Source organism: Aquila chrysaetos, chromosome 22 (genome assembly GCF_900496995.4).
Source record: "Aquila chrysaetos chrysaetos chromosome 22, bAquChr1.4, whole genome shotgun sequence".
In the NCBI taxonomy this organism is placed as follows: domain Eukaryota; kingdom Metazoa; phylum Chordata; class Aves; order Accipitriformes; family Accipitridae; genus Aquila; species Aquila chrysaetos.
Window position 1 is genome coordinate 7,635,761 of NC_044025.1, and position 70,911 is coordinate 7,706,671.

The 70,911-nt window shown below is 40.2% G+C and overlaps 4 protein-coding genes across 8 annotated transcripts in view; 1 reads left to right on the forward strand and 3 right to left on the reverse strand.

Annotated features, from left to right (window-relative positions):
* MAT2B (methionine adenosyltransferase 2B) overlaps nt 1-8,823 on the reverse strand; it is a 15,371-nt gene extending 6,548 nt beyond the window's left edge. Inside the window, exons 1-4 of one of the 2 annotated variants that reach the window (XM_029998505.2) lie at nt 8,682-8,823; nt 2,330-2,524; nt 1,293-1,407; nt 841-993 (exon numbers count right to left, since the gene is read on the reverse strand). In XM_029998505.2, the coding sequence (XP_029854365.1) occupies nt 841-993; nt 1,293-1,407; nt 2,330-2,524; nt 8,682-8,711 (493 nt within the window). In that variant the 5' untranslated portion in view covers nt 8,712-8,823. Of the gene's footprint in view, nt 1-840; nt 994-1,292; nt 1,408-2,329; nt 2,525-6,492; nt 6,655-8,681 lie in introns of those variants that run through there. The other variant, XM_029998504.2, reaches the window with a different exon arrangement.
* Nucleotides 8,824-11,082: 2,259 nt separating this feature from the next.
* HMMR (hyaluronan mediated motility receptor) lies at nt 11,083-26,668 on the reverse strand. Of its 3 annotated transcripts, none has more exons than XM_029998502.1 (18): nt 26,537-26,668; nt 25,296-25,394; nt 24,595-24,671; nt 23,670-23,750; nt 22,717-22,905; nt 22,319-22,405; nt 21,695-21,795; nt 20,517-20,591; nt 19,305-19,483; nt 18,342-18,490; nt 17,782-17,996; nt 17,044-17,160; nt 15,991-16,149; nt 14,152-14,304; nt 13,945-14,044; nt 13,525-13,701; nt 12,832-12,994; nt 11,083-12,050 (listed from the first exon to the last, which is right to left on the reverse strand). In XM_029998502.1, the coding sequence occupies exons 1-18, from the start codon at nt 26,580-26,582 to the stop codon at nt 12,031-12,033; spliced, it is 2,187 nt and encodes a 728-aa protein (XP_029854362.1). In that variant the 5' UTR covers nt 26,583-26,668; the 3' UTR covers nt 11,083-12,030. The 3 variants fall into 3 exon arrangements, with proteins under 3 accessions (XP_029854362.1, XP_040975201.1, XP_040975200.1); XM_041119267.1 differs by lacking the exon at nt 11,083-12,050 and adding an exon at nt 12,057-12,463 and having other exon boundaries at nt 19,305-19,480; XM_041119266.1 differs by lacking the exon at nt 11,083-12,050 and adding an exon at nt 12,057-12,463.
* Nucleotides 26,669-26,730: 62 nt separating this feature from the next.
* NUDCD2 (NudC domain containing 2) lies at nt 26,731-32,834 on the forward strand. Of its 2 annotated transcripts, none has more exons than XM_029998507.2 (4): nt 26,731-27,034; nt 27,904-27,952; nt 29,244-29,395; nt 30,342-32,834. In XM_029998507.2, the coding sequence occupies exons 1-4, from the start codon at nt 26,759-26,761 to the stop codon at nt 30,423-30,425; spliced, it is 561 nt and encodes a 186-aa protein (XP_029854367.1). In that variant the 5' UTR covers nt 26,731-26,758; the 3' UTR covers nt 30,426-32,834. The 2 variants fall into 2 exon arrangements, with proteins under 2 accessions (XP_029854367.1, XP_029854368.1); XM_029998508.2 differs by having other exon boundaries at nt 26,770-27,025.
* Nucleotides 32,835-33,115: 281 nt separating this feature from the next.
* On the reverse strand, nt 33,116-40,293 carry CCNG1 (cyclin G1). Its single transcript, XM_029998506.2, has 7 exons — nt 40,076-40,293; nt 39,097-39,360; nt 37,747-38,000; nt 37,079-37,157; nt 36,900-36,998; nt 35,362-35,556; nt 33,116-34,694 (listed from the first exon to the last, which is right to left on the reverse strand). Exons 2-6 carry the CDS (start codon nt 39,358-39,360, stop codon nt 35,365-35,367), a joined length of 888 nt encoding a protein of 295 aa, XP_029854366.1. The 5' UTR covers nt 40,076-40,293; the 3' UTR covers nt 33,116-34,694; nt 35,362-35,364.
* Nucleotides 40,294-70,911: the final 30,618 nt, after the last annotated feature.

Sequence of the window (70,911 nt, forward strand, 5' to 3'; positions counted from 1 at the left end):
CTTTCCTTATAATCTGTGAATGGAGACTGACAGCATACTAACTAGAAACAACCAAACCTCTCTTTTATACAAGAAATAAGTTTTAAATGCAAGGGACCATGTTCAGTCCCAAGCTTTTTTCCCCTATTAAGTAGAATTTTTAAAATTATGAGCGTATATTTTGAATGCCAATTTCCATTAAGAAAAGATTTAATTAATAAATTAAAAAAATAAAAAGTTAGTTGCTTAAAACCAGAAATATGTTACTAACCCTTTAGAAAGTTTTACAAGCAGGAAATCTGGTGTGTGTGGTAAGCTGGGTGATTAAAAACAAAATGGATGGCCTAATGGCTTACGTAATGAGAGCAAAACAGGAGATCAGCAAAAAACCCAAGAGAGTAACAGAAGCCTATGGTGATTTTATCTGCATTATTATTGAATCACAAGTCTGTTTTTCCCTCTAAGTAAACATACATTTAGAACAAGTACAACACATCCCTCCAAATAACAACAGCTATATATTAAAGTGTGGTAAAGCTTGTGCCATTACAATATATTGATGATGTAATTTATCTTTCCTTAGGAATATTTGATTCACAGTAGACAAAGGCTTGTGAATGTCCATCAGCAGAGACTAGTAACACAAACGAAGACCGGAACAAGTAAGAAATAAACCTTTAGTCAGCCTATAAGCAATAGGAATCATTTATGAGCAAGGAGAATGACTCCTAATCACATTCCTTTCTAAATCTCGTTTCCATGGTTTTGCAACTTTACCACTGACTTAGGAGTATATTAAGCTAATATGCAACTAAGTAAAAATAGAAAGTCTCTGTTAAAAGTGTGTGAGTGTATTCTTACCTTCATTATTTTCCAGGACTGCCTTTTCACCCTCCAGTTTGGTTTTACCATATAAATTCAGGGGATTTGGTACATCAGTCTCTTTATAAGGAGGGCTTGTTCCATCAAATACATAGTCTGTACTAATGTAGATCAGAAACGCTCCAACTCCAGCTAGGAATAAAATGTTTATACATAGTCTATTTCAATTCATGGCTTGTTTGAAATCCCAATAAACCTTTAAACAAATCTCCGAAGGACCTCATCTTCTAGCCCCATTCATTCCCACTGCTTTGTCTGTTCACTAATCCTTCACATAGACATGCACGCTACCCTTACAGAAAACGGATTGACGGCACACTTATCACAGAAATTACATTCAGCACTTCGAGTAACTTATTCGTATTTATGTCCCTGTATAAATAAATGCAGTATTTTAAAAAGAAACCAAATCTATTAGATGGTCTCCTTACCTGCCTCTTTTGCTAAGTTCCCTGAAGCAGCCACATTGAGCTGAGAAGCAGCATCTGGTTGACTTTCTACAACATCTGGTCTTCTCTCAGCAGCACAATGCACTATAACATGAGGCTGGAAATTAAAGACTAATTTTAAACAACACACATTATCAAGAGATTGCAGTTCCACCCTAACTCTAGCGATGAACTCCCTCAGGCAAAAAGGCATTTCACAAAGTTGTGAGAAGTAATAAAAGTAGTAGTATTATTAATCATGGCATTCTGAGGAGCATGTTTTCTTTAGGAAATAGAATAGGACCATGCTGCTTCAAGATACCAAAAAGACTGATCATTAATTTTGCCATTATGATCTTCAGTAGCATTGATTTTACAGCAAGACTGAAGTTGTTCATTGTTTAGTTTTTTTTCTTTTTAATTCTGTGTAATATAATAATAATAATGTATCTCACACACACCCCCATAATGGTACTTAAAAAAACCCACATTAGCCAAACTATTTTTAGATAAGCCATTTACACATGGCTTATGTGACATATGCAGACTATTAACAAGATATTCAAAGCCGTTTTATAGAATGGCCCTCTGTTGTATAGTATTTATTTCAGGTTTTATATATTCCCCTTGCAAGTTAAGATTGAAAAAACTGAACTTCTTACTGCACTGCACACTAGACACGCAGTTACTGCCATTGTATTCAAGTATTCTTCAACCTGAAAAGAACTGATTCATATGACTATGTCAATAACTCATATTTGTCTTTTTCTTTCAACTATCAATGCAAGTGTGCTGACACGTACATCTGCTACCTGCAGTCTGCCCATGGTGATGATAGCAAAGTTCAGAACTATCTGTATCTACAGAGCAAACCTACGCTCCAGATGCGGCAGAAGAGGCAGCCATAAATGTTTCAGAGCTCTGCCAAAGCATTAGCCCCACTAAAGCCACATGAACTGAGCATCAGAACAGCACTGTCAGCTGATTACTAGATGTATAAAGCACCCTTTATCCATCTACTTCACACTCCAGAAACTTACCTGAAAATCATGGATAATGTCATGAACTGCAATAGAGTCCAGAAGATTAATCTGTTCAAATCTGGGCTGAGCTCTCCTGTATCCACAGCCAACTGCATTCCAATTATTTTCATTGAATTCTTTAAACACAGCTCTGCCAAGAAGTCCCGTGGCACCAGTAATCAAAACTCGCCTACTGGGAATATGAACATCTTCCTAGGGAAGTGAGAACAGGAAAACATTTCTTTCTACTACTATTTATTACTGTTTTTTCTTAGAAAGTATGCAAGGCTACAGTCAGTGCTACTGTATTGAATAGCTTTCCTTGCCACATTAGTGTATTGGAGTGTCTCATGGAACACAAACATCTGGGAGTACCAATACGCTACCTAGTCAAGTATTTAAACATATTTTTGAAGATAATGAAAACAAAACTTAAATGGGAGACTCATTTATTTCCACAACAAGAGGGGAAAACAAACCAAACTACTAATGAAGACAGAATTTTAAGTTCACTCAGAATCTGATTAACTTTGTGCAATATGAAATGAGGGAAAGAACTCCTTTTGAAAATGGACCCCAAATATGTAACATTTAGGGTCCACATCCTTCAACAAATAATTTTCGATAGACTGTGCCTGTTAGAGGCTGCAGCAATACAACACAACTCACTGTGGGCCTACCTACAACGACTGTAAGAATTGAAGAGTTGAATTTTATTATTAAATAGAACAGTAATTCATCATTATTTAACACAATAGCCTAATAATAATAAGTAAAACCAAGATATAGCTCCCTTCTCAGTTTTACAAAATGCATCTGAAAGTGATTTGGTAATTTAAACTCTCAACCTATACAACATACTAAAGCTTTACTTCAGCTACTGCACATTTCAGTACTTGAGACAGTTGTCTACATCTGTTCACACAAAGTTCATTCCTCTCCACCGCTCACTAGACCATCAAGTTTTCAAGGCAGCAAACTAAGACTCATGTCTGTCTGTGCAATCTTTATTCTCCTTTCACGCTTTCCCTCTCCACTTATCACGAACAAGAGCCTGCTAAAAACAAAAATAAAAGCATATGCTTACATGCCAGTACAGAACAAAACTTCAGATATGCAGAATCCATAAGTCTTGGGTTTCCTGACCACTTTATACACAAAGACAGTTTGTGATAATTGATTAGAATTTTGTAAACGCTCTCTACTATGTAAATAGCCCAATCACTTCTGAGCATTCATACATTTTCAGCATTGTAACAGACCACAACTTTTTGATTGCAGCACAGGAAGCAACAAAAATCGCTTCCAAATGGCTGTCTGTCTTTCACCCTTAAAGTTAAAAAAGCTTTTGTTCCATAAGTGTATATGCAGGGCTGCATTATGGAAACAGCCTATCCCAAAACAGTTGCTTTAAGTTCGCAGCACAGTGCATGCATTTTCCTCAACTCTAGATCTTCAGGCAGAGGACGACTTATTCCCATCAGTACTGGATGAAAATTAGCAATTTATATCTGGACAGTTTCCCGAAAATGACAAAACTACAGCAAATGACATTTTAAAAAGTTACCTTTATCTTTACAGTCAATTTGACCTCAGGACACAAGTTTATTTACAATTTTTTAAGGCTGCCCATGTTTCTCTGAAAAGCATAAACAAGAACATGCCAGTACTATTTTCTTTTTTTGTTATGTACTTTTTATCTTAGCAAAGGCTGGACAGAGCATCATAGGACAGATTATCAGTGCTTCTATAGCCAGAGGGTACCCACAAATAAATATCAAAGACTTGCTGCAGAAGACAGAGTTGAAAGGTTCTCTAAAAATGTCACAGGATATCTTTAATAAGTAGAAGGTGACCAACACAAAAACACGCGTCATTTGTAAAACCTGACATTTTCAAACATCGTTCATCTAAGTTCCTTTATTCTACACGTCATAAAGAGGATGTTACATTAGCAGCACAGCTTGAACCGAACACAATCCCAACTTAAACCAAGTTAAAGTACAGTTTGCATGCTGTTGCTCTTGTCTGCAAGACTAATCGGTTTTAGTCGCTTGTTCCTGGGAAACCACGATAAGCGATAGATGTTTTCCACAAATGCAACGCAAAGCGACTACCAGTTTAAACGTATTTCACCTTGCCAGAAGTTAAACATTCTGGTAATACAAAACCTGCACAGATTAACTTTTTTCCCTGTATGTCACCTCGCTCCTCCCAGAACGCCACTGAGCCGCAACAGCATTTCTGTCTCAGACCTAGGAACTACAGACGACAGAACTTCCGAGTCCAAAGGACCTCCGAGGTTTCATGTTCCCACCACTGCTGCTTGCAGATGCTCTCACAGACTTGCAGAAGCTACTGCTGCTGCCTCACAGCTGTCCACACACAGACAAGTGAATACATGTTAACAGCACCATATACTTCCGTGTAGCAACCAGGTTGCCTTTAACAGTTAGCAAAGCTAAAAAATTAATTCCTGTTACTTGCTTTGTCTTGCAAGGAATTAATCATGGTCCTCTAGAAGAGGAGGCGGCAAAAATCTATAGCTACTATCTAGGGGTATCAGTACGTAACTGAAACCACATATGGCATAACATCTTTTTACTTCTGTTAATTTACCTATTTTTTCTTAAATATGGTTGGAGTATTAATAATGTAACGCAACTAAAAGATAAGACCGCTCTTAACTCTTGTCCTAACATGCTAAGAAGTACACTTGGAATTTGCAGTAATTTTATTGAGAGTTGCTACATGTAAAGAATAAAAGACATTCTAGAACTCAAGCGTTACCCTTTTGCCTGCGAGTTTTATAGGCTTAAGTGCAAGTTCTTGTTCAGATTAGCCTATCTGCTAACAAATCTTTTGCACGTGTTTTTCAACTAAGAGGCAATCATGTTCGGTCATCAAGTGTGCAAAAAGTTCTCTTAGCAACTGATCTTGAATAACACTACTTAAATGCACAATTTTGAGTTTTACAATGAAGTATCCAATTTCTTTTTGCTTTATCTGACGTTCAATGCTCACTAAAAATTAATAAAAACAAGGCCGTACTCAGCAGTCCCATTCACATAAAAATGCGCAAGCAACAGCACTGTAACATTCAAAAATAGCATTTACGAGACCCAAGATTACTTTGCAGACACTACCAACATACAAAATAAGAGCGTAGTTTACAGAAATAGTAAAGCGTGATGCATTTCAAGGCGAAAACCGAGATACAAGTACTTTTTAAGCTTTACGTAAAAACCGAACCCGACAAAACCACGGTGAACTCAATCAAACCCGAAGATTCTAAGGAGCGCCCGCCGAAAACGGAAGCTACCGGGCTACGGCAGATTTGCAACGTAACGCGGCGACAAGAAGAGTCACTCGAGGGAAGGGGCCGCGAGAGCGAGCTCTCCCGTCGGCCGCGACACCACCTGCGGCAGCAAGCGGCAACCGCGCGCCCGCCGGGCCTCCTCCGGGTCGGCGGCGGGCGAGCCAAGAGGCGCACAGCCTCGGCCAGCAGCGGTGACGCGTTTCGCGGACGCGCCAGAGAGTCACGACCGCGGCAGCCGAGCGCTACACCTGCGGGCCGGTGTCGGCGACAGAACGTGGCCAGAGAAAGCAGCGAGCCTGCAGAGGCAGCGGCCGGCGGAGCTCCTGCACGGCGGCCGGTCCCTCCCACGGGTAAACCTCCGCGGGCGCCGCGCCCGCCGAGCCGAGCCGAGCCGAGCCGAGCCGAGCCGCTCCGGCGGCGAAGCGGCCTCAACGGGCACGGAGCGCTGCGCGCTGCGGCGCGGGAACACCGCCTCACGGGGGTCAGGGCGACGGGAACGCCACGGGGGTACCGAGCCATCCCGACCCCGAGCTCGGGGGCGATCCCCAGCCCAGCGGGGGCAAGGAGGCGACGGAAACAGCTTCGAACGGAGGGCCCCGCCGGGCGGGCGCGGGCCAGCGTGCTGCGCCGGGCCGGGCCGGGCCGGGCCGCACCGCGCGTCGGCACCTGGCCGCCGGCCCGGGATCCCGCTCAGCGGCCCCACCCGGCAGCGGCGGCCCGGCCGCCCCCCCCGCGGCCCCGCCCGGGCCCCTGCGAGGGCGGGACGGCCGAGCCCGCCGCGGGCGAGCCCTCCCCGGCCGCCTCGTGCGCACCCGGAGGTTTAAACCGCCGCAGAGGCGGGGCTCCCGGCGCCGCCGCTCACCTCCACCAGCTCGCAGCGGCCCGGCACGAAGCGGATCTTGAGCTCCTTCTCCCGGCCCACCATGGCGGCGGGGCTGGGGGGGGGGGAGGCCCGCCGGGGCCCGGGCCTACCTCCTGCGCCGCACGCCCGCCGGCCTCCGCCTGCCGCTGCGGGAGGGCGGGCGCGCCGTGCGCCGCGCGCCCTCATTGGGCGGCGGGGACGCCGCCGCCGCAGGCGCCTGCCGCCGCCGCGCGCTCATTGGCCGAGGAGCGCCGAAGGGGGAGGGGCCCGAGCGGGGCTTTAAAGGGGCGGCAGCCGCCGCGGCGCCGCCCGGGGGGGGGGGTGGCGCGCCGTGGGGCCCGGCCCCGGGCAGGTCTCTGGCAGCACCCAGCCTCAAAATAACCGTCCGGCCCGCGGGGCAGGCGGCAGGAACAGAAAACACGCAAAAGCCTTTTAGAGAAAATACGTGGGACGTGCGGGGGACGGGCCCAGCCCCCGCCGTCGTTAAGAACGGGCCCGAGGGGTCGGGGCGGTCGCCGCCCTCGCCGCCGCTGGGCTCCCCGCGGGGGGAACCGCTCCCCCGTCGCCCCCGGACCGCAACCGCGGTCGCCGGGTAACCCTGGACCCGGGGGTGCCCCCGCGGCCTTCCCCCCCCCCGCCGCAGGGCCGGCACCTGCGACCCGGCGCCGCCGCCCCGCCGGGAGGGGCCCGCGGGCGCGCAGCGGCGGGGCCGGAGCGGTCCTGCTGCCGGTCAAGGGAGACCTCGCCCTCAGACCAAAACACCTTCCGCGGCTGCGAAGAGCGACCCTGCGTCGAGCACTGGGACGTGTTCGGCAGAAATTGTTTCTTTTCCCTCTGAGAACGGTGGAAAAAACGGCCCATTTTCCAATTATCTTTACCCATAGCCTTATATAAAAGCAGCTGGTAAAGCCCACGGGGAAAGGGGGGGTGCTTTCTCAGAAGCAAGCGCTCGTTGTAGTACTCATCCCAGAGGTATAGTGTTACGCTTACAAGATGACAAAGGTTATTTTTTTCAATACAAGTTTTTGAAGTATCACAACTCTGTACACAAAGCTTTTTTTCTGTGATGCTTCTGCCCCACACAAAGGCAAAGACCAGATGCCTAACACTGTTTTTAGCAACAGGACTAAAGTTAAATAGATGTATAAGAATTAGCAGCCAAGATTTATTTTAGCTATGTTCACACTTATATCTTCACCTAATACATTTATTTCAGCTTGACTTAATTAAAATAGTATTTAACTGATAGTCATGGAAGAAAACCAACTGATAGTACAGGAGTTAACACACAGTTAAAGAGACAGCAGAAAAATCAACTAAAAATGGAATCAAATAGTATAATAAATGACCTTTACTTATGGCAAAAAAACCTGGCATTTGCAGGACAATGTAAGTATATATATATATAAAAACCACTTCAGCTAGTTTCTGCCTTCTTGGAATGCAGATGCCCCATTTTTCCTTGTAATAAGCTATGGACATGTAATTCCCTGTCATTAATCTTAGAATTCTATTAAAAATACCAGTAATTCATAAATTGAAATTCAGAAGAAAAATCTACACAGAAATACCAAACTGTTGAGCAGCGCTACAGTAACAACTCCAAGCACCTCTAACATCACACCCTGTCCTCCCCACACAGACTGAAGGACCTCACTGTACATCATAACAAAAACAGTGAAGTAGAAATAGAAGTTTTGCCCTCCAGGCTTAGAGCAAGAGGAAAATAGGGTCAGCATTAAAATCAGTCTCAAACTAGAACCATAAAATGGCCTGTAAAAGACTTTCACATTTTTGTCACCAGTGTAACAGCTACAAAACCTATGTGTAATTTGTTATCCTCATAACAGAATCTAGTCTATTTTTCTCTCAAATATTTACACTGAATTCAGTAGCATTCTAGCTTATATTTTCAATTTCTTTGTTATCATTATGTTCACTTTGTGAAACACTTATTTCATGGAATAGATAAACAAAAAATTTATCAAAGTCCATACCACACTCATTTAAGCATAATGCATCACTGGGTGACTAAATGCACCGCTCATTAAATTAACATTTCAGACTGTAATTCACAGAGACTAAAGCATAATTAAGTCTTTCTCTCTCTCCCCTCCTGTTTCCTTTCCCCTAGATTCTGTAATCAAAGTGTGGCAGCAATCTATTAATGCAAATATCCAGAGCCTTACCTGCTCCGTTTCCACCAGCATTTCAGGCATTGCCTCAAACTATAGAAGGAATTATATCAGCCTAGGAAATTATTGCAGTTCAACTGCGCATTTGTCCCTTTGTCTGCTTTTGCCTGCAGAGAGCACATGGACTGGAAGAAGCAATAGCTCAGTTGACCTTTGAAACCAAAACGCTAATCCAAGCCCTATATCACGTGTGGCTCTGAATCCTGTTACGCTTTTCGTTTGTTCCCAGTGGTACCATTTAAGCAGCTCAGTATGAACTTAAATTTTTACTTCTTAACAGCCAGCATGAGCAAGTGCAGCCATTGTGTGTAGAAAATTTATTCAAAGCACTGGCACTGAGTCTTATGCAGTTTTCCTTTCATAGGGAACAGAAGGAGGGCTCTAATTAGGTCAGCCAGGTTGAGGATTCTAGCAGCTCTTCATTTTATGTTTAAACTAAGTACAACCCCAATCTTCCTACAATACAGTGAGATGGATGATCAGAGAAATAATTTCTTGTAAAATTACGTATTTTTTCAATTAAAAAAAAAAGGCGTGTTCCACAACACGAAAGTAATTGATTCCTGCAGTGAATACTTAAGTCAGTTGAGCTACCAGTATCAAGGTTTCAGTTTTTAATGTTTCACACGTGCATGAAACCGACAGAACCACTTAGATTGAAGTTGACACAAAGCACTCAAAATTTCCCCTTTACTTCCACTTTTTACATCTCTACCCATCTGCTCTACATTATTTACCTATATTTTAAAGCTAAAACTAAAATCAACATTGCTGTAAGGCTAGCATCATTATTTGCTAGGATTTCCCTATTCTTTTGTCAACATAAGCATGCTCTTGATAGACTAAAAAAAGATTTAAAATGACACTTAAGCATAACTGCCAAATAAGCTAGAAAGTTTTAAAAGTGAAGGCTGTGGCCATCATAAAAGCATAGTCCTGTGATATGTGCAGTATTTTGCTTCAATTGGTATACTTTCACCCTTGGACAAACTCTTGCTAACTTGATGCAGGACATGTCAAACACCAAAACTGAGGTTCAGTTAAAAAAAATGTACCTTAAGTCAGCGTCCCCATTTCCATGGTTCAAGTTTTGTGGAACCTTCTGTTAACATTCACTTGCCCTCATCTCTCTTGAAATTAAAAGGCTTATTCACATTTTTAAAAACACATTAAACTACGGATGTCTTTCATTTTTTGGCATGAAGGCTTTTCAACAGACTTTGACGTTCTGATTTATGAATAGTGATCTTGCCTTAAAAATCCCCATATGAGTAGAATCCTGGAATGGTTTGGGTTGGAAGGGACCTTAAAGATCATCTAATTCCAACCCCCCCCCGCCATGGGCAGGGACACCTTCCACTACGCCAGGTTGCTCAAAGCCCCATCCGACCTGGCCTGGAGCAGCACCGAAAGCGTGCAACTTCCAGCAACCACGCATGAAAGATTAATGCCATCTTGTGATAAAAACTCTACTGTGATTAGCTGTGGACTGTTACTTCATCCATTTTCAGTTATTTACAGATTTCCACCACCACCACCCCATTTTGCCATTTCCCCTGCTGTTCGCTAGGAGTTTGGTTTAAGCAACTGCTCATTTCACATTCACTGGCTAGTGGATATAAAGGCTGTGTAACATCAGGATTTCTAGTAAGTCTGTGTTCTCATCAAATGAGTCACACTAATGCACGTTTCCTCTATGCTTTTCTCTTACCCACTTACATCTTTCAGCCAAGAAAACTCTTATCTTTTTCTCCATAAGGAGAGATAACTCCAATATTAAATTCTTTCAGCAACTTCCTTATTAAAATATGCCTCTCAACACTTCAGGCAAACTGCTAAATTGAACACTAAGTATTTCTCAATTCAAACACCTGAAGTTAATCCTCATCCTTAGTCAAATAATCCAGCAAATACACAAAGTTGACATTAACAGAGAAGACATAGCAATTTCTTTCCTTAGACTTAATATGCATTTTTGGTATCTCATTTCCCCATATTATCAATCCTCTGTAAGCTTATAGTGTCAGCATAAATGGCAATATAGTCAACATGCTAAGCTTTGTGTACTGTCTCTCTGCAGCACCCATATGCAGGATATTAGTAGATACAATAACAGAAACTGAGTTCCACATTTCACTTAAGTTCCAGTATTTACTTTTGTATTAAGAGAAATTCACAGGAAATGAGAGGATAAGGGAATTGCAGGTTGTATGTATTGTACAGCTCAGCTAAAAAATTTCTGTAAGACTAGAAAATATATAGTCTGAGCAAGACTGACATTGGGCTTTGTTATGAAGATTTAAGACTCAAACAAAGAACATTACCTCAATTACATGATGTAATTTTAGTTTGGTTTTTATCCCTGATTTATGAAGGAAATAGACAAATTCTTTAATTTAAAATTTTTATTGTGCTAAAACGTTCTTAATTTTAGATACAGTTAAACAGATCCTTTCCACCCTGCCAAAATTCAAGTCTGTACAATGTGAATGCCTGTACAGTGGGTATCCTCCCACCCAATTAAGACAAGTTCTGTTGTTATTCCCCTTCACTTGACATTGATCAATTACAACGGTTGGCTACAAAGATATGACAATATAAAAGCCCAGTGAGCACAACACTCATAAAATAGACATATCTCTTAAAGCACTAATCTTAATCACAGTATGCAAACATTTACATAAATGCAGTCAATTTGCGTTTGACCTGAAAAATCCTCTTCTGAAGATCAACAGCTGCAATATCTAGCCCCAAGATTTAAATTAGCATGTCCTGAATATAGATCCCATTAAGAATATCAAAACTAACTGTACAGTCCCATTTTCTACATTGGTTCTACATTATGTAGGCTGCAGAGGAAAAGGGTCGCTTGGCAGCATTCCTGCCATTGGTATTGAAGCAACCATAAACAGCAAAATTAATTTAACATAAAATTGTATACATGAGATAGATGCAAAAATAGAAATCTTATATGAAATCAGATTTCATCTGTCATCCTTATTCTCCAGTGCTTATTCACCCTTTTCTGAACTGAAGCTGCTCTGGAGAAATGAAGCTAAGCAGCTTCAGCATACAAAAAAGTGAAACAGTGAATACTCTTCAGAGTTCAAGAGTGCAACGATGTTACTAGGAGTCTGGAACATCCAGCCACCTGTGGCTTCTCAGTAAGAGTGTAAATAGTTTTTCTAAAAATGTAACATTTTAGACCATTTCTCTAGTACTACTACTAATTTGTAATATATACAGCATCCAAGTTCACCTTGAACAAGTAGTCTGTTGAAGTCTTCTGTAGTACATGAATTTATTGGCGATTTATGATATTTTTCTTAACACCAAGAAGAGATTAAATTTTGGTTTTATTACCTGCAATGGAAGAATGTTACTAAGTTTGGGTTTTTCACTATTGCTCCCACCACATTAAGTAATTATTTGTTTGCTGGGGGGGGGGAGGAAGGCACTCCACTCCACATAATAGGCAAGACAGACTTTCAGACCCTGGAATATACTATAAAATGAAGGTCTGGTTGAGATCTATACCCTCCCACACTCTCTCCTACACTGCTACCCTTTGTGCGCCCCTACGTGCTTGCCATCCTTCCCTCCACTCTACATTCATCTGCAGGCCTTTTGCATCTTACCTTTACACTTGCAGCAGTATAAGGACCCACCAGGTAGCAGCTAAAGAACCAGGGCTCAAACCTCTGGCTGAGCCACTTCCACCCCTACCACCCATGCAGGAGACACGGCCTGTCACCTGACTGGCTGTAATGGGTACACTGTATGACAGAAGGAAGATTGTAGGTGATAAACGGTAGCAAAGCAAAGTTCACATCTTCAAAATCAAGCAAACCAGCTGCTTCCCTGTAACCCACTCCTTCTCCCCTACCAAACACACTTTCTGTTGTCTGACCTGACATACCACCTGCTCAGGTCAGGTTGTAAGAAACTGGGCTGGAAAGCACAACAGCAAACAATACACTGGAAGTGCCCCATTGATTCAGCCTTCCAACATCTGCTGTGAAACACACAAGAGATGCCATTCTCCTTCTTTCCCCAAATGCAGCAGACTATGCAAGACTGTCATACCTTCTTTGGTTGAGTTTAGGAGGTACGAGGATGTGGTTACATCAATATCTAAGCTTACCTTCTTTAAGAGGAGTTTTTGGAGGAATGTTTTCCTTGCTATCATGCTGGAAGGCTTTGGAAGGATCAAAACGCCTAATGCCCTGAACTGCACATAGTTGCTCCTGAAGATCTCTGTTGGTTTGCTTTTCTTTTGCTAGCAATGCACGCAGTTTTGAGACATCCTAAAGAAAACATAATACTTGGAAGTTAGATTAAGAACAGGAGAAAAGCCTGCTTCATGATTTACTGAAGTAGCCCTTTTAACTAATGCTAAGCATATAACATACATACACAAAATTATTGGTGGCATTAAAAAACAAACCATACAGGTGTAGAGAAACCAGCAGCACTGTATAATTGCTGTATAACACCACTAAGCAGTATGGTAGCCTGAAACTTTCCGGTGCTGCTTTCAGCAGCTAGTTTACTAAGTCTAGAACCTCCAAAAGAGGTAAGAAAAACCAACCAAGCTAAAAGTAGGGGTGGTTATTTGCACTGGTGATCCCTCTATGTATCATATATTCAGCTGAAACTGAAACAGATTATCTTGGTGTTTCTGGAGGCTGGTGGTTTGTTCTAATCTAGCTCTTGCAGGGAATTTAAGAACCATAGAAAGCAAGTAGTTTGCAGGACTAGTCTATAAATATTTAGAGAAACAAACAAAGGAATCAAGCAAATGCATAACAGATTTCTAACTTTCCATTTCACTAACCTGCTTCAGGTGGGTATTGTCTTCCTTCAACTTCATAACATGCTTGATTTTCTGCTTCTGGTTCTGGTGGCCAAGTAGTTTAGCATATGCATCACTTAGTTTATTCAGTTCTTCTTGGGCTGCACCGTGCTCATTTAAGAGTGCATTCTTCTCTGCTTCAAATGCATCTAGCTGTTGCTGAAATATATATTGAATCTTTGAGAAATCTTTAAAATAGCTTGTTATTGAACTGAAATCTATAAAGAAAGATTGGTTTGGGAAGGGGAATAGCTGGCTCAAGGGACAGCACCTTAGGGAATGGTTGCAGGATAAATGCCTTAGAATGGGAAATAGCATGTTTACTGCTCAAGAATAGAACTTGATTCAACTGCACAAGTCTTAAGTCAAGGTATACTAATAAACACCTACTTCATAACACACCTGAAAAGGCTTAGTTTTGTTATATAAATCTTCATATAGATTACGCCAGGTCTTTATCTCTTCTTTTAAGCTAGAGGTCACATCTTCATTTATGGTTTTCCTAAAAAGCAAGAAGAGTTTCATTATGTTCATCATTAGCTTTCAGCACTTCTGTGCACTAAAACTTTGATGTGCTACAATATGCAGGTTTAGTTTGACAAAAGTCACCTTGATCTTTCCACTTCCAGTTTCCTTTTCAGATCTTCAGTTTGCTCTTCCAGTTCTTCCTGAAGTTTAGTCATTTGTGCAAGGCAAGACACTTTTGTTCTCTCTGTTTCTGCTTCTTTTAGTGCAAGCTTTGTCTGGACTTCTAAAAGCATCCTGAGGAAAATATCATCCATCCTTAATGAACCCTTACATTTATTTTATTTTTTACATTACTCTAAATCTGAAAACAAAAGTAACCATGATTGAAAAGCTGTTAGTAGAAGAACCGAAATAAAGGCTTGCACAAACAGTGCTATAAGAGAAGAACAGCAATACAGAAAGCAATCAAGTTCAAGATGTACAACATAAACTTCTCCTATGAGGAAGCAAGCAGTACTTTTGAAGCAAGGAAAGATCATATGTTTCTTATTTATGGCTGTTTAATGCCAGCAGCTTTTAGAGGAAGACACTTTAGTAGTTAGACTTTACATGCAGAAGTTTGCTCAAGCAGAAACGAGTCAAAACTATTCAGTGTGGATATACTCAAGGGTTCAAAAACTCTACACCTAAAAGCATTCCCTTCCCACTCCAAACTCAGCTGTTGGTTATATCACCTAGGTGGAGACTAAGAAATCCTTCCATGCCACACACAACCAGGAAATCAAACAGGAAATAACTCTTCAGTTGTTTTTCTTTTACCAGCTCTAATAGAAACTGGAAGCAATATTAAGCAGGTGGGAAGGAAAGAAAGAGCAACATCTTAAGCAGCACAGATGTTTTAAAATAAGCTGGGATAAGGAATAATTGTCCTTTGGACAATCTTAATAACTGGCTACGGGTGAACAAGACAGCAGGAACATTACAAAACTTTACAGAAGCATTTGATAAATCAGCAAAGACATAAGCATCGGGAAGATCATAAATGCCCAATTCAGTTTGGCCAAAGCAGCATTTTAATGCAGTTGAGCTAGTAATTTATCCACATGCAACAGTTGAAAACGTTAGAGCATAGTTGTTGATTTAAATCCAGCTTCAGCTTTAGGAGCTAGCTAGGAACTACATTAAAAGAAGTGGGGAAGGAAGTCTTCCAGCAGATACACAGTATTTTCCATAATGCAACTCATGTACAGGCAGTTACCACAGTTGCCTAATACAGGTGATGGTACACCAGGACCTTTTAAGACCAAACTCCCCCATTTCCTCAAATAGTCAGTTACTTGCCCACAGCAAGGGACTTTCTCATGTTCTGCACAGTGAGCTGGAAGGAGAACATACACCACTAAGCTGCTGTTACAGTCAGAGAAACACGTCCTCAGCTAGCGGCCTAAGACAATTTCTTGGGTGTTACTACTTATCAGCTGCACTGTGGTGCTTCATATTTGGCAGAGGGAGGACCTTTGTTTACCTCGCTGCAGTGTGGTAATTCACGGATGGTTAACTGGCACCTGCTTGTGAGCAGGATTTGAGGCGACACATCATTCAGAGTAGAGTGGCAAATGGCGAGCTCTGCATTAAGTATTTGTCTGCCCCTGTGGATCTTATTTGTGGAACAGTCACTGTGACTGATATTTCTGATAAAGACAATATTACAACATATTTCAGTTAAGTATTTTCCTATATGTTCCACATAAAGGAAAAAGTCAAAGCAATTGATTGAACAAACCAGTTTTCTAATGCATATATAAACTTAATGAATTTTGTTTGTCAATATTTTCAACCCTCTGCACTGGGAAAAGGAAGACACTTAAGCTTACACCAAATACTGATTTTATATGGTAGACCAGCATGTTACATTCTAGTTAAGAAGGCAAGCCTTAGCTGGCATTCTTTAGCTTAAGCAAAAGTTTGTCTGTCTAGTACCTTGCACATTCTTCTTTTGCTTTGGTCTTAGTGTATTCTGCTTCCTGAAGCAGCTGAAGATTATCTTGGCCTATTTTTTTTAGGTTGGCAACTTCATCTTGCAGAGAGGCATTCTCCAGTTTAAGACTGTGTATTTCTTCAGCTACTGTCTTCTTGTAGCTGGTATTACAATGCAAATAAGAAAAATCTTGTTATTTTAGGCAAAATACAGATTGACAAGTTCAGGCCTTAAAAGAGCAATACAAGCTCATGCTAACAAGAGTTTTTATAATCTGGAGATATGGCAGTGTCCAGGCACTGATAAATCCAAAGTTTTAAAAAAAAAAAAAAACAAAAAACAAAAAACCAAACCAACACCAAAAACCAAACAAACAACAAAAAAAACACCCAAGCAAAAACCCACACATTTCCATCAAGCCATAAGCAGTAACACTATGACAAATTCTGCGATACAGGTATTTTCACATTTTGGCAGGTATTTTATAACACAAAAGATCTACTATATCTGAACCTTATTTAAAACACCAGAAGACCTACTCTCTGCAGCTTGCATTGGCTAACATGCCAGTGGATCCTTCATGGGTGCATTGCATACTTAACAATAACAGTATCACTTTTTAAACACTTTCACAACCTGAATATCTGAGAGGAAAGATCTGCAAGAACTGTAGGAAAACAAATCTCGATTCTGTGCAAGTTTTGAGCCTAAACAAGAAGTGTTTTTGCAAGAGATTTTAGTGTTAAGAGAACACCATCACTAGTTACAGCTCTCATTGAGATTCAAGAGCACTTGAGTATTCTAATTGGTTACACTTTGGAAGAAGAAACAGTTTCCTGAACTAGATACTGAATACATCATCACACTTGACTAGTACTCAAAAGGCATAAATAAATTTCTTAATGCCATCAAATACTCCATCACAAAATCCTCTGCTCTGATACTGTACCAATGCTCATATATAGTGTTAAGTACCAAGGCACATGAATAAACAACATATTTCATTGTAATCTTAGAAATAATCCCCGTCCTAGATCTTAATGAAACTTAAATACCTTTCAAACTCAGCAACAGTCTTTCCAAGTTTACGCAATGTATTGCTATGCTCTTCTTGGATTTGCAGAACAGCATTACTGTGCATTTCATTGATTTGCTCCAACTCAGCATTCTTCCTGAAATAAAAATTCAGCATTCCACACTGCAGATAAGTATGTCTGAACACATTACCAAATGCTGTTATCAGTTACAGAAGGCTTGCAGTGGCAGCAATAAATTGTGACTAACCAGTAACTTCTCTGCCAGAACTTCTCAAGTATTAAAGCACGATCTTCATAACAGATTTAACTAAAGCATTTCCCCTTCCCCTTATTTTCCAAGATAGCTATAGAATAGATTGAACATCTAATAGTAGATTTTCAATATGTGAACGGAAGAAACAACTTGCTTGAAAATCTTTCCTAGTCATTGCCCTCTCCAGGTCAGAAACATCCAATACAACATGCATGTAGTTGGCCCTTCACAGCAGCATCACTTTACTACAGTACTGGCATTTCAAGCAAGTGTCAGCATGCTAATTAAATAGTTTTAAATTAAGACAATATAAAACTGATTCAAGTCATTTTTGATAGTGATTAGATCTAATCACTATCAATAATCAACAACCAGGAAGAAATAAGTTTAGTTCTGTTCAGGTCTCTTTAAAACCTGAATGAGGCTCAGAAGCTTTGTTTATACTACTGATTTAACATTTTTTTCTTTCAAAGATTTACAATCAGAAAACTTATTTCACAAACCCTTTCAACTTTACTTCCACCTGCGCAAGTTCAAGAGCTTGAGATTTGAGTTCTTGTTCCAATCGCTTCACCAACTTCTCAGCTTTCTTTTCCTTAGCATGTAATTTATTCAGCTCATTCATTGTATCATTCAGCTCCTCTTCAAGAAGATGTCTCTCACTTGTTACCTCATCTTGAAACTCTAGTAGCTTCTGGTGCATTGACGCAGATGACTCCTGTAAGCCAAAGTACCACAGATTTTAAAACTACCAGTACTTCTCTAGACATTAAAGGCTAATTTGCAGTGTTCAAACTTTAAAGCACAAGAATAAGGTCAAATCTACAGGAGGAACCATAACACCCATCATACCAGCTACGATTCTTAGATCTATTGGATAACACACAGTTTCTGCTGGCCAGCACCCACTTGTACATTCCACAGATTAGACCATTATTAATACAACAATCTCATGTGTAACCAAAATCAGAACCTTTAGTGCCAGCCATTGGGATTAGAGTCTATTTTTAGATTATTTGTCTAAAAATATGTCTAAATTTTCTAAAAATTTGTCTGTATTTACCTTCTCTTGCTGCAGCTGAGAGACCATCTCCTCATGTTTCTGAAGCAGTTTTTGGTGTTCTTGTTCTTCTAAGCCAATTTTTTTTTTCAGGTCTTCTATTTCAGCACTCATACTCAGGTATTTTCCTTTGGTCTCAGACAACTCTTTCTCTGCACAGAGGAATTATCAATATAACACAAATCCCCTTCTCTATATTCAAAGAGCTACAACTTCTATTCTTCATAGTACTTTGATTCTAGCTTTAAAGTTAAGCTAAGCAAGGGGAAAAAACAAAAACACCAAAACCACATCTTTAACCCATCTGGAAACTCCTCAAAATTGGCTGCAAGTACACCACTTTGAAAATTATTTTCAAACAGCAGGAATCTTTGGATCAAGCAATTTGCCTTCATCAGAACAGCAGTATGGCTGGGGGAAAAACAACTAAATGATTTCCCCAAAGCTTCTTCCACATTATACTGGCACATACAAGCCAACTGGTACACAGACAACTGACTACCAGTCTCAGGCTGCACAGTTGCTAGTTTGGGGGGAGAGGGGGGGAAAGAGGTGAAGAAGGATTCCTAGACACATTCCCAATACCTCAATGAACTTGCGCACAAGCTGCTAACAGTGAATTGAGACAGTATCATACTGCTTCTCAATGAAGAGTAAGGAACAAGTAATTTGTGTTCACCTTTCAGACTAAAGCCATTCCCACTATGTAAACAATTTTCATCCTATACCATCTACCTTAGTAACCCTCTATGGCAATACAAATTTAGACTTAACAGATGTCAGATTCAAGGTGGTTTCCATACTGTTAGAAATATGCCTAGCTGTTTTCAGCTGGAGCTCAGAGACATGACTTTTAACTCGGAACAAACCTGTCAATTGACTTTTTAGAACTAACCTATTTGAGGAACTTTAAGACGCGGGTAGTGATCCCCCATATGGGAACAGCATACAAGCACTAACAATTACCTTTTTCTTGTTGAAGCAATTGACACCTTTCATTAAGTTCTTTTATCAGTTTAAATGATTCTTCCTCTTTTGTTTTGAGAGTATCCCTCAGGAGCTCCATATCTTGGTCTTTCTTCATCAGCATCTCTTCCATCTGGGCAATATCTAGTTTGTATTTCTCAACTGTTTCTGCAACACTACTGTAGAAGAAAATTCAGGTATTGTTACCACTAAATTTTGTTTGTAAGCTTACACTTCAGCACAAAGGAAAAATGTTTAGGACTGTTGGTTTCCAACAGGAAAACTGCCTTCACCTACTTTCCCAGACACAAGTTTTTGCACATTAAGGCATGTTAATTAAAATTAATAGCAATTTATTTCAACATTGATGTTTTGTTTTAAAAGAAACATATACAGTCACACAAATAATATATAAAGGTTTGATAAAAACAGAATTAGTCACTATAATTGATTTATAGATGACTGCTACGTACAGGTTTTTTTTACAAAGCTGAGTTCTCACAGAAAATCATACACATTAATAAACCAGATTTTACAAGAATAAGCAGGATATTAAGATATGTAGCCAGTTAATGAGGTATCTCAATGAGTAAAGTGACAGTGGGGGTGCGCAAAGAGTGAACTAGTTAAAATTAAATACTGTTGTATTTTCACCATGTTCTGAGCTAGGGACACATTACTGTGAAGACTGGTTAGAGTTTCAATAAGTTACAAAACACCAGATTAATAATTTTTAGAATCAGACTGATGCTCATACATACATAATTCATCACAGCTCTTAAAGACAAGTTGGAGTCTTGGAATTGGAAAGTTCACTGGAAGCCAAGATTGTGTGGTTTTTTGCCCTACTGTACATTGTTTTACAAGTGAGGGCTAAAAGACATTACTGACAGTACCTTAGAGAAAAAGGATTTAGCTTGATTTATGTATAAGTAACTCAGGCTAAAAACATGATTTCAGGACCCTGATACAAAGCTCTTCCAATAGTATTGCTTAGCCCGTAAAAGCACAGAGACATTTAGACAGATAATTAAAATAATATCCTATGACTCCTTTCCATTGTGTGGAAAAATACCTGATTTCTTTTCCCCCTCTATTTTAATACTGTTAAACAGAATTGTTGCCAAGGTACTATTTCACCAGTCATAAATGAGGCTTAGTTTTACTGGCTTTTAACTCACCCAGTCCAACTCAAGAACAATTTGTTGTTACCTGAGCTCTGTGATATATTCCAGGAGTTTTTCAGTGTCAGACTTTTCTTCAACTTTCTCTCTCTCAGTAGCAGACCTAAACCCAGGAAGTTTTCATGATGGATGTATTTAAACAAATTCAGAGCTACTTGTAAGCTATTTGTTTACAGATAAACAAGTAGAAATAAACAATTGAATCACGACTTAGGAGTAGTAGTAAAGATGCTGAGCCATATTCTGCCACAAGCAAGTATGCTAGAACAGCTGCATTAGCTAGACAAATTAACATTTCCTCCCTTTCTGAATTGCATTACCTGCATTACCTTTGTGTATTTTAACTCTAACATAAATATAGAAATTCACTTGTATTTGAGCACTTGGATGTTAAGTAAATGCAGAAAGCTTAAGAAGGATGCTGCAGTGCAAAATTGACATAATATACCTTATAAGTTCATCCTCCTTAGATTACCATCCTCAGAAATAGCCTATATGGTAGTGCACTGTTCCTATGCAGCAAATGACATTATTTGGGCAGAATAGAAAGCATTGATTTGGAACTCTCTCTTCTGCTTCTTTCTACAGCTGCTTAAGCCAAAACACTTGGCAGCTGCCTTTCTTCAGAGAATGTGGCTGCTATGAAGCAACTTTGAAGGCACCACAACAACTCTTCAATACACTTAGCTGGAGAACACACACGTCCATCAAATTTGTGTCAAATGCCTGGCTACTGAATTAGGATCTCAAATCCTGGCCCAACACTTTTTCATTCTTGCTTATTCCTAACTTACTAGTCTAACGGGCCAGACACTGAAGTATCCAATCGACATGAATGTCTTGGTCCAAGATGAACAACAATTCTTTTCTCAAGACACATCTTCCCTCCCCACTCCATACCAATGAAAACTCTACCCACACCATGCTGGAAGACAAAGGGTTGAGATGATACATTTTTTTGGAAAAAGGTTAGATACACTAGAGGAACAATATTTTGTATGTTCATTTTATAAGAACACAGCAGTTCCTAAAACTTCATTCCATCAAATTTATTCCAGGTTACAAGTGCTAATTATTTATGTTCCTTCTTAGTAGGGAGACCACCAGTATTTTCCCTAAACTACGTGCCTACCATAAGGTGTAAGCATGTAAGCACAGCTAGATGATATAATACCATCTAAGACAATTCCCTTCCTTACTACTTACAGTTTTTCTTCTAACTGTGCTACTTTTCCTTCTGAATGCTTTAGATTCCTTTGCACTTCCTGCAACTTCACTTCCATGTCTTCCTGCTTTGCAAATGCAATCTTAAAAAAAAAAAAACAGACAAATATTACCACCAAAATGAGATTTAGTAAAAAAAAGAAATCCATTGTCTAAGAGACAGTGGTAAACTGAAATTAATTTGTAACTACAATTTAACAATAGTGCTTACTACTACACTAAATGTGATTCCAAGTACCCCTCTGTAAATATATTAGCCATTTCTTAAAACCACCACCACAACCCAAAAACTGCAAACATGCAGAAGAGTTTCAAACTATACCTAGGACCACTAGTTTTCAAAGAAATTAAGTCTGACCAACAGATTGATATTGTAACAGAGGTATTTCTAGGCTTCCTTACTTTAACTCAGATTTACTCTGCGCATCAACAGCAAAATCAAGACCATTCGTTGTTTGATCTTTCTTTCTCTATTTTCACTCTACAGAAAGAAGAAACTACTGAGTTGAGGACAGAAAAAACACACGATCTGCAGTTCTGTGGTAAGCCCTTCATTGTCCCTGAACAGCTCAGAATTACTATCCTGTGCAGTGCAAGTGGTCATACCTTTTCCTTAGCATCCCTCTTGTTTCTGAGCTTCATTAACTCCATGCATAGGCTGCTCATTTTCTTCTGCATGCCATCTTCAGACAGCTTATTAGAGAGGAATATAAAACCACTAAGCATAACTCCTTCATATGAATTACTCTTCACACTCTTTAAAAGCGTCCCCCTCCCACCCACAACACTTATCTCTACCCATCCTTGAGATGGATGTTAGCAGGTCCCGCTCTCTCTTTAGACAGAAGCGCACAAGATCACAAACCAAACATGCTCTATCCCTGTGCCAGTGAAGGGGCACAGGGAACAAGAAAACAGATGCTGATCAGCAGCTAGAGTTTGTTCTTGCCCAGGGAGCTTAACAACAGCAAAGGAAAAGCAGACGCACTTATTTGTCTGAATACCTTTGACTTGAGAAGTTCATTGGTTCTCGTTAGTTCCAGAAGCTGTTTTTTTAGGCATGCAACATTTGCCAAAAGAGATGTTTTCTCCTGAACTGCAGCACTCAGCTTTGCTTCAATCTTAACAAAATCCTCATCCAGAGCCTGAAGTTTTTTATCTTGCTCTCCACGCTCTCTCACTAATGCACGAATCTAAAACAAAAGAGGTATTTTCTTTCTCTCCTATTATTCTTCTTAAATAACATCATTAATTTATACCTGTGGTTTTCTTGGAGAGGCTAAGTATCCAAACTGTATTAACCTTCATTGACAATACATATCTTCAACTTTGTCATTCACAGGAAAGGAGGTAACAGAATCACCACAATTCTCTCTTATGACACACCACAGATTTACAGTCCTAGCATTTCATCTGACTTATTTTATGCTATTGAGCCACTACAACATGTTAAAGTTAGAACAGTCTTAGCTTCAACTTGCAACAGAAGCCAACTCTCTCTCCTTTTTGGCTGTGGAACAAAAAAACAGAACGTGGCATTTGAGACACGAGGCAGAGATTAGTACACAGAAGTGTACTGATAAGGAAAAGCTAGCTAGCCTCTTAAACTTTAAAATTATGTCAATTACTAAGCAAAAATCTCAGCAAACAGTTGCTAAATAAAACAGAACCTTTTTGAGGTAGAGAACATAGGACTTGGTTCTTTTTTTTTTAAAAAGAACCAAAAAGACTGGCTGCATAGCTGCTCACAATCAACAGGAATTAATGTAACTCCATTAACAAACACAGTGCTTTCTACATACCATAACATTTGATAATCGCTGTTCTGCACAGAGCTGTTTGCAAACTACTTGTATGCTATGTTATGCAAAGGAGGCTAATTTTACCAGCTTGTTAGTTTTTATTACAGTAAGCGGGAAAAACATTACAGGATTGCACTCGCATAATGTGTTCATACCTCCTTCTCCAGTGTCTTCTGTTTCTTTTTCTCTTTCATAAGGATAAGATCTTTTTTAGGCTTCAGAGTCCCATGAGCTGGCTTTTGAAAACAGATGTATTAAAAAATTTAAACTGATCTCTAGCTGCATACTAGTTTAACAACACAGTTAAATATAGGAGTGGATGCCTTAATCTAGACAATACATTAAAGATACACACACACAAAATAAAGAGCAAACATCTCTCTCCCACACATAGGGCAGACAAGTATCAGGCTAGGGTGGGTTTTACTATTGTACGTTCTCATAAGCATTACTCTGAACGGACAGATCATAACCACTGTGACAGGAAAGAGATTAAGAAAGTTTGAGATAACAGCAACCCCTAAACTCCATAAAAACCACTTTAATCTCTTAACCACAGGTTGGTTTGCAGAATTTCATCCTACATCATGAGTACTAGTAAACAAAACTAGTAAGTCAGAATTATCATTTTTCAACTTGTTAAGCTATACATCTTCAAATCCACATCCTCACACATTGCAATGAGAACCTGTTTATACAGTATCATCCCCTCTTTGTTTCTTTTACCACTAGGTTTCTACTCCGCCCTGTCCACCTGCCCTGTATGAAAACAGAAACAGGGTGGTCTTAAAAAGAAGCAGACACAGCGTATTTACATGGTGAGCAAGAGGCAAAAACCCCAGCATTGTAACACCAAAGATTACAAGCCACTCTGTAGTCCCAGGTAATCATCATGCAATTCCCAAAGACGCTGCAATTTCATTTTTCCTTCTTAGTTACTAAGGAATACAGGCATAATAGTGTGTTTCATGGTTTGCTCAGGTAGGTTAATAGTAACTGTGTAAAGGGGCAACATGATTTAACTAGTCACAGTGAGGTTTAGCTGGAATTTAAGTGCTACAGACACTCCAAGAGTCTTACTGTTGATCCGAGAGATGCGAGTCTCCTTCCAGTTACAGGGGTCGGTGCACTCTTCTCACTGTTCAGATCTACCTCACCTGCAGAAGGATGCAGAAAAGAATGGTGAAGGAAGAGGGCGTGCATGCACACAGTGAGGGAAATTTAACCAAACTAGACAAGGTTAATTAACTTTCTATACAAAAGACAGAAAGCCACCTCATTATTAAGACTAGCCACTTCACCACCTAATGCCAGCTGTTTTCTTACTGCCAACAAGCAGCCCAATATTAGTCATCTGGGCACTTGGCAGAGTTTAGAAAGAGACGACCCGATGACAGCCAGTTTTGAGAATTCAGCTTCTGCCAAGTTTCCCCCCCACCTTCCAGATCCATGCTGTCAGTTTTCAACTGAGGGATGCTTTATATCTGAAAAACTCATCGAAGTATCACTAAAACCAAGGTTAAGGCAGTAGTTAAATCATTTATTTCACCTCCAGAGGTCCCCCTAATTAACAGAAGTCATATAAAACTATTTTTGGAAGATTCAGTTAGATGTGTTTTTACAGTTGCTGTCCTCTTGAGCTAGAAGGTAGGCAGTCAGTCCCTTCAACATAAAACAATTTCTAAACATGAACAGAGCGGTAATAGCATGTAAGCACTAACAACTGTAGCATTCAAAGATATTATACCATTGTGTTCTGTGCAACTTCTATGACTACTTACCCTTCTGTTTCCTAACCCGTTGACATGTTTCAGAGAACAGAGAACTTTTCAGTGCACCAGAAGATTTAACATCATAGGATCCTTGCAGTGGGGTACAAACTAGAAATGAGATTTTCAGAACAGCAGAGAACTATTAAGGTAAATGATAGGGTTTTCAACTTCAATGAGTTGAGGCTTGTAACACATTTAAGTTAAATCCGCTTAAAAAAAGAAAAAAACCCAACCAACAACTGGAGTCTCAGTTCTCCTCATCCTCCCCATAAACATAAAAATATACAGCACACATGGTAGGGGAAAGGGTTGGTTTATTACACATTAATAAAATTAGAAACTGTGATTTACATATACAATATTGCAAGACATCTTACAAGTGATAGCAGTGCATTAACTTCCATAAAGAGAAAACGCAAATGGTGGGAGAATCTTAATGGCAATTGGTGAAAAAGGCAGCCTAAAGCGTTAAAGGAAAAAAAGCAAACTTAACTGTTTGTTTTTTTTAAACATCTTCCAGTTTAGAAGACACTACTTAGACATCGTTGAATGCCAAACTTTTCCTCCAAAGAACTAAGTTACTTAAACTTTCATAAAAAAACCCAAACCCTAAAAGTTATTTTAAAAATTAAACATTTTTAAGGGAAACAGCAGACAGAAACAATATGGCTACAAATTCTTCATGCAATTATCGTTATAGTCAGGTGGTCTTAGGCCCAGTAAACGCTTACCTACTTGCTTCAGCTTTCTGCAAATGAGAGCAGCTTCATTTAATATGAGAACAGGCAACGGTAGCAGAGAGGCATTCAGCTACAGCCAAAAACTCATTGTGAGAAACTTTTGCATTAGAAAATGCTCTCAGTAGCAGTACTTCAGTCGTGACTAGTTCTGTAGGTTTCTCTTGTAGTTTTGTATCACGGTATCAGAAGGCTAGCAAATCCTGGTTTGTCACTGTCTTATTTACTACGTACATATATATGTACGTTCGCTGCTGTATTTAGTAGCCCTTTACCTACGACCAGGATTCGACCCGTAGTCGGAATTTTTTTTCCTCAGAAGGAGACTCCTACAAGGGCTTAGACAAGCGGCCCTCAGACACACCGTTACAGACAGCCCCCCTCGCAGGGGGAGCAGAGGCAGAAGGACTGGGACACGCGGAGGCAACCGCAGCCGGTGCCCCTTCCCCCTGGCACTACCACGAAGGGCCCGGGGTCCCCCCCCCCGCCCCCGGAGGAGCGCCGCGCACGTACCGGAGCTCTCGTTGAAGCGCCGGAGCGGCGCTCTGGCGAAGGCCATGGCAGCGGACGGAGCCCGGCGCGGCGCGGCGCGGAGGGGAGCGGCCCTCTCGGCGTTCAAAGGGACCAACGGCCACCACCGCGCGCCCCGGCCAGCCAATCACCTCCTCCCGTTCGAGGCTGGCTCAGCCAGTCAGCGCCGCTAGCACGGAGCACGCGCACCGCGGCTCCGGCGAGATGCCGGGGGGTGGGAGGATGGCGGCGGCGGGGCTGCGCGCATGCGCGGGGCGGGCCGGGCCGCGAGGTGCGGGGTCGCCGTCTCCCATGTCGGCTCCGTTCGAGGAGCGGAGCGGGGTGGTGCCCTGCGGGACGCCCTGGGGCCGCTGGTATCAGACCCTGGAGGAGGTGTTCATCGAGGTGCAGGTGCCGCCGGGCACCCGGGCTAAGGACGTGCGCTGCAGCCTGCAGAGCCGGCACATCGCCCTCTCCGTGCGGGGCCAGGAGGTGCTGCAGGTAGCGGGGCGGCCCCGGGGGGCGCCGCGCCGTGAGGGGGCCGGGGGCGGCGGCGGGCGGGGGGCCGCGCCGTGAGGGGGCCGGGGCCGGGGCCGGGGCCGGGGCCGGGACCGGGCGGCCCTGGGGGGGCCGCGCCGTGAGGGGGCCGGGGGCGGCGGGGGGCGGCCGGCGCGGGGGGCCGCGGGCCGCAGGGAGCCCCGCTGCGTCCCGAGGAGATTGGAATGCCCCTCCGCCGTGTTGCGCTCTTTCTCCTTCTAATGGAAATATCTGGATTTTGCTAAATTAAACGTGAAACTTGCCCGAAACGGTTCTGTCGAACTGCACGATCTTTAAAAGACGATGGGAAAAATAGAGGCGACACGTTCACGTGGATTTGCATTCCTCTTTTGCAGTGACCTGGGCGGTGTTGAATGCATGGCTTCACTCACCGCTGAAAGCCAAAAAAACCAGATCAAAAGCAGATTTACTTTCACATTGGTAACAAACAATTCTTCGTAGCGTAACATGTATACATTGTGCCATAGCTGTACGTTACCCTTGGCAGAGACACTGGCGTTTTCGTGGCAAGTCTGTTAAAAATGGCATTACCCTCTGAGAAACACAAGCCCTTTCAGTGAATTGATGCAGTGAAACAGAGACAGTTATTTTTACTGTATTAAATGCTTCATTTAGAAAAAAAAAGTAAGTTGTGTTACAAAAAGTCATTCTTTGATAGTCTATGTGCAAGTCTGTACTTGGAGGGCCAGATCACCCTATTCATTTTCAGTAGAAAACAAGACGGTAAATTGGGAGTAAAACTTCACAAGTCAATATGAACTGGATACTGAACAGGTTTTCCTGGTTTGTAATATTGTACATGTCTTTTGCAGGGTAAACTTTTTGACTCCACAATAACTGATGAAGGAACATGGACGTTAGGTAATAACCTACATCTGAAATGACATTATGAGGGCAGTAGCACGTCTCAAAGTATGCTGCAGAAGAGTTTACCTCCTCCTTTTAATGGGAAGGATTACTTGCTTCCCTGTACGTAGCTTTGTAAAAAAGACAATCATTATTGCCAGATTAAGGAACTGAGGTAGTACAAAAGCCCTAGAGATTAAAGTTAACGGAAAAAATGCTGTGTCTTGGAAGGTAGTAGTCAATGGATTACAAACACTTCCATATAGCGAGAAGTTTTTTGCACACCCTTGTTAAAGCTAGACAGTTATGGTACAGTTACGTGGTCTGTGCCATATTGTTGCTTTTGTTTTTTCTCCTCTTATGCATTATTTTTGGGGGATAGGTGACGTCATAACATTATATTTTTGGGATGTGTGACAAAACCTACAGTCCCAGAGAATCAAAAGTCAATCTAAAAATCACGCTGAGATACCTACAGATAATGAGCAAAAAAAGCTTCTCTGATCATTACATCATAAATATTGTAAAGTGTTGAGAATATTTTGGGTTTTGGCAATCATATTTGTGGACAGTGCCTCTCACTTAATGTTTTCCTATGATGGATTTTGGTTTCCATTCAATATTTATTCTAAATATTGATTAATAATTTAGTAACTTAAACATGAAAACTAGAAGTGTAAACAAACATTGTGAAGTGAAGCCTACTCTTTTCCAGTATGCTAATAATCTTCAAAATGCACTTTATGATGCTGTATTTATTCAATTAAGTAGAACTAAAAATCCTACATATTAACTTTGAAAGGTACTTCCAATATATTGTCTATAGGCATACTGTCTGTGTTTAAATAAATTGATTGTACCTTCATATGTTGCTAAAACTTAATGCTGGCTTTTGTTGGTAATAACTCCCTTGAAAGCCTTACCTCAAATCCTTCATTATTGCCTTAGCTGAGATGTATATATTAATAGATTAAACCTTTTCTCTGTTGTGAACCTCTCTAAAAGGTTAGTTTATGTTTGTAGTAGAAGTACTTATGAACTGTGTTTTAATCCCTGAAAACAGCTTCAGCATTTTACAGGCCAGAAAGGGGAGAGGTGGCTGTATAGGCTATCTTTGCTTCAGCCCTTCTGCTTTTTGTTAATGTTTGTTTATTTATCAATAACCCTGTTGGCACTGGCATTAAGAATTTAAATTACTTTGCCAAAAAAATGCTTGTTAAGGGTGAATTCACCAAAACAACAAAAAAAGACTAGCAGATAGGACTGAGTTTCATGGTTGTTTTATGTGTCTGTTTTCATTCAACAGAAGACAGGAAGCTGATACGAATTGTTCTAATGAAGACAAATCGAGATGCTGGAAATTGTTGGACGTCTCTGTTAGAAGATGAATATGCTGCTGATCCTTGGGTGCAGGACCAGATGCAGAGGAAACTTACACTGGAGCGATTCCAAAGAGAGGCAAGTTAAAGGACCATAATTATTCCTTGTATTTTGTGTTTGCACACAGAGGTTATGGCCATGAAAGCTGAGCAAAATTGTTCTGCTGTCCAGTGCCATGGAAACATACGCTGTAGTTCAATATGTATAGAACGCTTATGAGGCTTTATCAGTGTTACTTTCAAGAGGTTATTCTGTCTGTAGTCTGTCTGAAGGTTTTGTAAAAATTTAAGATGAGTTGGGGGGGGGTATTGCTGTTTTAGGGTTTGTTGCATATTACTAACAACTTTTCACTTAAATTAGGCTACACACAATTTCTGTTATTATCTGGAATTATGACATACCCATATTTACAACAAAACTCTAACATCAAGTTCTATTGAATATGTTTTGTTTATAATATCAGATGATGTAGAGTAGTTGGCTGGAAAATATTTTCCTTGCCCTTTTAATAAAGTTGCTTAAATTGTTTTGGTACACCTTTAGCACACAACTATTTCTATGGATGTCTGCAGAGTTGTAGAATTACAGCTTAACAGCTGAATCAGCATACTACATACTGCAACAAAGAACATCATTATTATGAAACTTGTTATCCAGCATGGCAGGTACTTGTATTTTCAAATAGTGATTTGAAGGGACACCAGAAGCCAGAAATTGTTCTTAAACTTTCCTTATTATTTCTTTAGTGGGAGATCTAACTGCTTGCCAAATTGAGAAGAGCATTACAAAATCACTTCAGCAGTAGGCAACCAAACTATGACAATTCAAGGGTTATTTGTTGATGCATTTTCCAAGAATTCCAGTGCCATGACAAATGGATGACAAGTTGAACATTACAGGTCCTTGTTACATTGGCAGAATATTAACAGAAACAGTTTTGGACTTTTCGTTTGTTGTTTGTTTGTTTTTAAACATTTTTATTACGAATAATCTATCTATTAAACTTTTCTCTTACCTCCATCAGAACCCTGGATTTGACTTCAGCGGGGCAGAAATTTCTGGAAACTACAGCAAAGGAGGACCAGACTTTTCTAGTCTTGAAAAGTAAACTGTTTTTATATGTGTTCCTTGAGAGGAATTGCACATTACACTCAAAGTCTGGAATCATGTAACCGGTGAAGACTTCAGTGATCTCTTCAACGGATTGTCATCGAAGAATTACTTCAGTGAAGAGAAAGAAGATCTCTTCCAGTAGAATGAAGACAAAGTGTTACCAGCTGATTTATAAGCTGCGATAACTTTCTAATACTAGGGGACAAACTATAGAGAAAGGTGTACACAAAAAAACTAACATCTTTAAGCAGAATGTTGGGTTTGTTTCGGTTTTTTTAGAAACACCATAGTAAACTAGTCAGTTACAAATATTCCACTTGTCTTTATGCAAAAGCGTCTTATTCACCATTGAAGAACAGAAGTTATAAGCAAGATACTTAATATTTTCTCTTAACTGGTAACAGGAAGGATATTAGGATGGCTACAGTTACAATTTCCCTCTGTAGCAGCCCTCTGAGAGCTCATAAATATCCTTCTAAAAAAGTGATTTAAAAAAAGAAACTACTGCATCTTGCCTCAAATAAGGTTTTGCAATCCACTGTGCTGTCAAATATAGCACTAATGATTAATGCTTGCTACGAGGTAAACCATACTAGAAAACTGAAAGGTCAGGTGAAAGTCTGGATATAAATAATTTTATGTGTTAATGTAATACAGCCTTTCAGTGTACATATTTAAGATTTTGAAAGTAAGAGAATATAATGACTTTTGAAAGGAATGGGAAGTCCATAAGTAGGAAATGGTATGTTGCATCTATTCATTACCAACATATAGCACAAGTTGTTGATAGTGCATCTACGAAGCTGTGGATTTTTGTAGATACAGTTTTCCATTTAATAGCCACATTTTAAACTTAGCTATTGCATGATATAATATTTTGCATGTGCTAATTATGTATCAGGAATTTTCTATTCCTTGTTAAGGATGCAGCTGAGAAGCACTCCAACCACAGTATTATACAGGATGAAGCCTGTGTCAAACAGACTAACAGTAAGAAAACATGATTGCCAAATCCTATTGTATTCTGAACACTGAAACTACTGCCTAGACTTAAGTCCTAAGCAGAAGTCTCACTGGAGATAAATTGCCATTAGCTGTCCATCAAACTGCTGAACCTTATTTCTAAAATTGTATCATTATTTCAGTTAACATATGGCAAGAATAAAGCAATAGTTGAGGAAGAATGCTTTCACTGTAATTATAGCCACTGCTTTCTTGTTGTGCAAGCAAGCAGTAATACTCCTGAAATAATCAATCAAGTGTGCTCTTCCTACCCACGTCATCTTTACAGAATGTAAAGTAAGTCCATACACTGTGCTTGGGTTTTAGAGAATTTGCCTTACTATACAAAGGAAAGTAGTGTGGTATCAAATGCTGATTTATAGCTATGAAGTTTTGTGTCTTTACCATGATCCTAGAAGGTGGATGGTATTGTTAAGAAATGAACGAGACTGCTGCAAAAGTAACTGAAGACAGAGGGAAGACAGAAAACAGTTAATGTTGCATCAGAATGCTGAAGTACTATCCAGTGAAAGTATTTTTTGTTACAGCAGTTGGTTTGCACAGGACAGTTTTATATGTCTTTTGCTTATAGCAGAAGTTTAGAATGGCATCTGACACTTTGGTGCATGAATTTACATTTACTATATGCACTTTCAAAGCTAAACTTTATTCACATACTTTTTGCTTTATGAAGTAGCACGAGAGTTATCCTACAGCGAAGTCCAACGATGTGAAGGAAAGAGGACAACTGTGATGTATTCGGCATCACGGCCCTGAATTATTTTAAGAGGAAAGGTTTGAACTACTTGGCTAGCTAATTCTATCATCCACTCTAAGTTACAGACCTCCAATTTTTGAAGAATCTAGATGAAAATAAAAAGATATTGATGCTATGAGTTTCCTTAATTAGTATCTATTCAGTTCTTAGTCTGTATTTCAACAAATGGTGGTCTGTGTTCCATCTCACAGCAGTCTCACTGGGATTCAATCCCTTGCTTCTTAGACAGTAACAACTATTTGACAGATGCATAAATTGGGGTATGTGATATAGTATCGAGAGCAACCCACTCGATAGGAAATAATCCTCTGCACTTATTCAGAGTGCTAACTCTGCTATGTAAATGAGTGGAGGACAGTCTGCTGGCATTTTTGCATGCATCTGGTTCAAGATCAGCTCAGAGTGATGCCACAGCATTGAAATGTATAGTTAAACTTATACCTAGTCAAACTGGGATGCTCAGTTTAGTGCAAAATCTCAAATTTTAGGATTAGAAATCTGAGTGGCAGATTTTCTTAAACAAGCATAATCCATGTATTTACTGCAATGTATACAAATAGGTGATATGTACTGTTAGATAAATAATGGAAGAGGGCTGAAGTCAAATTTGAACAGTCTAAGTTACTTAAGTCAGTCTTTTCAATCTTGACACTTTTGCATCTCAAAGGATTTAGAGTAACAGTGGGTAAAGTTGAAATAATTTTAATCAAGCACCTTCTGTTGGTTTCCTGTTGATTCTCTAGTCTTTCCCATACAGCCTCAACCTCTTAAGAAAAAAAAAAAGAAAAAATCTCCATAATCTCTCACCTCCTGCCTGGAAGTTTTCCAGGTACTGTTCTGATGTAAGTCACTTGATAGGCTTCCTACTAAGATGTTTTATAACAAACAGGAAAAAAGTTACTCAGTTAAGCACATTTCAATGTTTAATTGAAAGGTATATATCTTGAGACATGACAACTAGAATTGCACATTAAATCTTCTCCATCTCTCCTAGTAGGCTGACCACACCTTTGTCCAAATCATTTGTATGCTTTTCCCAGGCCAGCACAATGCAGATAGATAGCACTGGCAGATGCAAAACCCAATTACATGTTTTGCGGTGCAATCACTCCCATGAGTTCATGAAAAGGCTTGATTTGTCCCATATAGAGCTTTGGTACAAAGTCTTCTGTGAAAGGTTTAACTAGTTTGAGATATGCAAAGAGTGGTTTCCCCCTCAGCTATTACCCTAAAGGAGAATGGGTTGGTTGGCTAACATCTAAGCCCACACTATATTCAGAACATTCTGATCTCTTCTTCTCCACTGAGTCGGTTCATATGGCAATCAGTTATTAACAGCCTATTGCTAACAGCCTCTGCTCCACAGTGACGCAGAATTGAAGAGGTCATTAGCAACATTCCCCCCAACACCTCTATTCAGCTTACATACAATAACACATTCTTATTATTCACTTCCTTATTAGCACCAGAAGCATGATATGCCTCAAGTACTGATCTGGTCTTCAGAAAAAACAGTTGTATTTTACAAAGCTTACCATTAAAGAGATCAGAGTTGAAGCACTCTTCAGTGTTTCTCAACTAGATTGCTCCTACATACAGGGCAAGATGGGACATTAGCCCTGCTCCTACTGTGCCTGTAAAAATGCACCTGTTCATAATCAACATTTACCTCTTGTACAGTGAAACTTTGGAAAACTGATGTCAGATTTGGGGCAGGTGACCCAGTACTTTCCCTCAGCCCTTATTAGGTATCATGAGGTTTTTACACTCTATGAAATAATTCGTAAATCTCAGTAAACTACACCTCCTACAAAATACTGAAGTTACTGCCTACCTTTTATAAGGCAATCAAATAAGGTTTCTCTTTCCTCCTGCTCTAGCGACTTGACGTGTTCAGTGGGTATCACATCGCCTACTTTTTAATGTTTCTGTGGTAGAAGGCCAGTGCCCTGCCCAGCAGGAACATGCAGACATGTGACACTGCCCAAACAGCCCGTCAGGTGGACTGACAGACATTTGCTATTGTCGTCAGTATTGAGCGGGATTAGTCTTTAGTTTGATTGAGACACTGGAGCACTGTGCTACTGCACATGATGTTTTCCTAGTGTCACGTAATCTTTGGAAAGTGAACCATTTTTTAAAAATTAAATATATAATTCACCTGCAGTTACAGTAAACCAAGGTTAGACTATACAAGCTGCTCTACAAACTATAAGGTGTTAAAATTCCTTGTATCAGTATTGTGGTATTTCACCGAACAGTAAACAGTCTAACAAACAAGACTGAAAACTGACACTGAATATTGTTGTAATCATCATGAAAAGAACATATTTGCTGGAATGATCTTTAGTCTGAAATGTTACATATTCTTTCCATGAGTTGAGTTCTTCATTATTAAGATCATGTTTCAGACTTTGTTTCTCAGATATTCATGTGTCTGTTAACAAGGTCACAGGATGGTTCTCTCCTCATTTTATTGTACTCCTGTAAAACAAAAATAAAAATAACAGTCAACTGAAGGGCTTTCTACAAGAGCCAAACAAAGCATCAGACTTTAATATAGCAAGACGAACAGCAAGACAGCTGTTACAGAAAATATGTAGCTTTTGGACTTAAAGTCTAGATAAGGAAGTAGTTCACAATTTCTACAGAGTAAAACAACAGTAATACGAGTAACTGAATTACCGTTTTTAGACTTTACTAAACAGACAGTTATACAGTTCTACTTGTATAAAGCTGTCTTCCTTTTAAGTGGTTTAAGTGAACGATTACAAGAAACTCATTCTAATAGGCTGTTTTCTCTTAGCCAATTCTTTTTAGGATAGGAGCAAGCCAAGTTTTTTCTCTAACTTTTTCCCAGTTTTACTCCACATTTTAGTTTGAATGAGGTCCCAATGTTTGTAGAACACACATCTGCTCCCACAGCACACCAGAGGATCAGCTTTCTCCAACATTCATATATTAGGTTGCCACTTCTTTAGGTACAGCACTGGCTCAAGCATGAACACGAGAATAGACCAGCCTCTATGACAGGCCTACTATGTTTATGGTACATGTCTTCAAGAGGTTACCTATACAGAATAAGAAACTTTGAAGTAGTTAACAGCTAATTACTTCTACATTATCAGAAGTTGATTTTTCAAGGAGTTACCTATTATGAGCTGGTCTCTGGAATTGTAGGAAGATGTGTTATTCTGTAGTAGCTATGTTTAAGCTGCCGTGCTGTGCGTCCAGACACAATCCATTTTAATTTCTGGACATTTGGTTTGGAACACTTGCTCGAGGAATATTCTGTAAGGCACTTTAACACCAGTTCCTTCCAGAAGGTCAAATCTCTGTTGTTTATCTAAATAGCAAGACAGAATCTCTTATGTTAATAACTCATTAAATCCTTATTTCATTGGGTTTGCATGGCAAGGTTTTGGTAGCTGGGGGGGGCTACAGGGGTGGCTTCTATGAGAAGCTGCTAGAAGCTTCCCCTACGTCCGACAGCCAATGCCAGCCGGCTCTAAGACAGACCTGCCACTGGCCGAAGCCGAGCCCATCAGCGGCAGTGGTAGCACCTCTGGGATAACAGATTTAAGAAGGGGCAAAAAAGACCCTGCGCAACGGCAACTGCAGCCAGAGGAGTGAGAACATGTAAGAGAAATAACTCTGCAGACCCCCAGGTCAGTGAAGAAGGATGGGGAGGAGATGCTCCAGGCGCCGGAGCAGAGATTCCCCTGCAGCCCATGGTGAAGACCACGGTGAGGCAGGCTGTCCCCCTGCAGCCCAGGGAGGTCCACGGTGGAGCAGATCTCCACCTGCAGCCCGGGGAGGACCCCACGCCGGAGCAGGTGGGTGCCTGAAGGAGCCTGTGACCCCGTGGGAAGCCCGCGCTGGAGCAGGCTCCTGGCAGGACCTGTGACCCCATGGGAGACCCACACTGGAGCAGTCTGTTCCTGAAGGACTGCAGCCCGTGGAAGGGACCCACACTGGAGCAGTTCATGGAGAACTGTCTCCCGTGGGAGGGACCCAGGTTGGAGAAGTTCATGGAGGACTGTCTCCCTTGGGAGGGACCCCAAGCTGGAGCAGAGGAAGAGTGTGAGGAGTCCCCTCCCTGAAGAGGAAGGAGCAGCAGAGACAACGTGTGGTGAATTGACTGTAACCCCCATTCCCCGTCCCACTGTGCTGCTGGGGGGTTGGAGTTAGAAAAAATTGGGAGTGAAGTTGAGCCCAGGAAGAAGGGAGGGGTGGGGGAAAGGTGTTTTAAGATTTAGTTTTTATTTCTCATTACCCTACTCTGGACTGATTGGTAATAAATTAAATTAATTTTCCCCAAGTCAAGTCTGTTTTGCCCGTGACAGTAATTGGTGAGTGATCTCTCCCTGTCCTTATCTCAACCCACAAACAAGCCTTTCTGTATATCTTGTCTCCCCTGTCCAGTTGAGGAGGGGAGTGATAGAGCAGCTTTGGTGAGCACCTGGTGTCCACCCAGGGTCAACCCACCACATTCATAGATGTACTTTTAGCTTCTTCACATAAGATAGGAAGCCAAAGATGGCAAGCCAAATGGAAAAAAAAACCCAAAACAACTCAACAAAGCCACAAAAGAAACCAGTATGCCAATGGACCTCCTCCTTCCCCACTGTATAGGCCCTTGCATGCATTTTTTCTTCCTTCCTCCCCTGAAACTTTATCTATACATACCTTGGAATGCAACTGCAGAAATTCCAATGCCTCTGTCAACTCCAGTAGTTTTTGTTCTTCTATCTCTAGTGCCATAATAGACAGTGCCAAGACAGAAGGCTGGAGAGAGAGAAAAAGTTTTTAAACACTGCTTTGTTAAGTTTCAGTAGTCTCATCATCTGAGCTTTCAAGACGTTTACCTTGGCTTTTGAAAACATGATTCTGCAGTGACATGCTTTGAGCTGGGTCTCAAGCCTCTCAAAATTGAGGTATTTTCTCCTATAATAAAAACAGATGAACGAATGTAGAAGAACGCAAGCTTGATCAAGGCAGCACCACCCTGGGAACTCAGAGAAGCAGTGAGAATGTCCATTATCTATACAAAGACCTCATTTGTCCCAGAGGTTCTAGGGTTACAGTCAAACAGGTGTTCAGTTTTGGCAGTCCTAATGCCAAAAATAAATCTTGTGTTACATTGGGGAGAGTTGCATTGTCAAAATAGGCTTACTAACAAGGAATTTTAATGCTTACTAGTGAAAGGAATCTCTTTCTAAGCCAGATTTTGAAATCTTTGCAATGAGGCAATACTTAGTGCAGTGTAAGCAGAGATTTATTATACCATCATTATTAAGCACTTTTTGTTTTCGGCTCAGAGAGCAATACTCTTCAGATCACTTTAGGCAAACATTTAAAATTAAAATAGGAAACCATAGATATCCATATGTATGATATTTACCAGTAAGGGAGAAAGTTTGTGGGTTTTTTAAGTATAGAAAGGCCAATTAGTCGAGCAATTTCCCTGCTTACTTTTCTACATAGGCTTCCTGATCATATGCAGTCATAGCAAAATAAGTATTAGATATTTTACCTTTCACAGCTTAAATTCTCATGAATGAGCGAATGATATAGTTGTAGAAATTGGAAGGCTGTTGTAGCTTTGACTTTCCAAGACAGCTTCTCCAATATGATTTTCTCCATTCTCATCATGTCGGAAACAGTGAACCTATACTGGCTTATTCGAATTAAGTCAGTGGCTAAGGGAACATTTCTCTCTTCTTCTGATGCCTTCACAGCCAAGTAGAAGCAGCTGAGTCCAACACAGCCCAAGTGTTTAGGCTGTACCTAAACAAAAGTAAATTGTTGTTACTTTCAAAGAGGAAGGCCTTTGATCAGCCATTTCAACATGTAAGTACCAAACTGTATAGGCACCAGTGTATTTTAGGAAAAAATTATGGGGTGTGGGGAGGGTTGTTCTGTATTTTGAAGATCAAGAAATCAGTCTTTTATCTACTTAAATTCTTATCTTTATTTAACTGAATGAGAAGACCACTACACACTACAAGTTCTGCCTCATTCATCTAAAAAGCGAGACTGCAGAACAATATATTTTGATTGAGGTAGAACTGGTTTCTTAATGAGGTTCTACAATAGCCTAATCAGAAGCTTTTAGGACTTAAAGTGTTGTACATACTGGCTTATGCAAAAAAAAATTTGTTTTTTTTTTATTCTTTTATATATATATACACACACGCTTATGTATGTACATACATATATAGAAACTGCCTTATTTTATTCCGTAGGCATTACAGTCCCCATTTTTACTGCTTATTTTGGATTCAGAAGTCTTTCAAATCATCATTTTCCTATCAGCTCCATCTAGCTTTCTCATTTTTGTTTTAACACACAAGGAAAACAAGCTTTTGTTCTTGACCAAATAGTATAGTGGCAATCCTGTCTCGTTAGACTATTAAAACCAACCCAGGTCAGCATGCCACATATGCACATTAGAATGGAGCGCTAACAAAATTTTTTACCAGATTCTGAGTGCTGAACAGCATCAAGCCTCTTGATATACATGAGGCTTATGGGTAGGTTGAAACAGCAGTAAAATAAGAAGTAATTTAAGATGTTCTTGTATACATGCAACAAGCAAGACAATCTGTCTTGATCTAACCCATTAATACGGCCTGCATTTCCAAGCCTATGGGCATCCGCAAGTTGAAACTGATGCCCTCTTCCTTCTCTTCTCCAGAGGGAACAGCTTTCTTAACAATACTAAAATCTGAACAGGGAAATCCATTCTTTAGCTCTTGCACAATCAGAATCTCTGGAAGGAGCTTAACCTTTAGCCATCTAAACCCAAGATGTTCTAACTTATAATAAGAACAAAGTTGCGACGAGCAGAAGCTAATGACTGAGAGCTTATAAAAAGCCCTACCTTCATTTTTGACAAGAATCTGTCTAAGAAGTTCACAGCTAGTGAAAACGTCTCTGTATGGAAGCCGAAGAATTGAGTTAAGCTGAGGAGGTCTTTCACTTCAAAGTCTCGCAGCCTTGCAGTCATTCGGAGGCCATTATCGTGAGCGGATTCAATTAGTCTCAGGCCAGAGGCCTTTGGCTGACATCTTAACTCCTGTTCCAACAGGGCCGTGAGCTGGTACAGCAGTTCCTGCGCTTCGGTGGTTACAAGCGTTTCGATCATCTGTAACCAGAAACAAATCTAAGCGTATCAAACAGCTAGAAAGGAAAAATCAAAGTTACAGTTGCCTCTAAAGCAAAGATTGAAACTTCCCTTTCTCCGTAGGTGTGCAAACTACTCATTCGTAAGTCTAAGTACTTCTGTCAATTAGCAGCCCCTGTGTGACGCTCGGAACGGACGCATCAGCTCGGGCACACACCGGCGGCATCAGCGCCCGGCCCGCAGCGCCGGTGACCGGACAGACGGTCACACACCGCCTGCTGCGCGGGCAGCGAAGCTCCCCGCCGTTCGGAGCGAGCGGGGCCCCACCGGGCCCCTCAGCCGGGCGGCTGGGGCGGGCGCAGCCACCCTCCTACCCACCGGAGTAACGCTCCCCAGCTCCAGCTCCGGAGCTACGCCGCCCGCCTCGGGGGCCGACCGGCACCGCGGCTGAACCAGCACCGGCCCCGGGGGCTTCACAGCCGGGGCCGGCCGGACCCCGGTAATCCCAGGCGAAGGCGCCCGGCAAGCCCCGCAGCGACCGACCGCCCGCCCGCCCCCCCGGCCCGGGCCCAGCGGGGCCGCGCACCGCGCACGCGCCGCCTGCCCGGGACGTGCCCGGGCCTGCCCTTTGCCGCCGCAAGGGGCTCCGCCGGCCGGCCGGAGGGGCCTGGAGCTGCGTCGGCGGGACGGAGGGGCCCAGACCCGCCGCCGGTGGGGCCCGGCCCCGCGCCCTTACCTTGTCGCTGTCGCTCCGCTCCCTTCTCTCGCGGAGGGGGGCTCCGAGCCGGTGCGACCCGCAAGCGATAGCGGCGCCGAGGGATCACGCCAAAGCGCTGCCCGGTTCCTCGGGCACCAGCGACCACCGGGAGAACGCCATGCAGCCGCCGCCCCACAGCCAGTCGGCTCCGCTCCCCTCCGCTCCTCTCCTCTCGTCCCGTCCCGCCCCGCCCCCGGGCTCCACTCCGCCCGGCACGGGGGGCGGGGCTGAGTGAGTGATAGACCTCCAGCAAGGCCAATCACGGGGCGCGAATGGCGAGAAGGGGCGGAGCGCCGTCGCTAAGAGACAGGCAGGGTGGGGCCGGCCCGGTGGCGGCCTCTGGCGGCGCCTCTGCGCAGCGCAGCGCCGCCCGCCTCATCTCGAGGCGCGCGCGGCTCCTTCCCTCGCCCTCGAGGCGCCAGGCGGGCCGGAGAGCGCGGGGACCGGGCCCTCGCGGCGTTCCCGCGCTGCGCCGGCCTTCTCCGAGCGCGAGGGCCGCAGCCTGTGGTAACGGCGGCGGTGAGGTGCGGCCGCCCCGCGCCCGGGGCTGCCAGGGGCTCGGGACGGCCCCTCGTTGGAAGCCGAAAGCTTGCTGAGCGTGCGCCCGGGCCCTCGTAGGAGTCGCTTTTAAGTGCTTGTGGCGGCTCCTTGCTGGGCGTTCGGGTCAGGGGAGTTGAAGCCGCTTTCCTGCTGGGCTGAGGACTGGCGGGAGTCAGCTCTGTGACTGCTCCCGCCTCCTACAGGACTGACCTCTTTATGTATAGAGCAGTAAGGATTTTTTTCTTTTCTAAACACTTTCCAGTCTCTCAGAAATACTCTTGTATGTTCATGGAAGGTCAAGACTAGCAGACGGACCCAACTAACCTCTTGCTTAAAACAGCCTGAGTTGGCAGGCTTTGTTTAGTATTCAGGTGGCCGTTTACAAATACCCCTGCTTTCACCTTCCTTGTTTGTGTGTGTTTGGTTGAGTGAAATAACAACTATTCTTTCTGCTCAGAAAACTGATGGGAGTTACTCAGGGTTATGTTAAGGTCAATGTGTTGCCGATGCAAGTTAATTCTAGTTTGTTGTAGGTATTGGGTCAAGTTGTGTATAAACTTTTTTTTTTTCTTTGAGATAAGTAGTTATGTTACAAGATCTGGAGAAGATATGGTATTGTTGAAAAACACTTAAAACAGTGCTTAAAACTATTCCGGGGCAGAAAATATTCTACTTCTGAACTGGCTTTAGGCAAGTAAAAGGAGTTGCTTACTATAGAGAGCTTCTGTTTAGGGCATGCTTGAGGCCCAAGACTTATTTAATTATTTAATAAATGTTCCATGATCTGTTATTTTATCAAAAGTGAAGATTAGTTTCTTATAAAGGCTGAAAAATGCCTGAGGGAGGTATTTTGCAGACCTATAATGGATGCTATGACTTTTAAATGGGTTAAAGGTGCTTAAGTACTTGCTTTCCGAAAACTGTTGGGGTGTTATTTCTACTTCAGTCTCAGACTTTCAAGCTATTCTGTGGTGATTGCTATGAATTGGTTGAAAGGCTTAAAATTCTCTTAAGGAGTGAAGTAACATTTTCTTCAATGCAGGGTTTTTAGGAAGGCAAACCTCTTAGCTATATTTGATCTTCTGACCCCTCAAAGAAAATATACGTTGATATGTGACTAATAAAGGAGGTGATATGCAGCCCTAAACCTTTTTTACCATTAAATATATAGATGTTGAAGATATATGCATCTCGCAGATGGGAGGAAGTACTCTGAATCTCAGAAGGGCTTGAAAGAGTTCACATCCAGGTGGGCTTTATGGTTTTAGGAACTTCTTTTAGGAACTCCAAGATTTCAGTACAGGCTAGGTGATAACTGTCCTGAGAAGAATGCTTTTTTCAGTGACATCTATCAGCTTGTCTGATGTTCAAAAATCTTCCTGAAAGGAAGGCTGAATGACTTATGTAGCTTTTGGGCAGTGTTCCTGGCACTTTTAGCTAGCTCTACTGATAGTCTACAACTGAATGCACAAGTCAAGTCATCTTATATCCTCTGAGACAGGATGTTTTTCTGTCTCTATATTTATCTGCTTATGAAGGTGTTTGTTTTGCATTTGCTGTAAGCATTATTTCTAAAGTGCTTTACGCCTTTCTTTAAAAAATGGAGGGATGCTGAGTTGTGCTTTAAGTGGTGGCAAACTGCAAACAGCCAACACCTGTTCCAGGCAGTATTTTACCCTCCCCCATAGCACAGCGGGTTATATATATGAGTTACAATACTCATAACATAAGAGCTTGTCACATCTGCCCGGAGTACAGGACAAGATGAATTTAAAGCCCTTTGGGGTAAAATTAGCATAATATTTGTGAGACAAAAAAAAAGGCATGTATCTACTCACATGAGACAGTTTAGCTGACAGATGTGATAGATAATACTGCAGTTGTTCAGAACAGGGTACTCTTGTTAGCCAGGGGTATGTCTAATATAGTTGCTACCAACAACGAACTATGATCTGGTGTGCATAAATTCTGGTCCCTTCTACCCGAAATGAGCAGCATCGTGGATTTGCTCTGAGGTAGGCTTTTGCATTATAGCTATGAGAAACTGCAGTTGTTTTCATTATCTTTATATGTCTTGGAGTAATGTTGTGGAATTACTTTCACCTTAAAGCAGACTATGTGGAAAATAAAGATTAGTTATAAGATATTTCTGTTTGGCAAAAATTGTTCGTATGTGTGGGTTTTTACTCTTTAGAAACATTGGCTAAATACTGGCAAGAGCATTATGTGTGTTTTCACCAAGAGTGAGACTCACCAAAGCAGCAGTTAGCCTAAGTTGCTCTAAATATGGTGATCCAAACTCGATTTTAAAAGCACTTTGCACATGCTCCCCTTTTCTGTTTTAATGGCTGTCATTACCAGTATTCATTGGTCTATTGTCCTCAAGGAAAGGAAGATGAGGGAGCAGCTTTCTTGGGAAGCCTTAGCAGTTGTGTTCCTTCATTTGAAGGAGTGTGAGTGTAAAACAAGAGGGACTGTTTTGTGTATCAATGAGCTTTATCATCTTATTTACTCAGTATATGCATCAAAAGCTGTATTCATCCTACTTTCTGCCATTGTATTTCTCACTGATTTATTATGGGTTTGTTTCATTCTCCCTATGACTTAACTTTGGAAATTAAAGTTTCTTTGACTACAAGAATCTTTGTGATTCAGAAGGCTGGAACGAATGACAAGAAAGGCAAGACCAGAAAGAAGTATGGTTAGAGATGCAGACATTTTTAAGAAAAATGTGTTTTGCATAGTAAGTGCTTGGATTTCTAGAAGGTTCAATGGAAGTCAGCATGAGTTAACTTGAGGGAGCCCTTGGGTGTGAAGGTGGAATGACCAAATAGCGTGTCTAACTCTCCCCTCTAAAGCACCATTCACTTGCACAGAATCTAACTTTTAGGTTTCCACTTGCTATTTAACTTTTTTTCTCAGACCTTTTTTAACTATTGGTAGAGTGAAAGCATCTAAAAATCACTGTTTTGACCCTCATGATAATGACCTTGATTTGTATGTCTGTTACACAAGAAAAAGTAATTTGTTCAAAAATGAGGGTGGAAGCATCAACCCCGAATCTTATGCCACAGCCCTTCTGAAAGAAAATGAATTGGCTTTCTGTGCTACAAACTCTTAAGTATAAATCAATCTGTTGCTGTTCTATGAGATTCCTGTATAATTGCCCATGAATGCAAACTCAAGTACTTCAAGTATTCACAGATGCAGAACATCAGAAATAAAGATTATAGTAAATCAGATCTCATGAATATGCATATTTTTGTTGCCAGTAAATAATCTGAGTTATCTAAATTAAAATTCAAAATTATATATTGCAAAGGAAGTGTTCTTCTTTTTTTAAGAGTTGGAAAACATTTGCGGTAGTCTTCCTGTCATTACTATGCACATAATAATCATGTGAAGCAAATGATACTTCTTTTTATGCTGCTTGTTTTAAATAGCTTTTATTTCTTAAATTGCTGTTAAAAATAGACTGAGAACTCTAAAAAGCTGTGGGCCTTGGAGCTGTTTGGAAGCCACGGACAGCAGCTAAAGCCACTGGCCTATTTTGCATTCTTAATATAAGGATTCTGGACTGAAGCGACACTAAGGAAAACCAAATCGTGTCAATTAAATGTAATGCACAGGTTGTGATTTAAAAACATTCCTAGGGCTTAGACACTTAACAAGTGGAAGCCCCAAACACCTTCATCATTGTATGTAGTTAACATGCCTGGTGCAGAGTCTAGGCTGCTGTTAGCCACTTGGGCAGCAGCTGTGAGAGGTGTCTTGGTCTAAGGTGCCAGACTTTGTGCTGAAGTGGCTGAAGCGAGTACGCACACCATCTGCTCTGCAGTCTGCTGTGCGTGGGTAGAAGACTCTTCAACAGAGCGGCAGCAAACAGTGAAGGCACCAGTAACTTAAATGTGTTGCAGCTGTTCCCTAGTAGCTCTGGCAAATATGAGATAGAGGATTAAGACTGGATAGCTAAAGGTGTTACATCTTCTCTGATAGATGTCTATTTTACCTTTTTGGTGGCTGTCATGCCTGAGGCAAGAACATCCAATTTTCTTGTGAATCGGTCTGGTGGCTGAAGGCACATTGATCTCCGTGTTTATGGCTGTACCAAGCTGAGGAGTGTACTAGTCCTGGGACTGCTGCAGGGACAGGTGGCGATCCTGCCGTAGAGGCAGAGTGGGTAGTTATGGGAGTGACATCTTCCCCTCTTTTCTATTTCATCTATGTCTGTATATCTTTCAGAAATCTGTCTAAGTGTCTAATCTTTACTGCCAGAGTCAGAGAACACCAGTAGGTCTTAATTACCTGGGCCAGCCTCACCTGGGGCTTCCACCCATACTCACTACCCAGGGGTTCGGGAGCCTCACTTAAGCTCAGAGCTATGGTCTAGGAAGGACTGTGGTCAGCCCTCTCCCCTGCTTGTCCAGACTTGTTGATTGGACTTCCCAGACTGACCTTGGACTTGCCTTGTCACCTCTCATTTGGTAATCACAGGACTGTCAGCACAGCCTGTGGCTGTCACCAGACTGCCTCTGCTCACCCTGCTGAGGGGTGGTGTCTTTGGTGAGGTCCTGCCCTGCCTTTGCCAGGGTTGTCCTCAGCTTCTGGCTAGTCTTCCCTGTTGGAACAATGCTGGTCCCTGACTCTTTCATCTTTATGAATTGGTCCTTAAAACTTTTGTCTGATTCTATAGAAAATCCTGTGTCCTTTCCACTTCACTTCGTCTAGAAATGCCTTGTATTAAAGGGAAAAATCCTATATGTGTCTTGCTGTAGATAGCTTCATTATAAACGAAAGACCTTTAATCTAAAGCAGGTTTTTATGGAGAAGTCTTAGTACTTTTTAGTATATAGTTTTCTCATTATCCTCCTACTGTATTTATGTTAAGTAACATTCACAATTTCCCCTACATGTTTATATAAGATTTTTAAAAATGCTACTGTGAAGATACTGAAATGAATAGGGCTTTCTTTTCTGTGAGCTGTTCTGGACAATATCAAGAGTTTATGGTTAACAGGCAGAGGACAGATCCTATAGTTAAGTACTGTGGAGAGTATAAACCTCCTGTTATCAGCTAGAGGAATTTCTGCTGTAGCAGAAATATGATTATTTTGTGATGGGTTGCAAACTGATATTGGCTTGCCTGAACAACATCAGGAAGCACTGCAACACGCTTGTCTCAATTGGAGAAATGAGTGCATGTAGTCTGAGTCCTTGGAAGTGGGAAATACTATTCTGTCCCCACCCACCCGCCCCCACTCCCTCCCCACGTGGAAAGAGACCTGTGTATCTAATATCACTCTGTTCTCAAGACAACTACTGAAGTTAATGCTGCCTTTTCACACTTCACCATATAATGTTTTATGACTAGCATCAGAATTAAGATAAAGCTTTTGAAACTATTTTTTCTGGGATTTCAGTAAAGAAAAGATTACTGTAAGAGCTGGAAAAGTTTCTCCACTATACCTTCTCTTGTGTTTCATATACAATTCAGGTAGTCACACACACAAGAAGAATCACAGTTTTGATTACAGCTGTCAGTAGTTACATCATGCTTGTTCCCTTATCATAACAATTGTCTTGAGTTAGTTCATTAACATAGCTGTAAAGAAGTGCACATGAGAAAGAAAGGGACATAAAAGGAAAGAGGTGAAGCTTGCCAAGTAAATGTGAGGCTCTGTAAGAGATTTGCTGTGTCTGGTGTTACTCCTTTACTGAAGCTCATTATATCAAATATGTCAGAGGAGACAGTAAAGATCTCTTGGATGGATTTAAGTACAAGCACTTGTCAATACAGCCTGGGAGGTTAAGGAGACAAGTCTCTAAGCCTTTCGGACCTGCTTTAGGGAAAATCTGTTCATAATTTAAAGTCCAGCACAGGAGAACTGTGGGATTCTAATTTCAAAGGCCTCATTTAAGCTTACAGAGATCCAGGTCCTCAAAGGTATTTATGCATCTAACTGCCACTATCCTTAATGTAAAGGATTTAGATGTCTAAACTTCACTGGAGAAGAAAGGTCATGGAGATCAGAGGGGGTATCAGTTAGCCCTGACATTGATACATTGAGTGATTTGACTGAAACGTAGATTAAATGATTTCTGAAGTTTCTTGTGACTTTTGCTTTCCATTGCATTCTTCAGCTTTTAAACAGAAAGAACTCTACAGGCCAAAAAGAAAGGCAATGAGCTCTGCATTTTCTTGCTATAAATCAATTGGGAGAAGGACACTTTGTCAGACTGAATATGGAGATTGTAACACTTTCTGTAAATACTAAAACTTGGAACGGATCTAGAAGTTGTAATTAACTCTTACTTGATGTTCTTATATTGATCTTAGTCAAACATCCATCGCATGCTTTCTTCTCCCCTTACTTTCTTAATAAAGAAAATTCAAAAGGTAATAACAGGATATCTACTTTTTCAAACTGGAAAACTTATTAACGCATACTTATGTGAAATTGCTGAGTTAAGCAGACTATTGCGTGTTTCTCCACCTTGATTGCAATGATAAAGCAGAAAATCCTACTTTGGGTAGGGATAATAGCAGTCCATTAGTTTTTTTATTAGGGTATTGGAATAACATGTAATTGAAATGCCCCAATGTCTTGTATGTATCTGGTATCTGACTGTATGCTTGCTTATGTTTATTGTGATCTCTTTGAGTTGTTTTTGTGATGCACTGATTTTAAAAATAATCTCCTTTTACCCCAAAAGTATTTAAGTCAAAAGTCATTCAGGAAAATTCTTTGCTGTTTCATAGCCCATTCCCACAACCTTTGTTAAAACAGTCAACAAGCATCATAAAGAGGACTAGTGTGTAGCTAGCTGACTAACAGGCCTTGTGAACCCTATTAGCTGCATCTTGACATCATGGAAATATGTGGTTTGTCATTTTTGTTTAAAAAAAAATATTAGGAAGCAGAGTAGTTGAACTTGGAACCTTTTAACAAAAAAAAATCTGCTTTTCAATAAATCCAAAATGAATGCAACTTGAAAGACTAATTGAGAGCTCAGTGGCTTAAAAATAATTGAAAATAGTTTGCTAAAAGCAGTACCTGGGGATCTTTTGCACTATGCTTTGTTGATGAACCCAAAGAGATGGACTGAACAAGTGTTTTTATTTGATGGATCATGTAGTACTTGGAAATAAGCAAAAATACACAGAAAAGATTGTTGGGAAAAAAAGTAACTGGGTGAAGTCATTCTCCCTGCCACATCTTCCAAAAGCAAGGTAACACCCTGGCAGCACTGTTCAGGGGAATTCATCTTTATTGGGTTTGTGTCACAAAGATTAGATGCTCCCTGAAGCACTGGAATGGAATGCATTGAAATGTGGAGTTAGGTTTCCCACCATTCACTCATCTTCTCAGTTCTGAGCTGATCCTCCTCCCCACCCCCAGGATCTGATCTAGAGGCCAGTTTCTTTAAACTAGTTAGTGCCTTGACTTCCCTCTAGAATAATATTTACAGCTCAAGCACTTTCCTCTGACTCTAGTTCCATCCAGCCTCAAGAGCTATTAACTCAGATGTATTTGCAAATAAATCAACTCTATGGTGAAATTATTTTAGGCTTTTTGATTGAGAAATGTAACTGTCTCGTTATACTAATGCAAAATCCTTTTTATTACCTTTAAAATTATGGGATTGAGGGTGTGCTTCCACACTGATGTATTGGCTATTGTCCCTGGTTGCCCATGAATGGCCTCTCTTGGTTTAGCTTTAGCACTTAAGTGGCAAGTTAAACTGGAGAGCAGTTTCAGTAGAAAACTTTTTTTTTTCCTTAATCATTGTATTAAAATGACAGTAGAATAGTATCTTTAAGGGTTGGAGCCTGTGAATGTCTTAGCTTGATGGAAAGGAAGAAGCCTCTCAAGCCAGGCCCATACCTGTACCTTGCTGAAAAATGTCCTCCAATAAATGTTGCTGCTGTTTTTCTTGAAAGTGGAGCTCTGTCACACTCTGCAAAGTGTCCCACGAATAATCTGAGTATTCAGAACATTGCTTCATGTCAGACTGGAATAACTCATTCTTCCAATGCTCCTCTTTTTTTTTAAGAGGAAATAGATTCCTGCTTATCTGTGTCTTATTGTCAAGATAAGAGGGTCTACTAATTGATTGTGATTGTTAATGTGCTTTGCCAAATGAATGAGTTAAGTAGTTCAGGTAGCAGTTTAAACAATCAGGAGTTAAATATCTTTTTCCAGACCATAGATTTAGAGTACAGCAGCTTGCCAATCGGTTAGCATCCATGCTATTGTGGGAACTCAGTGGTTAGTACACAGCTCAGAACATGAAGCATTTGGATATTTCAGTTCATGTGCAGAGCTACATTCTTCTTTTCAAAAGCTGTTTTAGGAGAAAAATGGACTGGTTTTCACAAAGGCAGAGCTGTGATTAAAGGACAGTCTGCTTCCATGATGGACCCTTTCAGTTTAGTAGAGGAGATTTTCAGATAACCTAATGAAGCAAATTTTGTTCTTGCAGTGGGAAACCATAGCAACCTGCCACTTTAGAATGCATGGTATATAATCTGTCTGTCCTTCAGATAGTATTTTGCAGTCCAGAAATAGTCATCATTTCCTAATGTGTGAATGTAAAATGTCAGACAAATGTAGCTGGAGTGACAGTGTTGTCTCTGAGGTAAACATGAGCCCTGTTGTGCTGCTTGTCTGTTGCTGCACATTTGGAAAGCAGGTTACAGAGGAGGGTAAAGGTAGTCTATTTTATATTTTGACTTTTTAATAAATATGTCACAAAGGTGCTCTGAAAGTTGGTAATTGAAAGAGCTCTCTGCAGTCCCCTTAGTGCCACCCTTACCTTCCCTTCCAACCCAGGATTTGGACTTCAAAGTTTTTTGATCACTGGTCTCTTTGATATCACTTTGTTCAGGCTCAAATAACCATAGAAGTACTTGGTAATTATATAGTGGGGTAAGTGCCCTGCAACTTGCTTGCAGCTGGCCAAAGCTGCTGGCTGTGTTTGATGAAAACACAGAAAGCATTCTTCCTTGGTTAAATAAATAAAATGTGTGAGCAATCTTACTGGCTTCTCTCTTAATGTCTCCCCCGCCCCCCCTTACAAGTTCTGAAAGAAGTATTTTCTGCAGAAACCAGCGCTGATTACTAAACAGTTAAAATTTAGCTTGTGGTTCTTAGAATCTGCTGCCAGTTTTAGAGACTGGAAAGCAATGATTTAGTCAGCTTTTGTGTGAAGACGACTGAATGGGTAGTGCATTGAAGGAATAATTGGCAAATATTTAATGATATTACTAGGGATTGATTTAGACTAAACACCCTGCATTTCCTTTAAAATATTATCCTGACTCCAGCTTGTTTAGGAGTGTTTAGTAATCAACTTTAAAAGCACAGAATGCTCTTTATGAATGCATATTTTGTGGAATAGAGCCATTTTGCATGTTTTTTCTATAAATCAAATGCTAATAGCCAAAATGTATTGTTTAAAAGGCAAAATTGTTTTGTTAGGGGTGTGATTCACTTTTACCTAAGAGGAGAGCAGAACAATATTTGATCAGTGTTTCTTCTGTTGATCATTCTACAGTTTCTGTGTTGTAGTGGGCCAAGGCTATTAGATTCCTTCTGCTCCTTTAAACTGATCTGGCTGCTTATTGTTTGTGACAACAATTTCTTTAAAAATTATGGTTAACCAAATTTTTCTTGTTGCTTATGCTTCCATTTCTCTGCCTTTTCTGGCACACTTTTTTTAAAATCATGTCTTTTCAACAGCAGTTTTTATCCCCCCACCTCCTTTAGGTTTGTTTTTCATCCACCTTTGAGTAATTATGCCTTTATGAACAACAGTGGAGCATATTTAACTATTCCCATTGTTATTATTTTTTGTTCTAATACCTCTTTTTATGTGAACTGAATCCAAGTTGGTTTCAGCTTTTGATTTTTTTTTTTTAATTGTATATTTGGTACTTGCATTTGTACGTAGATGGATTCATCACTGAAATTGCTTGTGATCACTTGTGTCTAATCAAATACTGTGTGTTTCTTCGTTTGTTTTTTGTTTAGTATACTAGCAGGTCTTGCTCAGGGATCTAATAGAAATCCCTTTTGTTAGGAGAGGACGCTTCAATTTGAAAGAAAATGTAAATGACAGTACATATGCTCAGATATATACTATCAAAACTAATAATAAGAATAATTGTGTGGAAAACTATGGTCTTTTGAGACAGGAGAATGTGAGATTCAGACTTCTCCCGAATGAGGGCAGTAGCGGCACATGATTTGTATAGTCCTTATTCATGTTTAATGTAACACTCATTAAAGACTGTGAGCTTTGGTATATTTATATTAGGTGTTTCAGTGAATGTGTTGTGGAATTACTTTTATAAATTCAGAGCTGAGAAATACCAGAAAAGACTGTGAAGGGAGATATTTTTATAAAGAGGACTTTAAACTTAACCTCCCACTAGAATGATTTTTGAGTTCTGAAGAAAAGCAAGACAACTGGCTGAAGGGAAGAAAATGCTATCACTTGACAAGTAGAGTTAGCAAATCTGCATTTAAAGTTTTCTAGGTTTTCAGGAGATGGTGAAGTTTTATAGAATGAAACTTAATTTTTACTGAAGGATTCTTTTCCATATTCAATATTTCATTTTACTGTTTAGTTCAATACCCACCAAGTTTATTTCTGTGTACTTAAATCATGTATTTCTAATAGTTACATCCTCATGTGGGTGCTTTGCAGCAGCAGTTATGGAGGTATTAGATGTATAATTACCCCTCCCTTCTGCCTTAACATGAGACCTGTCATGTTTTCTTAATTGGCTTTCAGTATTGAGTAGCATTAGTAGATTTGTGAAAGAACAGTATATGTCACTGTAGGTGTCTTAATGAGTGTTGTCTTCTGAAGTATGACTTCTCTGCCAGGTGAAGGCTTTTTGATATGGCATCTAGTGACGTGATTTTGGGGGCAGTTAATATATCGGCGAAGATAAGATTATAACTGGACAGGTATCTTGCTGACGTGGTACAAGGACTGGCCTAGTGGATTGAATAATGGAATTAATTATGTAATTGGGTATTAGAGTTTTAAGAAACTGCTGATATGATGTCCAGCCTGCTTTTGTTTGTTCTCCGTGTCTGCTCAGCTTTACATAAGCTTGTTGTGCTTGTGTTCCACTGAGTCTGGGAACGCTGCAATTGCAAGCCAATAATCATGCAGAACAGTGAACTGAGGTCTCTCTACAGAGGACTCTGTAGATCTAGTAAATGAAGTGGAAAGAGTAACTCCATGCAAGCACAACTGCTGCTGACTTGTCAGTGGTGGGGTGTTTGTATTTATATGCTTGCTAACACCAGTGCAGATTGAGAGGTTCCTGAAGGCTTTGCTAAAGCATTGTGAAAGATGTATGTCTAATCCCTGGGAGATGAAAAGTGGTAAGGTGGAGTTACCAGCTTTGGCATGCCAGGGAGCACAAACCACAGTTCTGTTCTTAGTGTTAACTGTTAGGCAGAGCTTTTGTTTTAGGCTGAAGAAAAACAAGTCTGTTAGCTTTGCTTGTATATAATTTTAACTATCATTTAAGAAGTTTATCTAGCTAAATTTTCCTTTGTTGGATTTATCTGCCAGTATGCCAATGGAGTCTTAACATCCCATAGAATAATGCTTCCCACTTTCTATGCATGGTAAGCAATGGAATGGATGGACCTTGGACTTAGGAATCTAAACTAAATCTGCATAAAAACAAACTGGCAAATATAACATCACATTTTCAAATGCATGTAGACAGCAAACTTCTGATGGGATGAGGAAAACATTGGGGGGGGGGCTGTAGGCTGTCAAAGGGATAACTGCAGGCTACATGTTGAACTGTAATGTGTGGCTGCTGCCTTCACAATGTGTAAAAGGAGAAAGTGGCACTTTTTAATTGAACTTTGCCCTCTTGTGTGGGACTTTACTCCTAGTACAAACATACCTTGTGTTCTGAAGCTGCCATTTTGTCAACTGTATGTCTTCAGACACTCTGTAGACCTTCTCTTTATAAGGAATGTGTAGGTTATAGCATATTTGCTGGTCACTTCTTGTGCCTGAAGTAGTGTGTGAGGCACAGTCTGCCACATGTGCACTGGAGCCAGGAGGGACTGGCTAGTTCCTTTGAGGCCGGTATAAATGTGCATGGTTAGAACGGAGTGGTCAGTGATGGGAGTATGGGAATATTTTCTTAGAAAGTAGACAGGGAAAACACCCCCCCTGTTTTAATGAGCTTTGTGGCTGCCGGGAGGATGTGTGCTTCATTAAGCACACCAGATGTAAATTGTCAAGGCAGCTGAAACAGAGAACCTAAATGAACAGTTAAATATTTGTGGACTCCTGAGTGGATGTTTGTTACATTGTAACATAGTGTGGTGTTCAGGTTAAAACTGTGAAATACACTGTATCCTTATCTTTGCTTGGGACGGCCTTCCTAGCAGGCATTTAGACCACACTAGCACCTGATCTGAATCCAGCACAGGTCCAAGGAACTGCAGCAAACACAGAGAAACTAGAAGAGCTAAACTTGTGCATGCTTGAGTTACTTTTCTTTGAATTGGGGTGAGGAGAAGTGGTTGGTCAGTTTAGTGGAGGTTTGGCTAGATCTTGCTTGTGTATTACCATGATTAAGGTAGTGTTTTCCTTGCAAACTTTCTATTTAACATTTATTGTGAGGTTTGTGAATTTGTCTAATGTTCAGTAAGCCTTGTACCATGTTCCATGTGTGGTGGGGGTTTGTGGGAGGGAAACGTGTGTTTTGGAGCTTTGACAGGTTATCTGTGTGCTGTGGGCTCAGAAACAAGGGGCAATACTTTTATTGCCATTTTGGTTGCTCTTCATTGTCTCTGGGAAGCACAATTTGCAAATTAAAAGGCTGTTTATCAAATACCTGCTCTAAATAAAAGAGAGTTTTCCATAAGGTTAAATTTCCATGATGTTATCTATCTCAACAAAATTACTGTTGCTTCTATCAGTTTCTTCTGTGTCACTTCTCCCTTTTTGATTTGTTCCTTGCTTCCTGTAAACAAGCTTATACATTATGCATCTAGAAGCTATTTTTCTGGTGTTCCCATTCAGAATAACTTAAAATACATGGCAATCAATGCTGCTCAGGAAAACTGTCATATTTGTGTTCCCAGACATCTTGGAAGGTTAAAACCCTGTAGCTGCCTCAAAGGTGATAGCATTCACTGTAATGGATTGCACAGAAAAATCAATAGGAAAGAGCTATTGTTTGAAAATGTTATTTCAAGCTAATGTCAGATTAAAAAATATATATCAATAAAGCCTCTTGTATTGGTTGGCGACAGGAGAACATATGGTTTACTCAGTTACTCTGTAAGCAGTTTCATTTTTCTTTCGGAGTAATGAGTATCTTTAAGCCTCTGCATCTCTAGCCTCTGCTTTTCTTGCATCTGATTTAATTTCAATGTAACATGGAACCTTTTACAGATTGACAGAAGGAGACCTGTAGAAGTGTGATGGTTTTGGCTGGGACAGAGATAATTTTCTTCACAGTAGTTAGTATGGGGCTGTGTTTTGGATTTGTGCTGAAAACAGTGTTGATAATACAGAGATGTTTTTGTTAATGCTCAGCAGTGCTTACACAGAGTCAAGGGCTTTTCTCCTTCTCATCCCACCCCACTAGCAAGTAGCCTGGGGGGGGGGCACAAGAATTTAGGAGGGGACACAGGTGGGACAGCTGACCCCAACTGACCAAAGGGATATTCCAGACCATATGACATCATGCTCAGCATATAAAGCTGGGGGAAGAAGAAGGAAGGGGGCGACATTTAGGCATTTGTCTTCCTGAGTAATCATTAACATGTGATGGAGCCTTGCTTTCCTGGAGATGGCTGAACACCTGCCTGCCAATGGGAAGTAGTGAATTAATTCCTTGTTTTGCTTTGCTTGTGCATGCGGCTTTTGCTTTACCTATTAAACTGTCTTTATCTCAACCCATGAGTTTTCTCACTTTTACACTTCCAATTCTCTCCCCCATCCCATCAGGGGGAGTGAGCAAGCAGTGACTGTGTGGTGCTTAATTGCCAGCTGGGGTTAAACCACGACAAGAGGCTGTCTTCATAATCATTGCCATGAGATAAAGGCCTGCAGCATGTTGGAAGGAGTTTTTGCTTTTCTTCCCTTCTGTGCTCACCCATTGAGTGTCCCAATTCCTACTGAGGAAAAAAAAATCATTTAAGGAAGAGATGAATTACCAATAACCATTTTCTTTATCCCCATAGATAAACAGATAATGTGTTTCCAGTTTGTCTTGTAGAAGAATTAATTTTGTTAGGAAGTATTTTGAAACTTTAAATGGAAAGAAAGGGAAGATCAACAGCTAATTCCATAAACTTGATATCAACTACTGTCTCAAAAGTTACCTAAGAAAGGAATAAGGTGAAAAAGTGGCTAATAGAAATAATCTGAGGGATTTTAATGAATGTGATCCACAGACAACCTAACCTGTAATTTCTTGGGTCCTGTGGTGCTAACTGTCTGTTTCCTTGTTTCTGGCAGGACACAGTAGCCAAGGTGGTACACTGTTAGCCACCTTTGCCTCTGCTGGTCCAAGACTTCTTTTCAACCTCTTGCCTATACTTGTGATTTCCAGTGCTTGTTATGCTGATAAAACTGCATGGGCACATGTGCCTCAATCAAAAGCCACTTTGCAGGGTAGTGCAGGCCCACCCTGCTACTGGGAATGTGACAAGAATTTCTGCTTTGCCAAAGATTTTCAGCTCTGCCTTTTTATTTCTTTTCACCCAGAGCTTTACTCCAAATCAGTATTGCTGCTTGTTTGCTAAGCAGCAGCAACGTGTCAATGTGCTGATGGCACACAGTTTGTAACCAGGTAAATTGGCCATAAGTAATGGAGAGTTTACTGAAGTGAAACCATTGTGGACACTTGTATTCAATTCTTCTGTGTGCATGGAAAGTTACGAACATCCCAGGACCCAGCCAGGAACTATGATACTTATGTCTGCAGTCCCATCCTTCTAATAGTACCTGTAGTCATCACTGTACCAGGCATTCACTAGGCATAATGCAAGAATTCCCATCTTTAATAGCTGGTAACTAGCCAAAACTTAACTATGGGTGAAGTAAAATGGCAGCACTTTGTGAATTCTTAAATCCTCATTCAGTATGTTTCATCAGAAACATGCCTTGCATTTTTTTTTTTTTAAAAGCAGTGTTTCTACATAGCAATCCTTGTACCTGTATCTTAGTTTATGGATTTTCATAATTAATGAAGTGAGTCACTCTGTACATTTCTGAGGCAGCACTGAAAGCCAGTAGATTTCATAAAGTACTCCAGAGAGCTTCTACGCTATAACTCATTGCAGTATTTAGTTTGTAATTAAAAAGGCTATGCCTGATGGGCAGGACAAAAGGACTTAGAAAGAAAGATGTAGATGGGGTTTTGGTTTTCCTTTTTTTTTTTTTTTTTTTCTTTTAAATTAAAACTCTTTGAATAGAGAACAGTTGATATGTTGAGGAAATCTGAAGTGGTTTCTCTATGTCATAGAAATCACATGTTTATCACACATAGTTATTAGAACTATTTTTCCTAATAGATCCAGAGAGCAGAACTCCATGCTTATCCCCCTACCCGTTAGAAATTGTGCCTTGAGGCTTTGGGATATTTTAGCACTTAAAAAAATTAAGCTTTGTATGGTACCTATCATGTTCTAGATGGTCTTCTACATGTTTTTATGTAAATTCTCATGTATTAAAACTAATATTTTAAGGAAAAAACTGACACAGTGGTTACTGTATTGTGGATACATGCAAACTAAATACTGCAGAAGTACCTTTTAAGTAGCTAAGTGCCTTTTGTGTGGTTTTGTTTTAATGGAAGGAAGAATTTCAACAGAAGGGAGCTGTCTTTGAATGGAGAAGAAAATGTAAGTCATGATTTAATTTACCTGTAAGCCAAGAAAAAAAGAAAAGGTTTTGCAGCAAGCCATTCAGAACTACACTGGCTTTTAAGGTCAGTATGTTGAAATTCCCATCTCCTCATTCATAATGTGCTTCAGTTTGTACAACAGAACTTGATTGGATGAATAATTATTTTTTGAAACATCTGATAGAAACCAGTAAATGTGGGCTGTCCTCCTGCAAGCCTACAGTTTACATTTAGTTTTCTTGAGTGTTTTGTTAAAGTTTTCTCAGTCACTGTGCTTCATGGGGCTGCCTTCCGTGTTAAAATAGTTTTTACGCTTCTGTGACTTTTGTAATTATGTGACCAGTACAGAATTGTTTTGCACGCTAAGGACTTGCTCTTCCAGATTTGTGTTGCTGAGCATTCACAACGACAGCAGAAGTCAACAGACATCCAGCATGTCTGAAACTTAAGCCCTGAGGCCCAATCAACCTTTTGCTCAAATCAGTGAAAAGGCTGGCAGCAGTGGGAGCTGGACTGAGGACAAAAAGTCTTTTGAGGCAAAAGTCAGAGTAGGAATATCATGAAATACTCAGTTCCTGCCCAGCTCCAGTGCTGGCTATTGTCCAGAGTTAGTCTGTGCTTGCCTGCCCGCCCTCTGTGCCTCTGTTGCTTTGCTTTGTTTCTTTGAACAATCATTTTAGCACTTTCAAATGTAACATTTGAGAGCTCCCTCTGGCACTAGCTCTGTAAAGTGCATGTGTGGCAATGTTTTGTTTGTGTCTTTTTGATGTTGTTCTGTGAAAAATGATAGAACTTGTGTGCTGTTTGTTGGTTTAAAAACTGTGGACTTCATAGCATTTTCCCTAAGAGACAGAAGCAGACAGGCCCTTGCTATAAAGTAAGTGAATATATAATCATGCAGAGACTGTTTTGCACTTGTTCTCCTCTGCAGTTATTCAGATCTCTTCAATGTCCTGTTCAGCACACTGCATCTGGTTTTCTGGTTAGTGTTCAAAAGAAGTAATTACAGGAGATGAACCTGAGAGACTTCCCCTCAGCACTCTTGGACAGACCTTTGAGTAGACAAATACTCTTATGTCTCTTTTGAATGCAAAGCAGCAGGGCAAGGCTTTTTGAGGCAGGCAGTAAATATTCCACTGTAACTTTGGGGTTCTTTTAAATAGAAAACAGCTCCTGTTTCATAGCTGGGGAAGCTGGGTTGCAATGGGTCCCCAGTCACTTGTAGGCACAAGGGTGTTTTTGTTTATGTTTTTTTGCTTTGTTTTTATGAGTCAGTGTTTTACTACATCTGATCTGGATACTTCCAGACCCCTAAGCCATAACAAATGTATAACTTTGAACCACAAATGAAGGGATATTTGGCCAGTCTGAACCAATTGCCAGTTTTGGCTCCTTCTGCTTATTCAGTGGTGTTTAAACTTTTAAATCTATGCATCTTTACATTTTTTGTCAACTATCAGAAATAAATCTTGGGTTTTGTATATACAAACAGCAACTGCCAGGCTCTTATTTCTCACTCTTTAATGTGAAAATGCATTATGCTCAAATGTGTGTGCTGAATTACTAGGCAGTTGTGCAAAGGCATGCTAGTAAGTGAGTCTTGAGCTACTTGAGTGAAATAGGGGCATTCTTACTGAAGCTGTATGAAGTAGCAACAGAAAAAAAAAATCTGCCTTTGTGAAACTAAGTGCATAACTGGTAAGCAAGAACTGGTTAAGAAATTTTTGACAAAATAACTCTTCTTAGGATAGGCTAATTTCAACAAAAGCTTGATTTGAAAAGGTCAAGATGTTGCTTCTGGTCAGAACTCAAAGGAGAGACCCTTGCCATTAGCAGGTCAGATGCTCTACTTCTATACTTATAGTTATGGGGAACTTGGGTTGAACCCTAGACTATTCGGACACTTTTAAGTAGAGGTTTTAATGGGTCTTTTCTACATCCCTGGTGATAAACCAGAAGAATCTATTAATACTGGGTCCTTCTGGATCTTCAGAACCAAATTCTATTACTGTTTTTTAACTGCCTCAACTTTAATGATATGAATTCTACGCTGGCCAAACATAGATGTGAAAAACTCTGCCCTTTGACCACTGTATTATGTGTGAATATCAAGAGATGTTAAGCTGTGCTACCTCCTGGCACTTCAGTGCCTAATGATGGATCCTTCCCTGGAGTACCAGAGGAAGACTGGGAGGTGTATTATCACTGCTCTATTCTTTTCCTCTCTCTTCCTGCTAAGCTTCTTGATTACCAGAAGCAAATGTAAGTAAGAACTAGTGCTGCTTTAAAGCATTAAATCCCATTCATCTCTTTCCTAAGTCTGGTTGTGTACTCTCCAACTAGATGAGGGATCTCCCAAGAGAAAAGCTGTTCCTTGTGGATGCTTTATTATTGGTTTTGCTTCTGGATCTTGCGGAATTCAGTGACCATAGGGATAATGTATCTCCAAAATAAATACTGTTTGTTCAGGAGCTTAGATAATGCTTGTTGAAGGATGGTATAGTCCTCCTAAAGGTATTCCAGTGCCTGAATTACTTGTTCTGCTTTGTTCAGCATTTTGCACAGTCTCAAGCACGAGTAAAGCTATTAGAAGAAATTGGCATACAAATGACAAAGTCACTGAGATAAAAGCGAGGATAACAAAGAATAGTGGAAGGTGGCGTATGGGAAGCATGAAAATAATATTCATAGTACTCAGTGGTACTGCAGCTCAACTGAGATAGGATAAGTGTTTATGTGGGCTAGACAAAACAAAGTTAAATATACTGATTTAAATGGTGTTCATGATATAACCATAGGTTGATCAAATTCTGCTTTGAGTTTGCAGCGGACTATAAATACGCATGTAACTACTAAACTGACCATCATAAGTCACTGAACTGTAGAAACTCTACTTGTCTGTAGCTTTTCTTGACCATGTAGTAGATCCTAATGTTCAGCTATGTTACCCTGCAATATGTTGAACTTTCCCCAAATTCGTGTAATCAACATCCTTCTGATCTACAGAAAAGGGAGGTTTTAATGTGCTGGCTTCCTCTTTCTAGTATTGGAGTAATTAACAAGTTAGACCTATATTTCAGATACTGTAGAGTAAGACAAAGAAATTATTTTAAGCCTTCCAACAGCTTCTGCTTAAAAATGAGAATATGATGCCAAGTGGCATCTTGTGTCATTTGCTGCCAAATATCATTTTGCCTCATAGAATTTGAATCCACTCAAGTGGTATGAAAGCAAAACTAAAAATCAGCCTATCACTGTTACTTAGAAGCTTTCAAGTATACTTGGAAAACTGAGATCAATGGAGACCTTTACCAAAATATCAAATTAAAAATAGGGATTATCTCACTCACTTAAAAGCTAATTTAAAAGAAACTATCTGCAGTAGGGATTCCTGTCCCATAGTGGACTTAGAGGTCAGCTCACATGGTTTCTGGTGACGTTTTTGTGCTTTGGTTTTTTGAAAAATGGGTATGATTGTGGAATAAAGTCTTCCAAGTTTATAAATATGGTAATACAGACTGGAGAGCTGGGTACAAACAGCTGCAACCTGTTTTCTTTCTTTACAGCTAAATCCAGGTGAACAGATCAAACTCCTTTAGAAATACTGTGTAGATACTCTAATATCTCAAATTAACTTGCCTTTGGTAACATCAAATATTCTATTGGTGCATATACATAAAATTGATTCTTTAATGAATGGTGTCTTATTCTGATAAAATCCTTTGTGTGGGAAGAAACATATTTCTCTAAGGTATAGAAATCTATAAATCAGTGAACCTAAGAGCAGGGAAGGGATCCATGTGCCCAGAGTTGCCACAGAGTGCTCTTGAATGTGTGAGAACTTTCAGCTGGGAAAAATTATGGATGCTGTTACATGTCTGACAGAGCAGCTTTTGTTTTATGCAGTTGTGCTTGGATGGAAGTTGGGATCACTACTGCAGATGTGTGCTGCCTGTAGAGCTCTCCTGGCTCCATCTGCACAGGCACAGAAAGGAGCTGTGGGATGGGAGGGTCCAGCTGAGGCCACCCCAGCATATCTCTCCAACTGAGAATCAAAGTGAAAATTGGGAGGTATGTAACACTAACAGCAGTAACCTGTCACGCTGTACACAAGAGACCAATGTCTTACTTTGATATATAAATTGATCAGTTGAGCAGTCTGTGCCAAAGAAGTTGGAGAGTTTACCTTTAGGGAGGGGCAGGGCAGGGGCAGAATGCCACACTAACTTCATATTAATTGAAAGTTTTCTTCTGCTGTGTGGGAAGTACAATACTTGATGCTTGCACTGTTTGATCAGTAGAATGTCTCTCATACTGACATATGGAGTTATCAGACTTCAATGTTGAAAACAGAGGAGCTCTCACTGAAGCCAAAACTGGTGTTCGGTTCAGTTCATGTTAGGAAAATGTTGTATTTTCCAGAAGAACAGAATTCCTTACAGGAGGAGACTGTCTTTTTAAAAGCTATGAAAATAATGTAGAGCTATTGATTTCTTAAAAGGCATGAGAATTTTAAGTCATCTACTTCATTGACTAGCTCTGCTTGCTAGAAAATAGAAAAACTCAAAAAGCTTACAATATGTTCCCAGAAAGTTACATAAACTTATGCTTATAGTTGTGTTAAGTGGAGAAAGAGCACATTAGCACCTCCTTCTGTATTGTTAAAGAGTGTGCATGGGGAAATGTATTCAGAAGAGCTTGCACAGAGGGATGACTTTCTGAAAGGTAAAACATCCCCTGGGAATTTCACCTTCCTGTGCTGTCTTCTATTTTTGTTGAACTTCAGTGTCACCATAAAGGTTTTACAGTCCTTGAAACAGAACTTGTTTCTTAATGTTTTTCATAGTTAAGAGAAAGATAATCCCAAGCAAGATGTGGGTACTGGGGGAACCTCACACCTCATCTTGAACATGACACTTGTTCTATGAGTATGTTTGGATTTAAGTTCCTATCTTTTTTCTCTCCTCTCTCCCCTCCCACCAGTTTCTAGCCTAAACACTCTACAGATACCCCAAAGTGTAGCTAAAGCTCAGATCAAAAGGGAGTAGCCGTTTAATAAAAAGCTGATGTTAGAATCAGGTATTTGATTTCTTTGAACACCTTCTAACTGCACAGTTCAAAAGCCTCTCTCTGCTTTTCTTAAAACTGAAGATTTAAATGCTTATTCCACCTGTACCCTCCATTTCTTCTTTCAGTTTTTCTATTTTTGCTCTTGCTTCTCTTGTGAAGATCTGTATGGTTTACCACATGACTTCACCTTTGTCCATCTGTGAACCAGTATTAGAAACAACCTTTAGGAAAAAAAACATTGTATGTATTATGTACAAGTAATTTAGAAAATAACTTCTAATGCTGGTTAACTGAACTACATTATTAAAAAAATTTATTAGTTTGCTAGTCAATAAAAAATTTTAATGAAGGCAAAAGGAATTGCTTTAACATTTGGGGTAAGCATCATCATTTCTCAACACTTGTAATCACAGGAAACTTAGAGTTTCTTTGGCTTTCCTTGATATGTAAATGTGAAGTAGATATATTGCATATATGAATGTTTTTGCAGTGGGATGGCTTACTGGGTTCTCATTTGTTTTCAAACTGATGTGCCAGTTGCTTCCGTAATACTGCATTTTCCTTTTGATTTGTAGGGCTACTTCATTTATACTCTTTACATCTGTTCCCAAAAAAGTCCTGTTATGTGATGAGTGGAGCATAAGGAGTATATAGATTAAATGCCATTGGAAAATGAGCATGTGTGATTTTTTTTTTTTTTTTTTTTTTTGAGAATAGTGATAATTAAATTTCAGGCAAAGTTTCATTTCCTGCTCATGCCACATAGCAGTATTAAGTGTTTTCATGCTCTATCACTCATTTTTTTTTATTAGCTCTCTATTTAGAATAGGTTTTTTTGAAAATATTTTATCTTAATAAGAATAACCTATCAAGCAAGAAAGCCAGCAGACTTCACATTATCACATTCTCTGTATAGGAGTTTATCTTTTTGCTGCCACTGCTGCATTCCACAGTGCTCTGATGTTGGAAAATGGATTGGTTTTAATGGTTGATTTTTGACTGACAAAGGCAGAGAGGGCACCAGTGGCCTGTCACAAAAACGATGGGATTAGAACCAACTGAATAGACACAGAACAGGTTAAAGAGCTTTTGGGAGAGATGTGCTGTACACTGGCACCTCTGATCAGCATTAGCATTCTCTGCCTATTGCAGAGACTCTTTAAAATGCCATTTGCATTGATGATGGTATAATTGACATGGCTCCCCAAGGAGCTGTAGGGATTGTAGGAAGCTCAAATCTCAGGAAAAGTCATCTGTTCTTGGGACTCTTATATAGTCTGAGGTCGTGTTTGGTAGCAGGACTTGCATTGTTGTATGCTATCATTCTAATAATAAAGGGCCATCAGCATTATGGCTCTTCTCAAGTTCCCAGCAGTGTTTTTGTTAAATCTAATTGAACATTAACTTGCTAATTAGCATTAATGGTTCATTCTACTGGCTAATTGACAGCATAGTTTTGTTTAGAGTGGCTTTTCTGGAAGATGTAGTGTAATAAACTTTTACAATGAAATTAATAACTTATAGAAGGTTTCATTATTTCAGTAGTAAAAGTAGTAGGATGTGCAATAAAAATTCTATATTTGCTTTCTAGAGCTCTGAAGGCTGGGTGGTAAGGCAAGTGTACAAATCAATGCCTAATAACTACAGAAATAAGTAACTTAAAATATTAAAAGGTATTTGGGAAGGAATTCATAGAAATAAGATGACTTTTGGGACCTATGCACACTCAGAAGCTATGAGAAGATTCTGCATATTAGAGTGTGGTTAGAAGGTACATTATTGAAGCTTTGCTGGTAGGTACAGTAGGAGATAAAACTGATTTGCCTGTAAAAGTTAATACCTGACACTATGTCAGTAAGCACTTCTTTTTTGGGCTTGTGTATATCATATGCAGAAGATAGCTGAGGGAACAAAATTTGGTTGCTTGCCTAGGAACTGAATACCTTATTTGTATGTCCATATATGTATTTAGTGAAAAGATCATTGTAATGAAAACAGTACCAGAAAGAGGAGGAGAGGTGCTGACTTAATAAATCTGTAGAGTGTAAGTGTGATTACCTGTCTTTGGAAACAAAAGCTTTCATTTGACTTCAGTAAAAGATATTGGATGAAATTTTGATCTGATACTTAAGTGCAAATTTGCAGTAATTTCACTGAAGGCTTAACTTAATCCTACACTGAATCAGCACTAAAAATTAAATTAGATTTTGTCAGTTCAGATTTATTCTTTTAACCTAGAATTTAGGTGAAGTCCGTTGCTCTGAAAGAACATACTGCTCTTTGAGATGAATATTGGGCATACTGGTAGTCTTAGGCACTCAAAAGAGAAATTGCAAAAGTGAATGATTTTGCATGCTTGTCTTATGCAAAGGTTGAAATGCAGTTTCTGAGCAGTGAAGTATTACTGTTGAAATTTTCAGCTTTTCTTATTGGTCTTGTGCTTAAGATATAAACCAACCATGTTACACATCAAATCGTGGAAGGGAGGGGGCAAAAAAGATCTTTAAGTGAATTTTTTTTGATACAAGTTTTCTTGTGATTTTTGCCTTGAATTCCAAGTATTTTATGCTAGTACTATCAGGTAATGAATTATTGAAGGCTTAGAAGTGGCTGTATAGTATAGACAGTAGAAATTGACGGAGGATTTTTTTTTTTTCTTGAAAGTGTAATTGTATGAGGAAGTAGGAAGACAACATTAGAGGAATGTGGAGAGAAAAGCAGCCAAAGTTGGACTAACTTGTATTAAGGTGGATGCAGTTTAAGACACAAAAGCCATGACAAATTCACTCTCATAGCTTTTTTTTTTTTTTTTAAAGAATCAAAAGAAAAACACTAGTGCCTTTTTACAGTTCTAACAGTGATTGTTGTACCATTAGAAAAGAAAATTGAGGATAGAGGCATAACATAAACAGTTCAAGCACTTCACAAAGGTTGCATCATCACATATATCTGACACACGACTAAGTGGACTACAAGTTAAGTCACCTCACTATTAATTCCCCTTTCTTTCTCTTTCATACATGTTTGCACTGTACTGTTATTTGTCTTTAAATTAATTTTATGTGTCATTTTCCGTCAGGTGGAAGACATCTACAGAAACACCAGCATGGTGTATAAAATGATTTAATGTTGGTGCTTCCTATCTAAATAGTTTTTTCTCATTTAAATACTTTTGAACCAATTTATAAGCCAGCATATGTTAAAGGTGACATTTGAGATTGGAAAGTTTGATTCTGCTTGTTTGTACTTAAAAATATACAGATGCTAAAAAGGATGTCTGCCTATAACCTGTAATCTTCGAACTTCTAAATTACACAGTAAATATGGATGGTCACCATTACCCAATGCAATGCGCTCTCTTCCCATTTTTGTTCAAGTAACTGCTGGCATTTGCAATTGTAATTCTCTTCTCTCATCTTGCCCTGCATTTTCAAGTTGCTGGTGCTGAAAAGAATGACCCTCAGACCATTATTAATCACAAAACATTTACCAACAGTAGCATCTTTGTACGTTGATCAAATTCTAGCTCTGGTAATTTCATTCTTCTTGCCTCAGGTATCCATATAATTTCCTGGATTGATATTTTTCGTGTCTCTTCTTGTTGCCTGTTGAACAGTTTCTGTATTCCACCCTAGCTGAAGAATGTATTTCAGTGGGGGATGAACTGTTCCTGACATTTCTCACAGCAATCTGAAAGGTTATAAGTACCTTTAGGAATTTTTAGAATTGATGTTCTGTAAATGCCTAAGAAATTATTATTCAAAGCTTAGCCTTATTCTAAAGAGGAGGGGGGAAATTTACTCACGTAACTGGTACATCTTAAGCATGGAAGTTGCTTACCAATCTACATTGTACAAAACATTCCCATGTTATTCAAGTTATGTCTTCAGTATTCCTGCATGCTAGCATGGAAGAAAAAATAAAGCCTTTTTTCCTATCTTTATGCCACATTGGAGAGAAATTCTCTGTTCTTTTTTCTTTTTGTTTTCTTTGTATGGACAACTGTTTTAAATTATACCTGATCTTCAGTAGCCTTGTCATAGGAACTGCTACGAATTTGTTTTTAACAAATTATGAAATGGCTCTTAGTTTAAAAAACCAAACCAACAAACAAACAAACAACAAAAACCAACACTGCACACACAAGCCCCCAAACCAGCCAACCAAACAAATGCTTTCACTGCTTTCCTTCTATAGCTGTGTGACTAGAACCTGCATGCTGTTGATACTGAGGGATGACCCCTTATGTTTTTGCAATACTGGTTCTGTACGTTTTCTCCAGGAAAGAGGAAATTCTGAAAATATTAAAATGAGTATTTTCAGGCTTGGCCTTTTTAACAGTCTGATGATAAAACTGATGCTTTCCAGGCCAAGGATATTTCCTCCAGGATGGGACATATTTGCAAAGTAGGAATTTTGGATTTCTCAAGGAATACTATGATTAAAGGTGTTAAATCCAGAACTGGTCGGAGAGCTTTCAGAAACTTCACTTGAACTTTATGGGTCCTTTTTGTCCACAAGTACTTGGGAGAAGCTTGGATTAATTGTTTGCCCTGACCACATGAATTTTATATGTTTAGTATGTGGTTTAGCTGGTAACTGTGGTTCATACAATTTTCTCAGACAAAACTAGAGGATGTAGCTCATTCTTGTTGCAATAGGAAGAAAAATGAAATTTCATTACTTTAAATTAAAAAGAGGATATAAGCATCCACATAAAGAGTCATAGTTTTCTTTTTCAATCCAAACTCCATGCTCCATGTAAGGAGCAGCAAATGTGAACTCTCAAATTCCAGTCTCTATTATTTGTTATGACAGGAAGTTGTCATGTACTTGAGAGAGCAAGGCAATCCTCTCAGTAAATGAGGATCAGGGCTCCTAGCTGTGAACAGTTTACAGATTCATTTTAGCTAAAGTAATTTAATGTTACAGACAAATGTGAGAAAATGTTTGTTGTTCCTTTATTGTAGTTACTGTTCCACATCTTATTAGAGAGGAATTCTGTATTCTTTCCTACTAGGGTCTGATTTCCCTCCCACTCTTCCCCTGGTCAAATGCAAGCCTATGCCAGTCACTTTTCAATTGATTTGCAAGGTCCAGCAGAGGAAAAATTCAATCCTTTGGTGTTTGTTCTTTTTTTTTTTTTTTTTTTTGGTTCATTTAGATTGCTGCAGGCCAACCCTGATCTAGAAATGACAAGTTAGTTTGCATCTGTCCTTATTGCAAAATTGAGAGTAAGGTTTCATTGGCCTTGATAGTCACCATTTTGATAATTCAAGGCCAGTTACTGTTCTCTCCAGATTCATTCTAGATATCCTGGACTGTGACTGTCAGGTGTGGAAGAGCTTCTCTGTTTCACTTGGTGAGAGAGCTGGAAAAAAAGTTTAAATTACTTTTTTTGAGTAGTCTTTCTATGTGAATTTTCCCCTTCAATTATTTAATTGAATTAATTACTGCCTTGAACAAACAGTAACTATAATTTCTGTTACACTGCACTGGTACATCCTGTGTACAGGGGAGTTGGAGGGACATATGGGATTAAGTTTTGCCAGATAGTAGTTTGGTACAAGGTATTTTCCTCAATTTGAAAGGAAATAAGCATGTAAGGGCTGTTCATCAAGTGAAAATGAGAGTTGTAAATTCAGCATCTCACGTGTTTTCAGTTCTAGATCTACAGATAGGGACACTTACTCGATGAACTGAATGCAAAACCAGGAGCTTATGTTTTTCAGTTTTGACACTGACTAAGGGCAGCCATATGGCTTTGCTTAACTTTGGTTTCTTACTTGACACTTCTCCTTCTGCTCCACCTCACCTCTGTTGTCTTCAGTGACAATTATAGGTTTTTCAGCATCTCAGATTCACAATGTAATGGTGGAGGTACCACAACTGGATTGTGTCCTAACAAAGGTCACTTGTGAACAACTTTTTCAAAAAGGCAGGCAGGACATGGGTAACGTTTCCCTCCTGTGTATGTACAAAGTGTTGGTTCTTTGTTGCATCCCCTAACAGATAGTTTTGCACCAGCAATAAGCTGCTGCTATTTCTGATATCTGTGACGGAACTCATGGATGTCAAATACTGTCCTGCTGAACAGCAGTGCAGTCTGTATAGGTGCCATTCAAAGATGCCAAAATTATGCGGCATGCACTGGACTCTGTACCAAGCCGTGGCTTGGTGCTGTCTGAGAAGAGTAGACGCTTTTCATAGAACTGCAGTTGCCTGCATGCTGACCTAAAATCAACAGCAGTTTTCTGAATGCTTTCTATAAACTTACCTTTGGCACCTGGTAGCTGTTTCTGGCTCTGTCTCTGTGTCAGGATGATTATTATAGTTGGATGACAGGAATGTTACTTCTCAAGAAGACAAAGAAATCTGCTGTACTACAGAGGTAAATGAGCATGGTTAAAAGAAAACTGGGCTTGGATTCTTCCTTGAAACTTCACTTTCCTTTTTAGCTTGCAAAAACAGAAATGCAATGAACAGAGTATTACTAAGCCCCTTGGTGGAAATGCAGATGTCTTGACACTGGAATACATGTCAATCCAGAGAGAGAGAGTGGCCTTTGTTGCCAAGTTGCTAATTATTCACGGAAAAGATGAAAGCTGAGCATGGATTTCCCAAATGATTTCATATTATACTCTGAATTAAAAATACATTAAATAGAAATGCTGATGTGGTAGAAAGGATCTTTGTCAGTACAAGGCTGCAAGATTGTCATGGTATTTAGATTAATAGAATCTGGGAGAACAGGTAGAATGATTGCAAGGAAATATACTGCAGCAAAGCAGATGTTCTCATGGTGTCTATCACCTGTGTTCTGTCACAGAATGAATAGCTTATTGCTGACCAGCTCCCCTTTCTTGGAAGGTGTAGTAGACTTTGATCTCTGATACTGGGAGTAATTTGTATGCGTAGCCAGGGTTACTCTGCAGTTCTAGCCATGCAGCTGAGGTCAGTTTGACTCAGAACTATTTAATGTAATTTGGTTTTCTCAGCCTGCAGTGCTAGAAAACATTCTTTATGATCAAACCTGATGTTATGAGCAAAGGTTTTGGTTGAATATCATTCTAGATAGGCACATCTGTGCCTTTTGGGCCTTGTTACAAATTATGCAGGTTGTCTAGAAGATGTTGCTATAAGTGTCCTAATAGTATGGCGCTTTTGCTGAATTTTACATATAACAATTTTCTTCTTCTGTACAGTGAAAGCTGATGTATCTTGAAGACTATGTTTTTCTATAAGGCAGCAGAAGTAATGTAGTATTATTGTAATGTGTAGACTGTCCCACTCTACACTGCACTGGTGTGGCCCTTCCTTGAGTACTATGTGCAGTTTTGGGCGCCTCAATATGAGAAGTACATCACACTATTAGTGTCCAAAGGAGGGTGACCAAGATGGTGAAAGGTCTCGAAGGCAAGACTGAAGAGGAGTGGCTGAGGTCACTTGGCTCGTTCAGCTTGGAGAAAAGAAGGCTGAGGGGTGACCTCATCACAGTCTACAACTGCCTCAAGCAGGACAGCAGAGAGGGAAGTGCTGATCTCCTCTTTCTGGTGACCAGCGATAGGACATGTGGAAATGGAATGAAGCTGCATGAGGGAAAGTTCAAATTGGACATTAAGAAAATGCTCTTCACTGAGAGGGTGGTTGGTGATTGGAACAGGCTCCCCAGGGAAGTGGTGATGGCACCAAGCCTATCAGAGTTCAAGGAGCATCTGGACAATGCTCTTAGATATATGGTTAATTTTAAGTAGTCCTGTGAGGAGCAGGGAGTTGGACTTGATGATCCTTATGGGTCCCTTCCAACTTGAAAGGTTCTGTGGTTCTACAGAGACAATTTAAAGAAGTGTTATAGCAAAGAACAGTGATACCAATTTGAACTGCAAACCAATTAAGCTATACAATCGTCAATACAAGCAGAGGTTCTCATTCCATAATTGCCTCAGTCTTCTATATGCAGCTTCAGCAAGGTCCCATGGTCCAGGCTGTCTTCTCTACAAGAGGTTATTGTCCCTGATTAGACACTTTTCTCCATCATTTCCTTAAACAGCTTGTGAAATCAATGTTAGTTTTTTGAGCAAGCTACCCAAAGGGATCTGCTTTATTCACTGGGTGACTTTAAGACTGGATCTTCTGGCAGCCTCTCAAAGATATAACTGAAGGGTGTACATTTTTAAGTGGTCTTCCCATCCACCTGAAGGTTAGCAATCTCCATTCATATGCTTTTGATATGGTCATTCCACAGAAATTTTGGGCTTCTTATTGTTCATTCTGCTGTGACACTGATAGCTATTTTATAACCACCCTTTGAAAGCATGCATAGTGTTCTATGTCTCTCAAGGATTAAGCACCTTTTAAAATCTTTACCTGCTACTTCAGATTTCTCTGTTTAGATACACACACACTTTTCTGTGAAGGATAGAGTAACTGTTATCAGCTGATATTAATGCATTCCCTTTGCTTTGTGTTGGTTCTTATCTATGATGTTCATCTGGCCCATCCTTTTCCCAATTAAAAGGACAGGATGGCATACTCACTTGCTTGTCTCCTTTTGCTAACTCTGGAAATTGGCTGTGGTATGAAAGGAACACATGATACCATGTGATATTTTCTGTACTGATTTGAAAGTCAGTCCCTATGGGCCGGCAGCTAGTCTCATTGTTCCTGAGTAAAAAGGAGAAAATTCTGCCAGTTTAATCTGCTTTTTCAAAACAATCACGTTCTGATTCTTTTTGTGAAGGGTGTGAAAAACAGAGATCCATCAATATAATTTCTTACAGTCTCTAGTGGGTAAATTCCTGCCTTACTTCCACACTGCTGGGCCAACACATGTCCTTATCTCTTCATATTTTGATCCTGATATTCAGTATCAATATGATCAGTTGTATACCATGTTACATATCTACCAAATAGAACTTAACATGAAACATATTCTGGGTACCCAGGCATTGCTCCACTATTTCTAAATTTTCTGTTTTTCCTTTCCTCAGCCCTTCCCTTGCCCTTAAAAACTGCAAAAACACTACTTGGAGTATGGCCTTGAAGGCAGAGTGTTGTCTACATTAGCATAAATTATTCACTAGATATTTTAAATTCCAGAGTTCTGAATGATTGGTGGGATACCTGGGTTCTAACTAAAATCCCTCCAAAAAGACCTTGATAGCTACATAGGTAGTTTTTATATATGTTGATGTACATGATCATCAGTATTGTTAAGTCATGTAATAATTGTGGAGGTTGATACTAAGTATTTGGCCTCCTAGAGTATGAGAAATTACAGGCTGCTCTTCAT

Coding starts and splice junctions, on each gene's coding strand:
- NUDCD2 (XM_029998507.2), top strand. CDS start 26,759: ATGCCGGGGGGTGGGAGGATGGCGGCGGCGGGGCTGCGCGCATGCGCG. Junction 27,035..27,903: donor GGGGCCAGGAGGTGCTGCAG/GTAGCGGGGCGG, acceptor TGTCTTTTGCAG/GGTAAACTTTTTGACTCCAC. Junction 27,953..29,243: donor TGAAGGAACATGGACGTTAG/GTAATAACCTAC, acceptor TTCATTCAACAG/AAGACAGGAAGCTGATACGA.
- CCNG1 (XM_029998506.2), bottom strand. CDS start 39,360: ATGATCGAAACGCTTGTAACCACCGAAGCGCAGGAACTGCTGTACCAG. Junction 38,001..39,096: donor GATTCTTGTCAAAAATGAAG/GTAGGGCTTTTT, acceptor ACTTTTGTTTAG/GTACAGCCTAAACACTTGGG. Junction 36,999..37,078: donor TCATGTTTTCAAAAGCCAAG/GTAAACGTCTTG, acceptor CTCTCTCTCCAG/CCTTCTGTCTTGGCACTGTC.
- HMMR (XM_041119266.1), bottom strand. CDS start 26,582: ATGGCCTTCGCCAGAGCGCCGCTCCGGCGCTTCAACGAGAGCTCCG. Junction 23,751..24,594: donor TCGCATCTCTCGGATCAACA/GTAAGACTCTTG, acceptor TGTTTTCAAAAG/CCAGCTCATGGGACTCTGAA. Junction 12,464..12,831: donor AAAAACTCCTCTTAAAGAAG/GTAAGCTTAGAT, acceptor TCTGTCATACAG/TGTACCCATTACAGCCAGTC.